This window comes from Schistocerca gregaria, chromosome 7 (genome assembly GCF_023897955.1).
Source record: "Schistocerca gregaria isolate iqSchGreg1 chromosome 7, iqSchGreg1.2, whole genome shotgun sequence".
NCBI classification, from domain to species: domain Eukaryota; kingdom Metazoa; phylum Arthropoda; class Insecta; order Orthoptera; family Acrididae; genus Schistocerca; species Schistocerca gregaria.
The window spans coordinates 84,459,373-84,531,461 of record NC_064926.1 but is presented as its reverse complement, the minus strand read 5'-3'; positions in this window follow the sequence as shown (position 1 = coordinate 84,531,461).

Below are 72,089 nucleotides of genomic sequence, written 5' to 3'. Positions count from 1 at the left end.
CTTTGGTATGGTGATCTCCGTCTGTGTCTGGTCCACTTACATACTTTTGTTACCGCGTCACGTGCCCCAAACGCCACCATGTGGCATCCAATGTGATGGTGGGCAATGGTCGTAATGTTTTGACTTATCAGTGTACGCTGATTTTTGACTGGGTACTTTGTTACACGAGCATAAACATTCATCGTGTTCGAAGTATTCCTTTACTATACGTTGTACACAGTGTGTGAAATTCCACGTATGTGTAAGTGAAGTTAACTGAATGAGTACTAATGGTGATGCAGACACACTCTAAAGACCCAATGCTGGAATAAATGAAAGCAACGGAATGATTTACACTACGAATGATCATGGCTCTAGTGTGAATTTGGGAGTGGAGTGAAAAATATTTAATAAGATCAAGGAAATAACACCTATTCGAGTCAAAGACAAGATTTAAGTGAACTGTTTAGTTTGTTACAAATGGCATTTGATTGAACAAGCATGTAAATGGGTCATGAAGCCACGAAAGTTGCAAAGATAGTATATTAACTAAGACTAGTAGAGAAGTGAAATATCGTTTGGCAAAATTAGTTTAAGGGGGTTGGAATTAGCTCATAACCCTATACCTGATTTTGTGAAATTTAATTGACATGCCTGCACATCCCTTGCAAATGCCCTGTAGTTTGCGCGACGCCCGGTGGAACAATTGCCTACGCTTTTGTCGCGTCTGTGGCAAAAAATCAACCATTTCTCTAATTCAATCTGAATTCTGCGGTTCTTTTACACATAACTAACATCAGTGTGGCAAACCAAATTTTCTCGCAGTGGAGTCCCCACCTCACACTCTGTCAAGTATCGAAATTCTACTACTTGTTGCACCGGAGAACATGTATTCCACATCTAACTGTTCAGCGTACTCGTTCACATCGTTCCTCCTTCTCTGCATGTTTACACGACCATCTGCACTTCACTCGTCTCCTTGCTTCGTCGAGAAGTCCAACCCAACAAGAGAATTCATTTCGCGACTCCACAGCACCAAACATACTCGGAATTCGTGTCTAAGTAAGGCTCATAGGACTGTTATGAACTCCGGTGTTACGCAGATCACTAGTACGAGTTACTGGAACGCCTGCAGCTTTATAATCCCCACGAGTTAAGATTTTCAATACCTTTGTTAGCGGTCTCACAACTACGTTGCATTGTTGTATGTCATATCTGTCAGGAACCGGGACACAGATTTGAGCATAATGCGCACTCTAGAGTTCCTCCATAATCACGTCAACACACAAGACATCTTGAACGTTTATCTTTAATGATTCTACTTTGGTTCCTGTTGTGGCTGTGCACTCTTGTAATGCTTTGTTGTTCCTGGCTGGATGAGGAGAGGGTGGTACGACAGTTGGGTGGTCGGTTTCCTCTCACTACAACACAAAATGCACAAGTAGCTAAGATATACATTATTAGTACTTTACTGAGTACTTAAATGTCCAATATGATGTTCTGTGGCTAACATTAATCAAATAACATGTACTAATTCTTCTCTGTGTCGAATCACAACTAAATGCAATGACTGACATTCCCTGACGGCTACCTAAGGTGCGAAGCGGCGACTAAGACTGTGGAAGACTAGACCACAGTGCGAGGTACTGAGGTGCAATGCGAACTGAGTCCTGACGCGACGTACTGAGGTTACTGGGGTAGTTGAGACAGCTCGGCCGGCGGTGGCGGCCTTCATGTACGCTGTCCAGGGGGCGTTACCGGCTCGTAGCCTAGGGGCGTGTCCTGGTCTTCAGCGCCTATTGTAGAATGTTTCCTAGTGCCGACCAGTGTGCTGGCGAAGGCGTACAGTATGACATTCCTCCGACACCCCACCTCCTCGAAACACCACACCATTGTCGTGTAGTGAGGAACAGTTCTCAGGATTGACGTCCAGTCCTATAGTCCTGGGCGATGACGGCCACAGCGACGGTGACGGTGGCGACGACGGCGATGTCGGATGAGGTTCATCGGACCGAAAGCGGCGACGGCGGAGACGAGGGTGGGGCGTTCACCGGCTCGTCCATGGCGGCACCAGCGGGCGACTGTGTAGGCCACGTGGTCCTAAGAGCCGTGAATCTGGGAGAAGCAGTATCACAGGGAAAACTACAAATGCGAATTTGATTCTGGTGACAGCGCTGCAAACCATGGGGACCTGCAATTAGTTACATGTGGCAATGCGTTTCTGGATATCGTCAAGCTCTCAGCGCTGATGTCGGCCAAAACCCTGTAAAGAACAGTATCACACGGTGTAAAGTGACATTTTCGGACCATCGGCGGAGCCGAAAATTGCGGTGGGTGGAGCAAGTGAAGCAGCGTCCGATGGGGGCGGCCATGCAAAAGTTCCTCCGATGGTGATCCGTCGCATGGGTGGGAGCGACAGGAGGCGAGAAAAAGTTGCAGCGCCTGTTCCCTTCTTTGGGAGGTGCGAAGCTTGGCCGTGTGTTGCTTAGAAGTGCGTACGAAGCGTTCTGCTTTTAAGTTGGACTGAGGGTGAAACTTAGCGCTTGTTAGATGACTATGGCCATTTCGTTCACAAAACTGTTCAAAGTCATGTGACATGGACTTAGGTCCGTTGTCCGTGACAATGACTTCAGACAATCTTTCAATGCAAAAAAATTGAGGAAAACTCTGGATTGGTGCTACGTGACGTGGTAGAGTTCATAGAAACCACTAATGGGAACTTGCTAAAAGAATCTACCACTATGAGCCAACAAGTGTTCCAAAATGGTCCTGCACAGTCAATGTGCACTCGCTGCCATGGGTATTGAGTCGTACGCCGACCTGAGATTGTCTGTGGCGGAGCGAATTGGTTTTTCGTGGATGCGCGACACACTGTGGTGTCATCTGTTCGATGGGGGCGTCCATGCCCTACCAAGTATAATGCCGCAACACTAACTGTCTAGTGCGAACAATTCCCCAATGTCCTTGTAACACATTCTTTTGCAACACTGTGAGAATGTCCGGCCGGAGTGGCCGAGCGGTTCTAGGCGCTTCAGTCTGGAACAGCGCAACCGCTACGGTCGCAGGTTCGAATCCTGCCTGGGGCATGGATGTGTGTGATGTGCTTTGGTTAGCTAGGTTTAAGTAGTTCTAAGTTCTAGGAGACTGACGACCTCAGTTGTTACGTCCCATATTGTTCAGAGCCATTTGAACCATTTTGAACTGTGAGAATGGGCACACGCAATTCTCCGCTGTCAGATAGTACTAATATCACACCTAGTTGTACTGAAAGCTTATGCCGAGGAGCAAAGTATCGGCTCACTACTGAGTTATGCATACGGTTCAATGAGCAAATGTAATGCAACAAAATCTAGAGGTCAGGGTCCACTTCCGTGGCAATTTGTGGTAAGTTCCTATGGGACCAACTTACGTGCTACTTAAACTAACTTTAACTTATGCTAAGGATAATACACACCCATGCCCGAGGGAGAACTCGGACCTACTGCGGGGGCGAGCCGCGAGAACCGTGGCAAGGAGCATGAGACCACGCGGCTACCCCGCCACAACGAGCGAGAACACAGACGCGCAGACAGTCCAGTAAACAAGTACCCAGGCCTGTAGATCTAGAAAAGTCTTGCCCTCGCTGTTTTGCCTGCCATAACCGGCGAGACTGCTGTCACTCAACGCGACGTGTTACTCATGTCGAAAGAGAGGCCGTGCCCAGGCAGTTTGCTTGCAGTGGCAAGAGAACGCCAATTCTGCCCGCTCTCATGTGCATTCTGTGCACTACAGGCTGTAGCAGTAATTCAAGTAAGGCTGGGCCCTATCTCGCCCCAGTGCAGTGCGACGCCATTCCAGCAAACAATTTGTATCACTACAAACTGCTGGCCGTTGTGTTGACTTTCGATTGGACACAGGTGCTTCTGTAGCTTTGCTTACTCGTGCCACATACGAACAGTTAGGCTCACCACGTCAGTCTAACACACACCTCATTTCATACAACCCCCTCCACCCGCAGCCTCTGCGTCTCAACCGCCGGCTGCTCCTGCTCTGGAACTAAATCAGATTTTTCAGTTTCAGGACCGCCACATTGCTGTCTACTCTACAATTGCTTGCCACACAAGCTGCGTCTACTGCCCAACCGACCAACCAACCGATCCAACAGGTACCACTAAACAACATTCCACCGATTCGGAATTTCTGCGAAAAAGAAGAGCTATGGCTCGATTATTTCACCCAGTTCCAGGCCAACTGTCAAGTCCATCGAATTCAAGATACTGTGAAATCTCATTACTTCCTGTCCGTCACGGGAATCCCTGTGTTTCGCTTAATTCAAAGCTCTTCCCTACGTCGTCTCCGGACGCAGTCTCCTATGATCAAGTAGTGGGTGCATTGAGTCAGTATTACGAACAGCAGATTAACGTCGCGGCAGCCAGATTCCAGTTCTTTCGCCTCAATCCATTCTAACGCTAACAGATTATAGCAAAATGTGAAAAGACAAATAGTAAAGCAATGTGCAAAGCCACTGAAAAGAGACATAGGTTACTTCTGCAGCGCCTCTCCTGTAAAACAAAAATAAATGAGCAAATAGAATGACTGCAACGACAGCTCCCCGGCAGCAACCTAGAATACATGAAAAGCAAACAAAACTTGTTGATCAAACCCGTCGTCACTTCTTGTGGCTGTGCCCTCTAAATCTACATCGACGGTCTACAAATCACATTTAACTGCCTGGTACACGGAGCATCGAAACACTTTCATAATTCTCTATTATACCAATCACGTATAGCGCGTGGAAAGAACGAACACCTACATATTTCCGTACGAGCTCTGATTTCCCTTGCAGAGTGAGACTTTCATTCTGCAGCCGAGTGTGTGCTGATATGAAACTTCCTGGCAGATTAAAACTGTGTGCCGGACCGAGACGCGAACTCGGGACCTTTGCGTTTCGCGGGCAAGTGCTCTACCAACCGAGCTACCCAAGCACGACTCACGTCCCCTCCTCACATCTTTACTTTGGAAGGTAGGAGACGAGGTACTGGCACACGCAGGCTGCCGTGAGGTCTGGAACATGGCAAGGGAATTATAATTGAGAAAAACGGACGTAGCAGGTGGAATACATAACTTTAGTCCATTAATGGCGAACGTCGCTTTTGACGGTACATGATTTACAATATCAATAGAAACTGATCATCGCGCCTTGCTAGGTCGTAGCCAATAACGCAGCTGAAGGCTATGCTAACTATCGTCTCGGCAAATGAGAGCGTAGAAGTCAGTGAACCATCGCTAGCAAAGTCGGCAGTACAACTGGGGCGAGTGCTAGGAAGTCTCTCTAGACCTGCCGTGTGGCGGCGCTCGGTCTGCAGTCACTGATAGTGGCGACACGCGGGCCCGACGTATACTAACGGACCGCGGCCGATTTAAAGGCTACCACCTAGCAAGTTTGGCGGTGACACCACAGTATGCTGACTTCCTACGGATGTTACTACAAGACGTATCACTGGGTGACAGAATGGCAATGTACCTCCAACATGATGGATGTCCGGCACATAGCTCGCGTGTGGTTGAAGCGGTATTGAATAGGATATTTCATGACAGGTGGATTGGTCGTCGAAGCACCACAGCATGGCCCGCATGTTCACCGGATCTGACGTCCCCGGTTTCTTTCTCTGGGGAAAGTTGAAGGATATTTGATCCACCGACAACGCCTGACAATATGCGTCAGCGGATTGTCAATGCATGTGCGAACATTACGGAAGGCGAACTACTCGCTGTTGAGAGGAATGTCGTTACACGTATTGCCAAATGCATTGCGGTTGACGGACATCATTTTGAGCATTTATTACATTAATGTGGTATTTACAGATAATCACGCTGTAACAGCATGCGTTGTCAGAAATGATAAGTTCACAAAGGTACATGTATCACACTAGAACAACCTAAATAAAATGTTCAAACTCACCTACGTTCCGTATCTTAATTTAAAAAACCTACCTGTTACCAACTGGTTGTCTAAAATTGTGAGCCATATATTTGTGACTACTACAGCGCCATCTATCACAAAGCGAAAAATGTGGTCCAAGTAAAACACTCATATTTCTTTAAGTACTACACAAATATGTAATATAAAATGGGGGTTCCTATTTTTTAAAAAACGCAGTTGATATCTGTTTGACCTATGGCAGCGCCATCTAGCGGACCAGCCATAGCGTCATCTGGATTCCCCCTTCAAGCTGGACAAGTTCTGTTCTTTGTAGTTTTTCGTTTGACACTTATTTCGTGAGATATTTGGCCCGGTCACGATCAATGACTAACCTTCACTCACAACTAGCTAAGGTGCGAGGCATCAACTCCAACTGTGGAAGACTAGGGCACAGTGTGACGTATTGAGGTGCAATGCGAACTGAGTGCCGATGCAATGTACTGAATTACTGAGATTCAGATTTTTCAGTCGGAGGCGGCGGCCTAATGCACGCTGCCCAGGAGGCGTTGCCGGCGCGTAGCCTGGGGCCGTGTCTTGGTCTCCTCTTGCCATAGCCGCTCCTAGTTCCGCGCCTGCTATACAATGTTTCGTAGAGCCGACCGGTGTGCTGGCGAAGGCGCACAGCGGTACCGTTCGAATTTCCAACGCCGTTTCTACAAGAAAGGTTTGCACAGCAAATTCAGCTCCAGTCTTCCGCTGAACGTCGGTAGCACGCACCAAATCATAGGCACTTGCTGGCGATGTACCATTTGACACATCCTGACCATCAACAGTCAGGTAGTGACACCATGCAGCCTCAGAACATGCTTAGTACACGCTTCCTCAGTGACCACTTTCTCATTATCCGTTAGTATCCTTGTGTTTCCTACTTTGTCTTTCACTTTCTTTTTCTATTTCATGTGCACTCTTCTGCGCTTCAGCATCCAGTTTCTTTAAAAATTCTAAGATTTAGAAATATTGGTGAGGAGGCCTGCGAACTCATTTGAGTATCTCTTCACTTTGGCTCGTCCAGCCTATCGCTATTTTCTACCACGAAGTTTCTAATATAAAGTAGAGGAATCAGTTGTTTACTTTATTTTCCTCTCTTCTGGTTACGAGACGTTATTTTCTTCTAATCTCATAGACTTTTGCTGCTGACGTTACCTTCATGCTAATATTTTCTGAACTGTACAACTGTTTGTAAAATACTTTCTATGTCATTCTGTCGTTTACGTACTAATAAGGCTAACTAATGGCTCTGTTATACATAATCTGCTTGACTAATGTGAATTTTGGTTTTAAAATTAACTGTCGTTTCTTCCAAGTATTTCTGTTAGAATCTTCCAAATGGGCACATATTTCTGTCCACGCCTTATAAGCGGCGAAACTGGTTTTCGTGGCAGAAATGTAAGCCACTGGGCCGATCAGTCTGATGTTGTTCCCAGCTGGGGACACGTGGCAGAGGCTACAAGGTTATATTTTACTTTTGGCATGAGTGTAGCTGCTCCAAATTCTGACTGTTGCTTTTCAGCAATGTAATTTTACGTAATTAAGCTTTGTGCGCCATGAAAATTGTCATCTTGGTTAGTGTGTTTTTTTTGTCGTACCTGATTTCCTTTGTGTCGTTTTATAGGATTTAGCAACTTATCATTCTGATGAAGACATCCCTCGTAGGTGTCAAAGTATAGGTCAATGTACTTACCGTCCATGGGCATCCGGTTCACTGTTTAATCCGATGTTGAGAATCAATAAAACATAGAAAGGAAGCAGAAAATAAAATACATTTATTGGTATATTGGTTGTTTGCACCAGCAATCCATCTCGAGAATACTGCGGATCTTCGCAAGTTTTAAATGGATCAGTAAAAACGGAAAAGGCTTAATTTATTCCAAAATCTCCTATTTTAATGCTACCCAGGTAGGATCGCCAAAATACTGCGCGTGATAAAATGAAGTTAACTGAAGCAACACTAACCGTGATAGGGCCACATCCTTAAGACACAATTCTGCAGTATACGAAACGGCATGAGCAACACTTAGAAGTGTATCATAAGGTGGGCAATACGCATATTATTATTCAAAACCCGGCTGGAGTGGTCGAGCGGTTCTAGGCGCTATAGTCTGGAACCGCGCGACCGCTACTGTCGCAGGTTTGAATCCTGCTTTGGGCATGGATGTATGTGATGTCCTTAGGTTAGTTAGGTTTAAGTTCTAGGGGACTGATGACCTTAGAGGTTAAGTCCCATAGTGCTCAGAGCCATTTGAACTAATATTCAAAAATATTAAATAATATCAGGGAAGCAACATTCCTACACACCAATACAGAGATTATCTGTCTTTCCTGAGAAAATAATCCCAGGAAACTGAGAATACCATGACGGACGTGGAAAAACGAATCGGAAGGATTGTGAATTGGTAGTTCACGATGCTCGTGCCTGCGAGTTATGGTCACCATCGTCATTGTTCCGATATGAGCAGATCAGTGAAACCACGCCTGGCTGTCTGTAGAAACGCTCTGGCGAGTACTCGAACGTCGGACTTCTCGCTGATAGCGCAGTCTGCTGTTGCGGTTGAGAGCGAAGCCTGCGGTATACCGATGAGCTGAGTACCGAGTTCAGAGAGGAAGTCCATAATTTCTAGTCAGCAAAGAACTGACCGCTCATTTAGTCCTACCAACAACCGAGGTAACTAGTCCTTTTAAAGTTATATTGGTCCGCAGCAATTGTTTTCTTGCAACAAAATCTCTAGCCTGTAGATGCGAAATAATTTCGGTTTGCTCCCCACTTTTGCTAAAAACTCAAGCAGCAGTTAGAAATGCATCACAGGTCCTGCAGTAAGCTTTTCGTCAACACCGTGATATCTTTTGAACTTTTAACATGTCAGAGTTGTTTCTTCGTTGTTTTTGGACCGCCGGGGGGTATTTATCAGCCGGGTATACTTTCTATAGCATGGCTCGGGCTTCCATCTCCCGTTGGGCAGAGTTCCGTCATCTGGAAAGAATGCTTTCAGCTCCTATTATGAAGATCACCCACGAAAGTAAATGAGACAGTCAGCTTCACGCTAAATTACATGAAGATCAGATGATATCTGCACATACAACCACTGTAATCGCATTAATCCATATTAAAATGTGTATCATCAGAGCCTACGTAGTTCACCTCATGTATAATCGATTTATTTATCAAATACCAATGAACAGACACCGGCCAAACGGGTTGTTGCTTTAAAAATGCTGTTAAATGTATTCCAGTCGTCCCACACTTTGCGTTTATTTAAGTGCAGTAAAGTGACCACACCGTTACCACGAAAAGCACATCAACACTGTAACGTTACTTAACCCGATCTTCGCTTTCGGTGACACACGTGACGGTAGAAAATATTACCGAGGCCCGTATCATTCCCCACAACGTACTGCGTGGTTCATCACTGCAATGACCAGTGGCTTGTCTCTTTACACCCCCTCAGGCTCAGAAATGTGTAGCTCACTAGTAGTTCCTCGACCATTGTATGCTATTCTTTTTAACTCAGATGGCACAGCCATTGTGCTAGCTGGACTGCGAATAGCACTGTGGAAGACACGTGTGATTCATTCCGCTGATTTGATGCAGTTCGTTTTACACTCACTCTCTGCAGTGCTCGACAGCTCCTGTCCGTTAGTGTCGGAGCTCTGCCCGATCTTGGTTTATACGCGGTCGTTCCTTCACATTTCCACTTCATGTCCACACCGCCAACAGCCGGCGTGGACTGCTGTAGACGGGTTGTCACTCAGGTGACATCGAGTGACAAGTCCACGTTCTAAGTCACTCCACTTACCTGACCGACTCATTCTGCGGTTTCCGCTCCTCTATCGACAGTAAAATACTCCTCCTTCTCATACACTGGCGGCTCTACCCTTCACGTCTTCTAGTGGTCAATCAGCATTTCATAGGATTGTCTGGATGCTTTTGGTCAGATTGGATTAGGCATATTAAATTGCTGAATTTCTTCGCATCTTGATTTATGTTACACCTACTCTGGTTCCATTCAATTTAAAAGTAGACCTACTGAAATTTGGGATCAAGAGGATAAGGTAAAAACCTCTAAAAAAAAAAAGCTTGGATTTCTCACTGTATTACTTCTGCGTGATAAAATCATTCCTTACCTCATGTAGGCAAGTTACGTTCTCCAGTGCTCTTCACTGAATGTTTACTTTTTCTGCAAATCACGTTGTCCAGCTGTCGTCTCGGTGACTCTAAGACAGGTGGATAGGAACCAGAGCGAGTCAGACGATTTCATTTTGTGACGCACGATTGACCATCTTAGAGGTCTATTGTCGTGGAAAGTTAATTCTTGTTGCAATGAAAATTTACTTACCTTCAGTTCATTTCCAGGAAACTGGTACGTCATTGCTAATTTGAACTGTAATTTCCTTAATCTTTAATATAAAGGGAGTGGAAGGACTTGACTCAAACAGTGAACATTTCATTTCAACATATTTATTTGCATCATAGGTAAATCATTAAGAGCATTACAATCATAAATCAGATAATTTCTTTAAGAAACGCCATTTAGGCAAGCATTACAAACTGCTTGTCATATAAAACTACAAATGAATTAATCTCTTTAAAAACATTTTAAAACCCGCCACTCAGGCCAATTTTACAAACTGATTGTTATATGAAAGCACAAGCGAATTAATCTCTTTGCAAACATTAAAAAAAAAAACGCCACTCTTTGCAAACATTAAAAAAAAAGCGCCACTCGAGCCAAGTAAATCATTTGAAACAAACTTTACATCAAACAACCAGGAAATCATTCATTATTTACACATAGATCGATATTAGCAAACTACTTTGCAAGGTTATAGACATTTTGATCAATAATAACCCAGTTATTTTTCCATCAAAATTGACATACGCCACTAAGGCTGAATTACACCACAATTTTAGGAAACGGTTTTAATTAAGACACATTCTTCTAGAAATCCCTCAAAATTCTTAAGACAAATATTTAAAACATTGAACCCAGGAACCTTGCACGGCCACCATAAGTTTTAGAAAACTGTAGCTTATACAATACCCGAGGACCAAGATTGTGAGGTCGCGACTTGGCCAGGAACGGTGTGGGTGACTGAGTACTTACCTTCGAATTAAGATGTGGACCCCGTTTGTACTTCCATCCCGTTCAGAACACCGAAATCGGAACCAAACAGCACACGCGTGCTCAGGCGAAATCCACCGCCCGTACGGCAGCCAGTAATTTAAAAGGAGAGGCTCTGCATTTCGGTGGCCCACTGATTCTGATCGTGAAACATAAATCAGAAGCGACAACAGGGAACAACAACCCTTCCTTCACCTTAATACTCAAACTTATACAGAAAACTACTTCGATGAAATTGAGAATAATATAACTAATTTCACATCTTTAAGCAGAACCACGTACACGAATGATGCAAACGGAACTGTCTCATTAAAACCCAAGTATCACATGTGTAAGTAGGCTGTTTAGGTTTTCTTATTGGTAACGCCGCTTAGCGCTTGGTATGAAAAATCACTGGCTGTGCTGTACGCAGTGTGTGTTTAGTTTGCATTGTTGTCTGCCATTGTAGTGTTGAGCAGAGGCAGCTGGATGCTTACAGCGCGTAGCGTTGGGCAGTTGGAGGTGAGCCGCCAGCAGTGGTGGACGTGGGGAGAGAGATGGCAGAGTTTTGAAATTTGTAAGAATTGGTGTCATGAACTGCTATATATATTATGACTAGTAAGGTAAATACATTGTTTGTTCTCTATTAAAATCTTTCATTTGCTAACTATGCCTATCAGTAGTTAGTGCCTTCCGTAGTTTGAATCTTTTATTTAGCTGGCAGTAGTGGCGCTCGCTGTATTTCAGTAGCTTGAGTAACGAAGATTTTTGTGAGGTAAGTGATTTGTGAAACATATAGGTTAATGTTAGTCAGGGCCATTCTCTTGTAGGGATTTTTTGGAAGTCAGATTGCGTTGCGCTAAAAATATTGTGTGTCAGTTTAAGCACAGTCTTGTAATAATTTTTCTAAGGGGACGTTTCATATGTCGACCCTTAGCCACAGATACCTCACTGGAATCTTCTGATTTTTTTCTTGTAGTTTGTGTAGTTAGTGTAGCCTTTGTTTATTGCTAGCGCGTAATCATAGAGAGAATTTCCTTTGTAGTTGCAGTCTTTCATTGTCGTACAGTAAAAAAGTTGTGGCATGCATGTAGATTTGCACCAAGTATTTCGCAGCTGCGCTTGCAATTAACTAGATATTATTTTCAGTGCTATGTTAATGTGTTCTCTTATTTTTGTTCTTCAAATTGTGTTTTTCTGTGTTGTCATGTGAAAAATTGTGACAATAATGGCGTGTGAAAAACGTAACACTAGGCTCCAAAGTAAACTGAGAAATGACAGTGAAGACGAAAGCAGTGTGTTAGCGTCACCATGTAATGAATTCACTAACGTTCAAAGTAGTAATTTGGTAATAGCGCATAGGGAAATGGAGCGGGCTGCAAATAATGGTGTAGGCAGTGAAACAATTAGTGAACAGGGAAGCATTATCGATAGATCGGTCGGCAACAGCTCGCCTCAGGATTCCGAAATGACAGGACACAATCTTGCAAATACTGTAGATTCAGATTTTGCGACCTCACCGTTTTCTCAAATAAATCAAGACACATTTTCTGCTTTTCAACATGCGAATATTGCCGGTTCAAATGCACTGCCGAAAAGCACTGAGGAACATGTTTCAGACACCAGTGCACTGTTATTACAGTTAATGCAACAAATGGGACAAAGCCTACAAAAGTTAGACAGAACGCTTGAACAAAATCAGAAACAAATGGTACAAAATCTTCAAAAGTTAGACACAATGGAACAAAATCAGAGACAAACACAACAAAAGCTTCAAAAGTTAGACACAACGCTTGAACAAAATCAGAAACAAATGGGACAGAATCTTCAAAAGTTAGACACACTGGAACAAAATCAGAGACAAACACGGCAAAAGCTCAAAAGCTTCAAACGTTAGACACAATGGAACAAAAGCTTCAAAAGTTAGACACCACACTTGAACAAACACGTGAAGATTTAACTAATGAGTTACATAACATTGAATCAAAATGTCAAAAAGTCTGTAATGACGTAAAAACATAAATTTGTGAGCATTTCCAACCTATTTTTTCGCGGCATGAAAATGCATTACAGAATCACGAAGCAGCCATAAAAGAACTGCAAACTATTGTTCATGAAAATCATGAGACCTTGCAAGCTAAAATTGACTCAGTTACATCTACCGATTCGGTTACGCAACTTGCAAAAACTCAAGCGAACTTAAAGGACACAGTAGATACTCTGAAAATTGGTTCAGAAAGACACACAGAGGAAATAATTTCACTGTCGGATAAAGTAGCCGAACTTTCAGATCAGTTCACTAACTTATCTACGAAGGTAGATGATGATCTGAATGACACAAAACCTGTAGCCTTCACTGACACTGAAGAGTATGAACAAATTAGTAATTTCAAACAGAATCAAAATCAAATCAACACACAGTACAAAAGAGAAATGCGGGAAGTACAAGATCAGTTGGCTCAAGTAATACAAGAATTACATATTTCAGAGGACACTCGCGCCCCAGTATGGGAAGAGGGAGATAGCAATACAGAACAACCACAAAATAATAACACAAGGCATTTCGGAAATCATGAAAGTAATTGGCAAGGTGCACCGAATTTTGAGATGGAACCGCCGATACGACGTAACAATGACCGATATGCTACCCGCCGACACGATGATTTTGACTATAAGCTGTTCATTACTGCACGTAAATTCAAAACATTTAAGAATTCTGGCAACGACATTCATCCACAAGCGTGGCTCCGTCAATTCTCTCATTGTTTTCCTCCCAACTGGTCATTAGAACACAGATTAAATTATGTGGCTACTTAGAGAATGAACCAGCTGTAAGAATGCGATCGGTCATTCACGATTGTCACAATGAAGGAGAATTTTACCATGCCTTCCTCTCAGCATATTGGTCCCAAGCCACACAAGACCGAGTAAAACATAGCATCATAATGATGAAACATTTCGAACAATCTGAATTTTAAGTCTTGTCAAATATTTTGAAGACATGTTACATAAGAATCAGTATCTTTCAAACCCATACAGCCCCTCAGAACTCATCCGCATTTGCTTAATCAAATTACCTGAACATTTACGACAGATTATTTTAGCAGGACGATGCAAAGACGACATTGAAGCTTTTCAGGGACTGTTACAAGAACTGGAAATTGACACTGACAATCGCGAAACGCGAAAACAGGAACACAACAATTACAGGTCACACCTGTCACAATTCCGCGATGACAGAAATAATACACAAGGCTATTCGTACAACGTAAATCGTGACCAAAACGGACACCACCCGTATGACAACCGTTGGCAGAGTAGTAATTATTACAAGGAAAGATCACCTCTCCGCGGTAATGACTATCACAGAGACAATCAGAGAAACAGACAATATGGAAACCAAAATAATTATTATCAAGGAAGACGGAATAACTTAAGACGCAACGGTCCATCGCGCAGTTACGATTCAGGGAGAAATTCTCCACCACGTAACCGACAAGAAAGAAACTATGGAATCTACCGACATGACGACAGACAATATGATCTTAACGACAGACCTGAATTGCATCATAACTGGCGGGATTCAAACAGATCAGGGCCCTCTCGGCAGGGTGAATTTGTAGAAGTTAGGTCTCCTAATCCCAATAACGACGCGCGCCAACAAAGAAACAGACAATGACTCGCACCGCAGGCAGCCGCGTGAGCCGGCTGGCTCAGAGAAAAATAACATAAGCTAACCTTGAGCAAAATTCCAGTGTTCCTTACCACATTAACCACATGATAATTGCTTTTCAGTTGACAGTCTGCGTACTACGAAGAGTAAAGGTTTACACCACATTTCACATGTAAAACCGTTTATTGAAATATAATCTGCTTTTTAACTTTGTCTTTGCCATAAAACATTTCACTTCACATTTCTAGTATGCTTTGTCACACTGAGAAACTGTTAACATGCAACAATGTTTTGAAGTTAACTATACAGTCTAGAATCTAGGGAACATTTTTTAAACAGAAATTACTAATGCATTGTTATAGTGAACAGACGACACAGTGTTGTTATTTGTACATTCTTGCTTGTTAGTTGCACGATTACTCAACGACTATAAGGCTTACATACTTAGAACATTTACCAGTACTGCTAATGAGATTTTAATGCAACATTTTGGTTAGAACAACAATACGTTACAGTACAGTGCTTACTTCTTCACGGCAATAAGCGTAATAACTAAGATTTCTATACGCAAAGCATTTCAATTTCGTTTATCATGAGGTAAGTACATTGACTTCTGCAGAACTTAGCTTTCGGAGGACAATAACTACGACACTTCCACAGAGATTGTCTTACAGCAAGACGCACATTTAGCGCTACAGGACATGCATTAAACTATTTATTTTTCAACATATTTGAATTACAAAGAAAGTTTTCCGTGATACATTTCATTCCATTGCTGTAATCTGTAACACCTAAGGATATAATTACATTAATCCTCAGGGGGGTACACGCTTACTTTGTGTACCATGTGTCTGGCAAACACAAGGAGCCCTAGCTAATATGGTATTTGCTTATACAACTTTACACATCGGTACCATATTTCTCTAACACATAAATTACACAGGTACCTGATCATTTAACTGAGAGACACAAACATTTATTATACTACATCAGTGACAGATGTTTACGCAATTACTCAGTCGGATAATTTCACACTTACGAAATTGTATTTTGTCTCTACTTGTGAACTGTTCATATTTCTTTGGAACCATTGTGATAATATGAGAGCTTTGAATGTCGTATTTGGTATGGGATCATGATTTTTAAAGTACGTTTGAGGCAGATGACACTGTTGAAATGAGCAGAGAATATTTTTTAGGTTTTGAAGTTATTGCAGAAAGCTACGATGATTTTGAGATTTAACTGAGTTTTTATGATGTTATTATGACGATGACAACGTGTATTATGCTGTTTGTGTATGTTTATGATCAATAAGCTGATGGTATAAGAGTTATTTGATTATGCTACGTATCTGTTATGATGAAATATTGAAGAAGTGTCGACGAATAACGTAAGGAATAATGGGTAGTGGTTAGGGACTCTGGTTTGTGAAAAAGGATGTTGGAAACCGAGAATCGTACTTTAAGAGTTATGAAATGAGTGTATATGCGTGAATGTATCACTATGCTGGCGAAAATTATTTGGACACTATTCTATTTAAAGGATTTTGTTTCTACATATTTGTAACGCAAATTCTTGACCTGTGAATTTTTTTTATATGAGACTGCCACTGTAGCGGAAACTGATGTAAATATTTCGATAGGACAGTTAAGTGACCACCTGCACGTAATGCGTCGTGGGCACCCAGCTGCGCGACAACCACCTGACAAAAGAAAGCCATTAGTGTGTGCCTGTCAGAGGCACAGGTGGAGAAAAAAAAAAGAGGTCATTATCCTCGCTATTGAGATTCCTTTGCAGAAAGCATCGCAAATACTACACGCCCAAAATTGAAAACATATGATTACACTGTGGAGCTCTTAATTTATGATATTTACTGAAATGAAATGATGAGAAACATTCCATGTCTATTGTCTTGCTAGTTGGAAGATTGTTTACTGCATTATGAAATGACTTATGGCTAGCGGATGACGTTTCACGCCTTGCTTCGCCTATTTTGTTTAATATCTAATTTCTAGCTGCACTGCAGCATTGGTTAAAATAAATTTTATGGATATACTAATATAAATATTTTATGCCTACAGATCCAGTAAATAATAACTTTATGATGTACTTAAAACAAAACGAAGTAGCACAAAAAGACATTTCCCTTCACAGAAATTGCATACAGAATTGTCTTTTCAAGTACATGGTAATATTTTTTTACAATAAATTTTTGTGGTGCACCACTTTAATTGCATAGACATTAAGATGTGAATAGACATTGTCCTTATCTGCATTGTTGTCTTTAGTGTAACATTTTTTCTGATTGAGCTTTGTCATGTTTAGGTATAAGTTATAGCATTTGCTGCGGCTGTTTGCCATTCATAGTGCTACTGAATGTCACTTTGTATTACTAGGTTAAGCCAATTTTATTACTGATATATTTCTTTTTGTTTGCTGCGTATTGCCTTATATTAGTTGTAATATTGCTGCCTTTTTTGCCAATTTCCATTTTTTAACATTGCTGTTTGTGGTAATTTGTTTTGTGCTGCTGCATTGTGTCGTCCCTTAGTTAAGCATCTCAGCTCAGTAGATTTAAGTTAGCTTAAGAGGGGGTAGACTATATGAGAAACTAACTATGATGATTTGGAAGAAATGCATTGAGAAGCTATAAGAAAATGGTTTGGCCAAAAAAGTAGTGTACAGTGGAGAAAAACTATTTTTGAAAGAGGATGTGAACAGAATACAGAAAGCAGGTTTAGATAGGACTTTTTGGGAATAATGATGATCTAAGGGAGATCTCTATGCAAAATACTGCAGTAAAACCAACCCTGTCCTTTCCTTTTGTGTTATCCCTCTATGTGTTTATGTACCCTTGTGTATTTGTCTTTTTCCTGCCTTTATGTGTTTAGCTAATAAGATTTATGTTGTAGAATTTTTCAAATACTGTGTTATTTTCTTTGTAAATATGTTCAGACATTATTTATTGTGTTTTGTTTTAATGCTCATGTGTGAAGTTGATGTTTCAAAAGTTATTGTGATCTTTTATGTATGTAGTTTTTGTATGTAGTTTTTGTAACAGTGATGTATATGTTATTTCGATTCTTTTGTAAAGACTGTATTACTGCAAATGTTATCTGTACTATTATGTTCTTCAATGATATATTTTGTACCTTTGTTATTGTATTCTTATGTTATAAAATTGTAATTGACACCAGTTCATCAAATTAAGTAACTTGTAAATTACATTTCACAGCACATGTTTATGTTGGTCATAGTATATGGACAATATGTGAGAAGTAGGGACTGATAGTGTTTGCACATGTGTTAATAATTCAGTAAGGGACTGGACAACAGCATTGCTGGTTGTAAGGACATTTCAAAAACAATTTTTGTGAGTGCACAAGTGGTGTTTATGGACTTGCTATATTATCCGCAAGACTCTTCAATGGTGGTTGTGCACCTGCACAGTCAAACAGATGGCTGCTGGCCATCTCTACAAGGACTACAGTGGGTCTACACGTTTGATGACCCACCAATACCATTATTTCTACAAGGACTGCAGTGGGTCTGCACCTCTGGTGGCCCACCAATAGTAATCTCTACCAGGACTACAGTGGGTCTGCTCTGTGATGACCTACCTACCGATAGTCTTCAACGTCGACTGACTCTGTTGTGGCCTATTACCTGTTTGCATGTCAAGAGTCAGCACTGTCTTTCGTTGGAAGGACAACACTACTTCTTCAAGACTGCTTAGCAATCCACTACTTCCAAGTGCAATTTCTTTTATTGCTCAGACTTTGAAAAAAAACACTGGAACTTTACTATGATGAACGATCAGGACTGTCTTTATGGACTGTGAGAGAATTTTAGCTTTTGACCAACATTGTATCGATAAGTCTGTGCATTTCATTTCTTTGTTATTGTAATTATGAAAAAATTTTTCAAATCTGTACTGGCCACTGCCCAAAACATTTTGTAATTTTTTTGTGGGGAGCATGGGGGCTATGTAAGTAGGCTGTTTAGGTTTTCTTATTGGTAACGCCGCTTAGCGCTCGGTATGAAAAATCATTGGCTGTGCTGTGCGCAGTGTGTGTTTAGTTTGCATTGTTGTCTGCCATTGTAGTGTTGAGCAGAGGCAGCTGGATGCTTACAGCGCGTAGCGTTGGGCAGTTGGATGTGAGCCGCCAGCAGTGGTGGACGTGGGGAGAGAGATGGCGGAGTTTTGAAATTTGTAAGAATTGGTGTCATGAACTGCTATATATATTATGACTAGTAAGGTAAATACATTGTTTGTTCTCTATTAAAATCTTTCATTTGCTAACTATGCCTATCAGTAGTTAGTGCCTTCCGTAGTTTGAATCTTTTATTTAGCTGGCAGTAGTGGCGCTCGCTGTATTTCAGTAGCTTGAGTAACGAAGATTTTTGTGAGGTAAGTGATTTGTGAAACGTATAGGTTAATGTTAGTCAGGGCCATTCTCTTGTAGGGATTTTTTGGAAGTCAGATTGCGTTGCGCTAAAAATATTGTGTGTCAGTTTAAGCACAGTCTTGTAATAATTTTTCTAAGGAGACGTTTCACATGGAGCACCTGACGTGGGCCTGTAAGGTACCACACGGTAACCTTTAGACACGGAATATAGATCGTTCGAGGATGCTGCACACATTATCAATGTTTTAGACACTTGACAGCTGAAGTAAGAACAATACTATTAAGGAGCGAAGCACACACTTCATAAGAGGCATAAAATATCACGTCACAGTCCTTGTAACGCTTTGCTGTCTCAAGAGCAATCATCATTATATTTCACTAATCGTTGGTAGGACTTGAATTACTTAACTTGACGCCAGCTCCTGGATCGATGTGGCAAAGACACCAGGCGTTGCTTAGTCCGATAGTAACAGCGTGTTCCTTCACGGAAGCGAGCACATGCATAGCTTCACGAGGTTGCCAAGAAGCCACAACGCCGGCCCGCTGTTACTGACCCCAGTACGATCAAACGCCAACTGCCGCCAGTACTCTAGCACACCGGCTCGCTGTCGTCTCTCCAACGTCTCGCTAATACTGGCACTTTCGCGTGCCGTGGCCGACGTTGTTGTCCCCTTCCAGTCCGTACTGCCCGCTACATACTAACCTGGCCCGGACTTCTGCCAGAGGGAATCGATAGTGCCTAACCAAAGATATCCCTGGCACCACTCCCGCCACGGTTCGGAAATAATTCATTAGCTCAAAGAGAATAGTAATTTGGTGTGGTTCAGTGGCATGGGCAAGTCTTTCTGTGCATGCCACTATGGTAATTTGAATTTTCTTGTCCCAGATATCCAGTTGGGAAAAGGGGACATACAGTTTAACTTGGGATATGAGCCACTTGTCATTTCTGGTGAATCTCTACATGGATGAGAGGTGAAGACCGGGTTAAACGCAGACTTGAAAAATCTGTGGTCCGAACGGGAATCTTGCGACCTTTCGGTTTCCAGCCACCCGCTTTACTGCTAAATAATCAGTCCCGACTGCTAGGATATTATTCGCATGAAACATTTGGAAGTAATTTCCGACGTGTCAAATAAATGTTAATCGATTTATTTTACTTATGCTTTATTTGTAATTTAACTGGGCATCAGAATAACACGGGGAGGAGGAAGTAATGCTCCACTGGAAAATTCTGGCACACCATTTAAGAAACTGCGTACCAAAATTAGAAGCGTTCTGTGAATGAAAGAGTCAACTACAAAAATACGCAGTAAAGTTGTCACAGTTCAATAAAAGAAAATAACAAGATTATATCTTTCTCGAAACTCGAGCATACAGCAGATGCTAATGCCTTGATCGTAATTTCTGATGAAGAAGATCACTTAGAGATATCAGTTTTTGATCAATCCGTTGAAGAGTGCCAAGGTTCATGAACGGAAACCAACGCCAGCTGGACTGATGGGGAGAAAATGGCAACACCAACAAGGAGTTGTGCAACATAATTGAAGATTTGTGGGCGCATTTCTAAATCTGAGAGATGATGTCTATTTCAGTTTCGCGACAGTCGCTAAAATTTCCGCTAGTGCCGCCACTATGAAGACGCAAATGAGGTTAGCTTTGAATACACGCTGTAATGGTCATTTGCGTGATTAACTTTGAGAGTAGACATGGTGAATTGGCGTCAGTCTAAAATGCCTTTAAGGCGACAAAGAGGCCACTACCAACACTCCACTGAGGTTGAAAGAGGCGAGGAGCTGGATGTTCCTTCTCACATATCGCAGAGAGACTTGGCAGGCATGTAGCAGCAGCACAAGATTGCTGGCAGTGGTGGTGACAGGAATGTACGGTCGAAAGAAGACTAGGCTCCGGACGGCCACGTGGCAATGCTAAGAGAGAAGACGTCATGTTTGACGTAGGTCTCTGGCACATCTTACTGCATCTGTAGAAGCAATCTGAGCAGCAGTTGGCACCACAGTGCCACAACTGACTGTTGCAAGTCTGTCACTTCAAGGAAAGCTCCGAGCCAGACACCCTGTTGCGTGAATTCCATTGACCCCAAACAATCGCCATCTACGACTTCAGCGGTATTAAGCGGCAGCTCATTGGAGGGCAGGGTCAAGGTCTTTCTGATGAAAGCTGGTTCTGCCTCGGTGCCACTGATGGCAGTGGATTTGTTGGGAGGAGGTCAGCTGAAGGCCTGAATCAACCTGTCTGTGTGTTATACACAGTGAATCCACAGCTTTAGTTATGGTCTGGTTTGCGCTTTTGTATGACAACAGGAACACTGTACCGGTTATTCCACCCGCCCTGACTGTAAATTTGTACGTCTGTTCGGTGATGCGACCTGCTGTGCTGCCATTCATGAAGAGCATTCAAGTGGTGTTTTCCAACAGGATAACACTCGCCCACGTACCGCTGTTGTAACCCATCCTACTCTACAGATTGTCGACATGTTGCTTTGGCCTGTTAGATCACCAAATCTGTCTCCTGTTGAGCACATAAGGGACTTCATCGGACGACAACTCTAGTATCTTGCTCAACCAGCATTAACCGTCCTTATATTTACTAATGTAAGAGGAGTATAACGGGCGGGGGCACTACGAATGTAGTGCGGGACAACACGTTGAGAAGGTGGGTTTTGCGGGAGGCGTGCCAGAGATAAATCCCTGCAGTCGCGCTATCCTCTGTGTCCTCGATGGCTCAAATGGTCACGCGCCAGAGTGCTGCGGGCGAGGCGCGCACGGTGTGTTTGTGTTTACTTCGGCCGCTGTAAGTGCCGTTTTCCCTTCTAGGCCACCATGGGGCACAACTATCGGAAGAAGACATTACGATTCAACTTTTGTTCGACTTCGCCCGACCTAAGGCCCTGGAGGTAGAACGATTTATTCGCGATGAAGTTAAAATACGGATCTAATTGGCTTGCACTTGTCGATAGTTAGCAGTACCGTCTACGTCAAAATGATCAACGATGTGGCGTGCGACAAGGTGCTTCAAGAGGCCAAACGTGGACTGCGCTTCTGTCATTCCGACGGCAACGTCGGACCCGTTACCGTCGATCACGCAGGTCTCGGCACACGGACGATAAGGATCTTCGAACTGCCGTTCGAACTACCTGCAGACGTCGTCATCGAGGCGCTTCGTCCCTGTGGCAACTTTCTGGAACATGTCGCCGAAAGGTGGGAACAATTTCAGACCTATCCCGTTTTAAATGGTGTTCGACAGGTTCGCATCGAGTTGCAGAAACACTTACCTTCCTATCTACGTATCGGAGGCTGCCGTGCCATTATAATGTACGACGGCCAACCTCGAACCTGTTCCGGTTGCGGGAAAGAAGGTCACCTACGGTCTGAATGCATTCAACGACGTGTCGCGCAGCTCCCGTTGTCGGAAGCGTCCGTCACATCCACGATGACCGCCCTACCGGTCACTTACGCAGCGGCTCTTGCCACGTCTACAGTTTCGTCCAGTCCGTCGCCCGGTCCTTCCGATCGGCACGTCCCACCGCCCCAGTCACCTATGGACAGTGTAGACGCCCTACCTGATGACCTTGCCGCCGAACAGGCTCCCGCACCGGCCGCTGAAGAGAACAGTACTTCTTCACAACACCTATTTGACAATTTCGTTGTACCCACCGACACCTTCGAACCAGTTCGACGCTCTTCCTTGCCGTCGCCCGACACTGAGGAACACGTGCGCAAACAACGCTCGCCACGTAGGCGCAAACGCCGTCGCCGTTCACCCCCGGGCTCTCAAAGCGTCGCCACCCGTGACGACGAAGACGACACCCAACCAGCCGACATTTCCACGCAGAGGTCGGCGGACAACTTTCACGATGAACGTTTCGCAGGACGGGACCACTACGGAGGTCGCCATGCACAATGTAACGATCGGTGCGCCGGTTGAGACGCCTGTCTCCCCGCCGACAACTCCAGATCTCTCTCACCACGACGCAATTCCCATGGACATTAGACGGACCCACGGACCAGGAGCATGGGCCGACGAGATTGAGAAAGAGACGGCCCCTCCTCCGGATGAGTTGCCTCCGCCGGACGAGGCTGCTTGGTAACATCAAAAGCAAGGCACTGCAGCTGATGGGACGGCACTTCCTGTCGGTGCCCTCCTCTTACTTCCCTTGGTGATAGTAGATGCGCGTCCACCACCGGTGAAACAAACGTACCGGTTTGCCACACTGAACATCAAAACGATCGGCACTGCACCGAAGCTGCAACTCCTATGCGACATGCTTCGGGCCTCTGACGTCGACGTCGCCCTTCTTCACGAAGTACGCGTTGCCTCACTATCACCAGTCTTTGGCTACGATTCATACACGTCCACATGTGATCAATCAGGGCGTGGAGTGGCTTTCTACATACGCGAAGGAATCCCACTCAAGGACACGACAATCCTTCCCTGTGGAAGAGGCATGGCTGTTACCATCTTCGACACTCGCGTCATCAATATCTACGCTCCGTCTGGCTTCTCGAACCGTCGGCAGCGGCCCACTTTGTTCGGACATGACGTGGCGCCCCTGTTTTCTGGACGCTATGATCGCCTTATCATGGGAGGCCATTTCAACTGTATCCTCCATCCGCAGGACCAAATGCCTGGTTATTCGCCGTGCCCGGCGCTTCTCACCTTAACCGAAGATATTCATCTAGTGGACGTTTGGGAGAAAATTTATGGCAATACCCCAGGTTTTACCCATTATACAGCACATTCTGCGAGCAGACTGTACCGGTTTTATGTCTCTGCCCACCTTGGCAACGACGTCGCCCAAGCTGAACGGTGGCCCCTTGCATTTTCGAACCACTGCGCCGTCGTTTGCTCCCTGGCTCTGCCACCTCAGTCAGTGTGGCGCAGCAGAGGTTACCGGAAGCTTAATAGCTCCCTCCTTAGTGATCCACACTGCCGACTATGTATTGCCACTACATGGGCGTCTTGCGAAAGACGCCTTCCGCAATACACATCCACGTTCCATTGGGGGCTCAAATGTGCCAAACCTGCGATCAGAAAGGCCTTCATACAATGTGGCAAGGAAGCAGCAGCATGCCATCGAGACACCACAAATTTTCACTTCACCGTCCTCCGTGAGCTCGATGCGCTCCCTCCATCACCTGACACCCATAGGGAACGACAACGTACCAAAGCTCGTCTCCTCTCTCTCCAACGTGCACGACTGCAGGGTGTCGTGGTGCGTTCCCGACGACAAGACCTCCTCCACGACGAAAACCCCATCCGTGCCGCATCCGACTATAGTCTTCGACGTCGACTTTTCGTCTCCAACATCACGACCTCCGATGGTGTTCACCTCACAACACAGGCGGCGGTGGTGTCTGCCTTTGCTGAAAATTATCGCCAATTTTATGATGATGAACCGATGGCGACGCCCATTCCTGATGATCTCCGTATTTCCCCTGATCGGACCCTCACCGTAGCGGAGTCAACGTCCATGATGTCTGCAATCACCGCAGAAGAGGTGGTAGATGCGATCAACAAAGGGGCCAAGAACAAATCACCCGGACCAGATGGTCTGCCAGTGGAGTTTTACCAGGCGTTCACCACGTTAATGCTTCCTCGCTGGACGGAAATGATTCAGGAACTCTTTACTCCGTCCTTGCCAATTCCACCTGAATTCGTCACTGTCATTCTTCTACCTGTGCCTAAACCGAAGGGAGGGTCTCATGTCTCTGCATATCGCCCCCTTACACTACTGAATGCAGACTATAAAATCTATGCACGCCTACGCACCGTCTTACCTACGGTCCTTTCACCTGAGCAGACTGCACGTGGTTGTGGGGCCACCTTACAAACAGCCCTAGGAGAATGCCGTGACCTCATTGCACTGGCGTCGGTTTGTCGCCTTCGTGCAGCACTGGTATCCGTCGATTTCACGAGTGCCTTTGATCGCGTTCGACACCCATTCCTCCTCATGGTGGCGACACGAATGGGGTTCCCATTACTTTTTGTCGATGCCATTCGCCGGTTACTACTTCCCGCGGTCTCGATGGTACAAGTCAATGGGAGGATTCTAGGACCGATCCCTATACGCCGCTCTGTGCGTCAAGGATGCCCTATGTCTACTTTACTATATGCCATTGCACTTGAGCCCCTCATCACTGGACTTACCTCTAGACTGCAGGGCCTCACTTTGCGTGACTACACTTTCCACTGTAGGGCTTATGCGGACGATCTTCTCTTTCTCACCTGCTCCTCCACGGACCTCAATGACGCCATCCAATTGATCCACCAGTATGGACGTCTTTCTGGTAGCATTCTTAATGTCCGCAAATCGACTATGATGCACACAGGGCCCGGCCTCCCGGCTATGGTGCCGAACCCACTCCCAGTCAGTACCACCCTTCGTTACTTGGGTATCGAATTTACGAGCTCCACACACCGCACAGTGGCCCTGGCATACCGGCGGCTTTTGCAGTCGATTCGGCGCCATGTCCATGGTCAAGTGCACCGTAACTTAAACCAACTCCAACGTGTGTCCTATGTCAACATGTATGTAGCCCCTAAACTGGTACACGTCGCCCAGATCCTCCCAATGCCGTTACTCCTTGGCCGCCGCATCCAATCAGCCTTTGGATATTTCGTGTCAGCAGGGGCACTTTTCAGTCCGCTACAACACTCTAACATTGCCTCCTGCCAAAGGTGACCTTGGACTCGTCAACGTGCGGGCACGATCTTCTGCACTCTTTGTCCACACTCTGTTGCGGCACTGCCAGGGGACGGTTCCGTCCTTAACACGCAGTCTCTTAGATATCCTCCGACCAGCTTCTCTCGATCCACCGATCAATGTGGCACCTATTTCTCCATTATTGTACCATGTCGCCAATTGTTTCATAGAACTCAGCTACGTTCGGGCCGATCTTCCAGTCACCCGTCCTCCCCGTACAAAAGATTACTATCGTTTGTTTATGCTGTCTAACGCTTGCGACCCCATGGTGCTACAGCATCCTGACATTAACTGGCCCACGGTTTGGGGGTGTGTGCATGCACCCTTTTTACCGTCGTCTGTGTCCGCACTCTGGTATGTTTTAGTCTATGGAAAAATCCCGACTAATAGTCGACTTTATCACATAGGACTGGCCACCCCCCCTCTCTGCCCTGACTGTCAGCTCGAAGACACCGACGAGCACCGTCTTACGTGCCCTTGAAACAAAACGTATGGCTCCTCATCCAACGAATCTTGGGCTTTTACCTCTGTGCCCCGCCAACGACGGTAACCCCGGATTTCCTGTTGTTGCCCCAGACATTTCACTACCCCCTTGCTAAGCACCATACCCTCATCTAGTTTCAAGGACATACTTTAGAATACCTCTTTCAAAGTAGTCCGCATACAGTCCTTGACTTCTAGTACAAAGTTGTGACCGCGCATAGCACCCTCACCCGAAAACCATCTTACCGACAAACTTTTGGCGGTTATCTCCGCAGCGTCTTCCTTGACCCCCCTCGAAGTTGGGGTGTACCATGCCTACCTGTAACATGATGCAGCACTCTTATCCACGTTCCCATGCATCGACCAAACGAAAAAAAATTAAAGATAGGAAGAGGACAGAATATGTTATATTTTGTTGTATTTAATGTTTTTCTTTTTAATTAATTAATTTATTTTTTTGCTTAACTAACAGTCATTTGTATATGTTTAAATGGTATGGTACCTTGAAGAACTCTTGCATAGTGACTATATATGTACGTTTAGTTCGTTCAATACAAATTATTAAAAAAAAGAAATAAAGAAAAGGAAAAGACAACAGGATATGTTATATTTTGTTGTATTTAATGTTATTCTAATAATTTGTAAAAAAAAAGCAGTTAAGGCGCCAGACTTAAGTTCTGGTTCCCGAGAGGGGGCGTGGGTTCGAACCCCACACCTGGAAAAAAAATGGATAGAGCGTCTGCCATGTAAGCAGGAGATCCCGGGTTCGAGTCCCGGTCGGGGCACACATTTTCATCTGTTCCCGTTCACGTATGTCAACGCCTGTAAGCAGCTAAGGGTGTTCATTTCATTGTAATTTCGTCCTTATATTGACCGACCAAATGTAGCAGGCATGGAATTCCTTCCAACTAACTGACATCCAGCCCCTGTACAACACAATGCTTGCTCGTTTGCACGCTTGCATTCAACATTCTGACGGTTACACTCATTAAATGTATCAAAATTTCACATTTGCGCTTACATTAACTTGTGATCTTCTAACGTTAATCATATATGTTACCTAGAGGAACGCGTTCCCGAAATTTCATTACCCTGTATATTTACTTTTTGCTGTTGCGACTTTTTTCCGTCAGTATATCTGCGAAAAAGAGAACTGACTGTGCATAGGGAGCCATGCAGTAGGCAGAGTCAAGTGAATAATAATGCTCAGTTGGAACAGAACACGTATTTGTACATTTGTACACAACCAATCACAAAATATAAAATGAATAGGCATACAGAATTATGGAACTCACAATCGATTTACTGATAAGCTCACGATTAAACGCTACACGTCAGAGATAGCCTGTAGCAAAGAAACTAGAGCCAATTGGGAAATCCGTTTCCAGATTTAGATTCAGCTTACCAAATATACCCAGTATACGTTCAAATATCCCTGGCAACAACAACAAAAAAGTTTTTTGTAGAGCTGTGTTATTATGAAAGCTTTGTTCTTTATTATGCAAGTAGAACTATAACCATAAAAAAGCATTACCAATGGTAAATAGTGTTGGAAGAATACGGATAGATCGAATGATACTTGATATTTTAAACGACAATTAGCTGAGGTCACTGAGGTCAGCTGACTAAAACGTTTCCTTCAAAGTGTCTCTCACCAGATTCATCTTCCTTCCGTGTTGTGCTCACTTTGGATTTCAGTCAAAGGAAGCCACAGCCAGCTATGCACGGGCAGATGTCATCAGTCGGTGGCTATCCTGAGACGTCAGGCGACAGCATGTTCGGGATGAGGTCCCCTCAGTTGCCACGTTCAAGGTACGTCTTCTTCAACGGTAAGAGTAGAAAAATGTAAGTTAATGCGAGTCAGTACGAAAACCAATCCTGTAACTTTAAAAAACAGCGTCAGTAGTGTGCTGCTTGCGCTAGTTACATAGATTAAATGTCTAGGAGTAACGATGCAAAGCAATGTGACCAGGTCAGTTTCAAGTAGGGAAGCCGAATGTTCCACTACATGTTTTGGGATGTTTTCGGAAAGTGTAGCTCATCAACAAGGTTAGTATGACCCATTCTTATGTACTGTGGAAGTGTTTGGGACTCCGACCAAGGCAGGTTAAAGAAAGACTTTGAAGTAAATCAGAACCACATTGATAGTTCTGTTAATGGTACGTTCGATCAACATGCAGGTATTAGGGAGATAGGCCGGCCTGAGTGGCCGAGAGGTTCTAGGCGCTACAGTCTGGAACCGCGCGACCGCTACGGTCGCAGGTTCGAATCCTGCCTCGGGCGCCGGCCGCGGTGGTCTAGCGGTTCTAGGCGCTCAGTCCGGAACTGCGCGACTGCTAAGGACGCAGGTTCGAATCCTGGCTCGGGCATGGATGTGTGTGATGTCCTTATGTTAGCTAGGTTTAAGTAGTCCTAAGTTCTATGGGACTGATGACCAAAGATGTTACGTCCCATAGTGCTCAGAGCCATTTGAACCATTTGAACCTGCCTCGGGCATGGATGTGTGTGATATCCTTAGCTTAATTAGGTTTAAGTAGTTCTAAGTTCTAGGGGACTGATGACCTCAGAAGTTAAGTCCCATACTTCTCAGAGCCATTTGAACCAATTATTAGGGACATACTTCGTGAACCCAACTGGGAACCACTGGATGGAAGACGATGCTCTTTTCGGAAGGTTTTATTTCGGAGACGGTGTCTGAATCAGATTAGAGGTCGAGTCTACTCTCCCCAATGTGCATTTGACGTTAAAAACTACGAAGGTAGGATGAGAGACATTAGGACTTGTACGAACGCTTACACATAGTCGGTTTTCCCTTGTTCTTCCTGAGTGTGGAACAGAAAAAGAAAATGTCTCAAGTGGGCGCCACGAAATTAGACAGCTCATGGTCACACTCGCTGCCTGCGGTCCGTAGGTGCTAAGCGCCGTCATCCCCCCGCCTCCAGTGCTTTGTTGCCACATTGTTAATAGGTGCAGTAGTTCGGCTCCGGCTGGACGTCCAGCGCTCCCGTGCGATATCGTGTTTTCGCGTATAGTTTCGATCTTCCGTGGAATGGTGCCTTTACGGTGTTTGGTAGCGTGCGAAGTGCAGAAGCAGGAGCCAGCACGAAGTGTTACTGCAGTCGGTGTGCGTAAAGGGAACAAAAGCATTCGAAAACAGTCTGAAATTCTACAAACGAATGTACTGAAGTTTTTTACTGGCCTCACTAACAGTGAAGGGACTGTTGCACAAGTCCATAAAATGACAACAAATTCGTTTCGTATTTCTGAAGCGATTGTATTACATATTAACATTGCAGTATCGTCGGCAGAATCTCTAGACGTGAGCATATGTTTAGATTCTACAACAAAGGAGTATAAATGAAGGCGGAAATCTATAGAATTTGACGATTTTCAGAAAAATTTAATGCGTAGAACTGTACATAAACTTACTTTTCTTCGTTAAAACTAATCAGCCCTTGGTAAGACGTATGTGTAAAGATAAGGTAATTGACTAAGTCACCCCTCATCTCATACACTGAAGAGCCAGAGAAACTTGGACACCTGCCTCGAGAACGCCGAAGTGCTGTGACACGAAGTGGCATGGACTCGACTAATGTCTGAAGCAGTGCTGGAGGGAACAGACACCACGAATCCTGCAGGACTGTCCGTAAGTCCGCATGGTAGGGTGAAGACCCCTTCTGAACAGCAAGTTCCAACGCATCCGAGATGTGCTCAATATTCTTCATGTCTGGGGAGTTGGGTGGCCAGCGGAAGTGTTTTAAATCAGAAGAGTGTTCCTGGAGCCGCTGTGTAGCAATTCTAGACGTGTGGGGTTTCGCATTGTCCTGCTGGAATTGCCCAAGTCCGTCGCATCGCTCAGTGGACATGAATGGATGTACGTGATCAGACAGGATGCTTATGTACGTGTCAGCTGTCAGAGTCCTATCTAGACGTACCAGGAATTCCATATTACTCCAACTACACATGACCCGCACCAGTAGAATTTATGAGGTTGTCTCGATACCCGTACACGTCCATCCGCTCAATACAATTTGAAACGCGACTCGTCCACCAGGCAACATGTTTCTAGTCATCAACAGACCAAAGTCGGTGTTGTTTGAAATCTGCGATTTAGCAGATCCACAGGCATATCGATTATTTCAAAAAACATTTGTCTTTACATTTCCTCCGCTGTCTGATTAGCACGAGGATCACACCTTTTTCGTAGTATTTAGGCAACGTCTTTATTCTAGATAAAACTGGTTCACCAACGTTCAGTTTTTCTGCTTTCTTCGTGGTTTCACTCCACAACTCACAGAATATGCTCTTTGTGTAGATAAACTTGCTGACAAAGTTTCCACCAAAATTTTGATTTCTCGGTTTGACAATGATTTCTTCTGAAAAGAAGAATTAAGTTGTTCAATCCTGCCGAACACTCAAATTAATATTTTCAGGAAATTATAAAATCTAAAATTAAGTAGGTTTGAAGAATATCCACTAGCCTACGCACCGGCTCCTCTCTTTTCTACTGATAGATCTCTCACTTTTTTCTTCTGACAAGTCTTCCAAAACTTTCAAGAGACTTTCATAATTACTTTGCAACGATTTGATATAGATCTAGGCTGCAACTGATAAACGCTAATTGTGCCATCATAATATTGATCACGACACTATTTTGTGCCGAGAGATCCTGGATGACTTCAGACATAGACCTGGAACTCGTTGAAGCTAACTCATGGCAGTCCACAAACATGTCTTCAACGCGCAGATTTTTATCGACAGGTCTCAAGCCTATGGATATTGGTTCCTTGACTCATACGTCAGTCGTTTCATCTACAACGAGAGAACAATATGCGACCGTAACAGATTTCACAATATTTTACTGTATATCGCTGGATAATGAGGTGACAGTTTCATTCAATATATCATGAGAAACTCAATTACGTGTTCTTTTCTGCAGTCAGGATTTAAACTCGGTAGAATTTACTGTTCTAAACAAGATAATCGGTGCATATTCCATGCTTCATCGGTGTGACCTTGAACTACTGACTTAAAAATTGGAGGGATGTTGTTATCTCTACAATCGAATTGTGTTGCATTTCCCATATCGCCTAATTTACGTGTTGAGATAAGAGGACATACTGGTTCCTTGTTTCGTAGATGCCAAAGTATTCATGGATGAACGTATATTTTGATGAGTGTATGTGAACACTAAAACGTTCACTTGCCTTTTGCTACTGGGAAACTCCATTTCGAACAAATGCATTAGACGCATCCCTGCCTGCAGAAATAACAATTGCCGACGAACACTGGAATAGAAAGCGTTTTTACACACATTACGTAACACTTTGTCGAGTTCTTATGTCATAATAAATCCAAAGAAATGTCTTTTCCATCCTTAATGGTATGACCTGCTTGACGATTTTTTTACACTTGTTGCTAATGTACTGCGGGAAGTAGTCCAACACAAATCTCTGGTTGTTTTGACTGAGCATACTTTTCGCAACGGCATGTTCAGTGTCAGTATTATCCACCTGCGATGATGACGACAAAAGACATGACAAATTTATCCACAGCAAATAGCAACCCTCTTTTCGAATTCGAAAGTATGTAAAGATGTAACACTCAATATTGTGTTGAGCTTTCCACACGCGTCCAGTAACCGTGCCACGGTTGGAAGTTGCGAAAACGTTTGCCCGGCGAAGAGCTTTTGCTCCAAGCATTTCCATGTCTTTCGAAGAAGAAACAAAACTATTAAAATCTAGCCCTTAAATCACAAGGTGACTTTGTGTAACTTATACTAAGAGTTATGGTCTCGGTGACCTCTATGCTTCAACTGAAATTTATAGGGTAAATCACTTGAAATTTTCCGTTTAACTTATACAACATTTATTTTTACAATTATTTTAGTATTGTGCAGTATTTTGCTTTTCATCCCATAAAATCAAGTACAGCTTTTAAATAGTTACGTAAACAAACTGTTAGAAAAATGAATTTTATATTGTGAAAATTATAGTATCTCAGTAGCAGGCCAATTTACTCATACAACTAAATTCAAGAGACTAAAATAGCACTTCATAATTGCACTCGATACGACGAAAAAAGAAATCTGCAAAATTGACGTTCACAGCTGGCATCTACATTTCCCTTTATCACCACTCAGAACACATTTGATGTTAACTAACTCTTTAAGTATTGTACTGCAGACGTAGGAAGGAGTCCAACAACACTGTCCTGAAATTCTTCGTCTGAATGATACTTTTTTTCGCCAGCAGAATTCTAATCACTGACTATTGCAAATCCTTGTCTTTTTCGTCTATTTCTCGATCTATTTCACTAACATGTTACTCTATTCACCAACCAACAACCATAAAACTTACGAACGTTAAAATTGACACATTCATGCGAAGGAATTTTGTGATAAACTAAAAACACAGGTTTGCAGTTCACAAGGCGTGGTGTAGGAGATTCCACCACGTGTCAACAACTCGTGTCAGCAGCAAACAAAGAAGCCTATAGTGCATCCGACAGCAAAATATAGATATGAAGATGGTATCTGTTCTCTCGGACATGTCCGATTGGTGATCTTGCACCTCTCGAAGAATGAAATTACAATGAAATTCAGATCATTAGTTGCTTTCATGCGTTGATAAACATCAACAGAGACAGTGTAAAATGTATGCCCCGACCGGGAATCGAACCCGGGACTCCATTTTCAACTGTTCCTGTTGCCTTTTTTCAACACCAATAAGCAGCTAATGATTTGTAATTCATTGTAATTTCAATCAAATATAGGGCAGGGGGAGCATACAAGTACTTAGTTTACGTTGGAGAGCGAGTCCGAAAATTCTCGCACGATCTGAGAGACAACTCATGAGTTGAGGGTTAGATTAGATGAAAAAAAGTCACTGAAATAGTAAACCACGCCACTCTTATCTGACACAAATACTGAGCAAGCCGGTTACAATCGACTTCCTTGTGTTTCGATTTATCCTTCTCAGTGCTCAATATCGGCAAGCAGTCATTTTAAAAGAACTGTTGACGAATGGAGTGGGAGTATTGTAGTTTGTCATAAAAGCAAACGTAAAAGACAAGATTCTGTTCAAAATAATACTTCCATTGCTGTTCTGTGGGCTACCTTCGACTTGGCCAGAGATAGCGAAAAAACGGGGGAATGTGTTGCTTGGTTGTCTCCCCACAAATACATTTGACAAAAACAATTATGTTTTAGAGGTAAGAAATTTTAACTTCCATCTCAAAGTATAAATTGCCTATTACTTTTTGTTAATGGCAACCGGGAAATATTTATTTGATTTTGTTTTTATCAAACGGAAAATGTTGTGAGTGCACCCACATAGTCGGCGCGCGTTTGCTCTCTAGTTCGGATTGTGAGGTCTTCAACAATGCATTTTAGGTTGGAGAATGATTAATCTTTCTAAAACACAGAAACTATACAGAAAAGCATATTCTGTAACCAGAGAATTTTTCATCTGTTCCTACATGTACCAGGTGGACAGTGGTGTATAGCCAGCCCGAATGGGAATTCTAAAACACAATTCATCCTACATAAACATCGAATAGTACAGACCCTTCATTTTGTATAGCGTTCAACCATAAACCTGTGCAATATGTCGTTCAACGATCATTTGCATTAAATTTGCCCTAATTGAGCTCTCTTCAGGTGCCTGGGATTCTGCTGGTAAAGAGGCAGCCCGGCTTGCAGAGCCGTGCAGTGTGGACGTCCTTCGTTTTTCCGTATACGGAGCGCGTGCGCTCGCTGTTGTTTACTTTTTAGCGGCCGTCACTTAGGTGTGCTGGAGCTATGGCCAACAGTTTTCAAAAATTCATACTCCAATCATCTCCTGTATATAAACCTGAACAAAGTGGAACTCTTCCTATGCGACGAAGCTAAGATCCGAGTTGCTAATTGTTGTGTCACCGCCAGACACCACACTTGACAGGTGGTAGCCTTTAAATCGTCCGCGATCCGGTAGTATACGTCGGACCCGCGTGTCGCCACTATCAGTGATTGCAGACAGAGCGCCGCCACACGGCAGGTCTAGAGAGACTTCCTGGCACTCGCCCCAGTTGTACAGCCGACTTTGCTAGCGATGGTTCACTGACTTCTACGCTCTCATTTGCCGAGACGATAGCATAGCCTTCAGCTACGTTATTTGCTACGACCTAGCAAGGCGCCATTATCAGTACTATCGATATTGTAAACCATGTATCGTCAAGAGCGACGTTCGTCATTAATGGATTAAAGTTAAGTATTCCACCAGCTACGTCCGTTTTTCTCAATTCTAACTCCCTTGTCATGTTCCAGACCTCACGCCAGCCTGCGTGAGCTAAACGCATGCATTTCGGCCTCCTTTAGTAAAACGGTGTTGGATCTCATGCCAACCACAACACTAATATTGTGTGCATCCATTTGTCCAGTGTACAGTCCAATGACGCGGCGTGCTAACAAATATTTCTTGACATCACACATGTACTACGTTTATGACACGCCGACGGCAATGTCGGTGCGGTCACTGTCGACCACACGGGCTTCGGCATGTTCACCGTACGAGTTTTCGAGCTACCATTCGAGCATATCTTGGGAGATGTTATTGAGGCTTTCCATCCCTGTGGCACTGTACATGGTCATAATGGTCACACTGCCAAACGCTGGGTCCAATTCCAAAACGTATATCGTTCTTAACGGCAAGATTAAATAATGAAAATTAAAGCAAAAAAATTAGGACATAAAGGATATACTAAAAGGAGGAAACAACAACTTCTTGATCTTATTAATAATCATAATATAATGAAGTAAGTAACTAATGAGCAAGTGAATAATAGTATTAATGATACAGTGAATGAATTAAAAACTAAACTATTACTCTTTTTACGTGTAAAAATTTAAATTTTAAACAATTAAACAAATTGTATTTAACAAAAGAAATGTATGGAAATATAGTTGTCGATTAGACTAAAAAGGAAATTCCATTTTGTATATTTCAATGGAAAAATCAAATTTCAAGATTTTCTGAATTATATAGAAATTGCATGAAAGAATTTTCAGATAAATTAGATTGGAAATATATATCAAGTGATCATGAATTATCTGAAGATATTGTAATAGAGTTTCCAAATAATGTTATTTGAAAATTATATCAATAAATAAAATTTTTTGTGAAAACTGCATTGAGAATTTAAAGACAAGTGTGATTTTGTGTGCATATTCGGAATAAAAAATGTATCTGCAGATTTGATGAGAGAATTTCAAGACAAATTAGATTGGTCTTTTGTTTTGAGGAGAAAATATTATCTAGATAATTTAGAAGAGATTTCAAAACAAAGTAGACTGAGACACTACATCATGTCATCAAAAATTATCTGAGGATTTCATGAGAGAATATCAAGATAAATTAAATTGGGATAATATCTCATGTAGTCAAAAGTTATCTGAAATTTTATTAGAGAACTTTAGGTTAAAATAAATCGGTGTCAGATATCAGATGGACTAAAAATGTCAGAAAATTTAATGGAACATTTCAAGGTGAATTAAACTGGTAAAATATATCAGTCTTTCAGACTTCATTTGAGTATTTTAATGACAACTTAAATTGGAATGTTGTATCTAGTTACCAAAAATTATCTGAAGATTTTATAAAGGAATTTAAAGATATGGTTAACTGGGAATATATTTTAAACAGTAGAAAATTTATCAGAATATTTCATACAAGCAGAATTAAAAAGTTATGAAGACTAATTCTTCAGAACATCTTGAATGTTCTTTGTGCTTATATACTGAAATTCATCAATATGCAAAAATTTTTAACCATATTTTACAATGAATTGAATACAACCCAGCTGCATACAGGTGTCAATAGGGACAGTTGGAAATGTGTGCCCATCCAGGACATGAACCTGGATCTCCTGCTTACATGTAGATGCTTTATCCATCTGAGCCACCTAGGACACAGAGGATAGCGTAACTGTAGGGACTTATTTCTGGCACACCTACTATGAGACCCACATTCTCAACTTATTTTCCTGCACTATATTCATAATGACCGTGCCCATTATACCCATTACTTGCAGCTTTTTCCTGATTGCCACAAGAGTTCGGGCACTGTTTGTGCATCTGCACAGAACTATGTTTCTTGTCGTTATGTAGATAGGAGTGACACCACCAGGAACCGACCAATGGTATAAACGTACTCAGAAGATGACCCCTACATCGGGTTGAAACCGGTTTGCGATATAATAATAATAATAAATTCGATGAAGAATATTTTTGAGTACTTGATTAATTATACTACTCGCTGCCTCATCTCCACAACCACGTTGTCCAAAAATCGCTCAGAAGAAGATGGAAAAATGACTGGTGAACCTTTATTATGTATATATATGAAGATGGCATCTGTTCTTTTGGACATGTCCGAAAGATCTCTTCCTGATGACCACACACCAAACAGTTTAGTTAACAAACACGCTGTTAAAAGTAGAAATGTTAGAAATTAGTTCATATGGATGGTATAAACATTATCAACAGACACAAGAACTTTCATTTGTTATTTACGCTGATTTTGAAAGTTTACTATTGGATAACTGTCAACCAAATCCAGAAAATCCATATGCAATCAAATATCAAAAACATGAACTAAGTCCATTCTGTTAGTAAATCAAGCACGTAAACAGACTTTATAAAGGTCCTGTTGTGTACAGAGAACCAACTTGTCATAAAAATTAGGTGACTGTATAAAACAAGAAGTAGAAGGTATCAGAAGTATTTATTCAAAAATAGAAGAAATGGAGCCATGAGCGCCTGAAGAGTCTTCTTGATATGCAAGATCAAAAAATTGTACACTCACAGAAACATAAAAAGGTTCATCATGATGATCATTTGTTGAGATCAAATGAAATACATTAGAAAGTTTTTCCCAGCAGAACTATTCAACATACTGATCAGGAAATGTGATTCTCTATAGAATATGGATTTGTGGAAGAAATTGGAAGAGACACAATTACCAGCAAAGGAAGAATTTTACACTAAACTGAATGACTGCAAAATAGGTGATAAATATTATGAATGTACAAATCTGTTACGTAATAATTGTAATCTAAAACTGATGCATTTTGTACCAATTTGTTTACATTATCTCTCAGGATATGATTCATGGCTGTTTCTGACAAAAAAGAGGAAGATTTAATACCTAATAATGAAGACAGGTATGTCAGTTTTTGCAAGATAACAGAAAATATCATGATACGATTTTTTGGTACATTTAAATTTCTTGTTTTCACCTGATAAACTTTCACCAACTTTGTTGAGATCAAATGCAATACATTAGAAAGTTTTTCTCAGCAGAACTATTCAACATACTGATCAGGAAATGTGGTTCTCTATAGAATATGGATTTGTGGAAGAAATTGGAAGAGACACAATTACCAGCAAAGGAAGAATTTTGCACTAAACTGAATGACTGCAAAATAGGTGATAAATATTATAAATGTACAAAAACAGAATGGGAAGAATTAAATCTTGGTGAATATCATAATCTGTATGTTGAAACTGATGTACTGTTATTTTCTTACACGAGGTGCATTCAAGTTCTAAGGCCTCCGATTTTTTTTCTAACTAACTACTCACCCGAAATCGATGAAACTGGCGATACTTCTCGACGTAATCGCCCTGCAGACGTACACATTTGTCACAACGTCGACGCCATGATTCCATAGCAGCAGCGAAGGCTTCTTTAGGAATCTGTTTTGACCACTGGAAAATCGCTGAGGCAATAGCAGCACGGCTGGTGAATGTGCGGCCACGGAGAGTATCTTTGATTGTTAGATAAAGACAAAAGTCACAGGTGAGTAGGAAGCATGAGGAATAACTTCAAAGTTGTTATCACGAAGAAACTGTTGCGTAACGTCAGCACGATGTGCGGGTGCGTTGTCTTGGTGAAACAGCACATGCGCAGCCATTCCCGGACGTTAATGTTGCAGAGCAGGAAGAAATTTGTTCTTCAAAACATTTTCGTAGGATGCACCTATTACCGTAGTGCCCTTTAGAACGCAATGGGTAAGGATTACCCCCTCGCTGTCCCAGAACATGGACGCCATCATTTTTTCAGCACTGGCGGTTACCCGAAATTTTTTTGGTGGCGGTGAATCTGTGTGCTTCCATTGAGCTGACTGGCGCTTTGTTTCTGGATTGATAAATGGTATCCACGTCTCATCCATTGTCACAACCGACGAAAAGAAAGTCCCATTCATTCTGTCGTTGCGTGTCAACATTGCTTGGAAACATGCCACACGGGCAGCCATGTGGTCGTCCGTCAGCATTCTTGGCACCCACCTGGATGACACTTTTCGCATTTTCAGGTCGTCATGCAGGATTGTGTGCACAGAACCCACAGAAATGCCAACTCTGGAGGCGTTCAACAGTCAGGGGGAAAAACTGTTCTCTCCACCTTCTCGATCACGTCCTCAGACCGGCTTGTGCGAGCCAGAGGTTGTTTCGGTTTGTTGTCACACGATGTTCTGCCTTCATTAAACTGTCGCACCCACGAACGCACTTTCGACACATCCATAGCTCCATCACCACAAGTCTCCTTCAACTGTCGATGAATTTCAATTGGTTTCACACCACGCAGAATATCCAAAAGACTTTCATGATTTGCATAAAGATTTACCACTTGCTTCTGAAAGTAAAATTGTTCAGGTAAATAAAGTGAGTAAGTTAATAATTACTCTGAATGACAAACATAAGTATGTAGTTCACTCCAGAAATTTTAAAAAGTATACTATATATAATTAAGAATGAAAATAACAAAAATATATAGAGTCCTAAAATTTAGGCAGCCTGACTGGTAGAAAAAGTATGTAGACTAAAACAGAGAAATGAATATAACATTGAAGAATGATTTTGGAAAATATATTGACAAACTGATGAATAATTGCAAATTTGGAAAAACATGGGAAAATATTAGAAACAGAGTAAATATAAAATTGTAATAAATTAATATCTAAATCACACTTTAACAAAGAACTATATTTAAAGAAAATGTTGTTGCTATCCATATGAATAAGACAAAAAAACCACATTAGATAAACCCATCATTGTTGGTGTGAGTATACTTGACTTATCAAAAGAACTGATTCACGATTTTCGCTACAGAATAATGAAACCAATATGTGGAGAAAATATTCAGTTATCAAGAGGCAGTCAGTTGTATATGCAATATACAACCTAATGTTTTCTATGAGGATATGAAATGGATGATTGTTTGCATTGATACAAGTGATTATTCTTCAGATAATATTTACATATTCCACAAGTAAACAAGCAAGTTATAGAAAAATGAAAGACGAATGTAATGGAAAAGTAATGGAAGAATTCTGTGGTTTGAGATAATAAATCTATGCTTATAAAGTTGGTGACAGGAAAGAGATAAATTGTGGAGTTAAAAAATGAGTTCTTAAAAATAGAGTATGCTTAGAATATTATATAAGTTGCATTTTTAAAAATAGAGAAGAGTATAGAATTATGAATTTGATTTGAAGTGAAAAAAATTGTAATCTGGACATTGAGGATAGCAAGATAGCATTGAGCCCTCACGATTATAAAAGCTATATTCTGGATAAGAGAGATGCATTACCATACTAAAATTACACATCGTAAAAAAAAAATCTAATAAAAATCTCTGAAAAAGCTCCACAACTTTAGCAATACTAATTTGTTTAGTGAGTTAGAAGTATATGATTTATCTAATATTACTGGTTGTGTATATTGACCAACCAGATAGGGGAAAAATATGTCTAGAAGTTGAAAATGAATTTAAAATTATTTTAACTAATACATATTTAAAACTAATTAGCATTTGAGATATTAAATTTTTTGAAGAAGTAAATATGAAATTGAGGTATAATGGACTGAAGAAACTTAAAACGTATGATAAAGAATTTTATGACTTGCAATTTACTCTGACAAATTTTTAAAAATATTGTTTTTCCCATTGAATTTTGTTATCTTTATATCAACAATACCAAAGAGTGTGGTCAGTGTATGGTTATAAAATTATCACAGAATTTCATAAGGATATAAATTAGAAAGATGGGTATCAAAATATGTGTAAAGAATGGCAAAGGTCCCGATTTCGAGTCTCGGTCGGGCACACAGTTTTAATCTGCCAGATAGTTTCCTGCCATTTTATTTATTTCCTTACATTCAACATTTATTAAAACATGCACTGAACTTGTGGCCAGTTAAATAATTGAATAATTTCATTTTCTCTCTGTTTGCTTACATTCACCTTCGTATGATAAAAATATTTTGTTTTGTAAGAAGTGAATGTGATAAAAATAATGTTTATTATACATGCCCTTCAATGAAAATAAGCGAGTTATACATGAAGTTTAGACAATACTAAAATGTTTCAAAGGGTACTGAGTAAAGTTTAAAGCTAACAAGTGAGTGTGCGACGTGAGTGAACGAGTTCTTTTAAAAAATGGAACCAGTACCTGCTGAAATATTATACTTGTTGTAAAGACATTTAGGCCTGTGCAACACAGTTTGGTCAACTCTCAATAAGCTAGCTATGAGTATATTTTGGTCTTAAAACTTCCTTCGAAAAAACTGACCAAAATTGACAAAAATCATATTGATGCCAGTAACATAGAATTACCTGATAGTGCTGATATTTCCCAACTCTTTGCAGTTATCATGCATTATTTTAGAATGGTGGCAAATCACAGTTGGTAAACCTGTCGTAACCTGTGACGCATTTGTCCATGAAATGTAGAATCGCTGCTATATTGTATGCAAAAGTTAGACCAGCATGCTAAACTGATACCCACCTCAAAATTCATGTGCCAACACACACACACACACACACACACACACAGAGAGAGAGAGAGAGAGAGAGAGAGAGAAAGAGAGAGAGAGAGAGAGAGAGAGAGAGAGAGATCTATTGTTATTGGAATGTCTGTTTAAAGAGACAATTTCAACAGCTTCATGGAGATGTTTAGGGTGTATAACTTTCAGAATGTGAGAGAATGTGAAGGTGTATGTCAGTTTTTCAAATGGCCAACAGCTGTTACGAATTGTCTGCAATGAAGATTAATCGATATAAGATTACCATCACAACTTGCACATTATATACATGGCATGCCATACATTACATCGTGGTTATACAAGTGAGCTGCCCTCCTTTGAATTGTTTTTCAATTTCCTCAATCGTTTCTGAGTGTTAAGGTCCCCATATTGTACAGCAATATCCCCGAAGATGAATAAGCTTGGTGTAGGTAGTCTCTCTTAGTACATTTGCTGGAACCTCTGTTTCTCACAGCAGAAAAGCAACTCTTCACTCGATTAGTCGATTTAAAACATCCGGCTACTCTGGAAATGCAAGGGTTCATTTTATTTAAAACGTGATAAAGCCTAAACAATGCAGAATTTCTTATTAACTTAAATGACAAGCTAACAGAATTTTTGTATATGTCTGGAACGAAAGTATTAAATGTCATAAGATTTAAATAATGAATTAGAAAGTTATGCTGAGTACTATTGAAAGTACACTAAGCAATCATAAAGAAAGAGTTGTTTTCATGTATAAATGAAAAGTTTGATAAAGTGTTTAAAGCCAGATACATCCTTCCTTATTCACTTCAATTTCAAAGAGACATCCTAAAAAGTCTTCTATATTTTTATGGAAGTGGTGCAACTAATAAGCCTAAAATTTTAATTGATTTACGTTGAAATTCACTGCGCAAAATTTGGCAGTTTATGCGATTCAGTAGCAAAGTTCTCTATACATGCCGAGTGCTGTGTTGGTGGCAGGGTCCCATCCTGAAGGCTTCCTGATTGTTAATTGAGCAACAGAACATATACGAATAGGGGAGCCGCTAAACTACCAATGTCCCCCCCCCCCTTCCTGCCCCCTTCCCGATATGTCACAGCCTGCCGGAGGGTGCACTTGAAGCAGCTGAAGGGGCCTGGCTACCTCTGCATGTCATGGGAAGAATGCACACATTAAATTAATTGACAATATTGTCGCGATTAAATGTCAATAATGAAGTGGACTAACAGGAAAGAGAATTGATGGATCAATGGAGATATGTGACTCTAATCTAACCTCAAACTACGTTATTTCCACATCTGTGTGGCACCTCACGTGCGATAATTCCCAGCCCCCTCCCCCGCACCCCCACCCCCAATTAATTCCTCCACTCCCCATAGCTGTCTGCAATCCTCGAATTTTCAGTAGTGGAATCTTCACCCGGTGTGTAGGACTAACATTATAGCTGTTTCAAAAGGAGATTGTGTGTCCAAAGAAACAATGAAATTGGCCAATGTAGTGCGGTAATCAGTGTATGATGAACCGAAATCATCTAATAAAACGGTGCTTCTATGTGACAGATGACCTTCATGGGTTTCCGTAAATATGCAATAACTTCTGTTACGTTTTACTACAGGCAGAATCCAGCAGATGCCGGCAATTCCCTCTGTATCTCGCAGCGTGAATTTTCTGCTGTCTCCGTACACAAAGTAAGACTGTGTGCAAGTGTCAGCGAGCGGGACTCTTCTCTGAATGTTAACTGAATAACAAGGCAGATGTGGGTATGGTGTACTGTCGAAGGTTGCTGCTGTCGTAGGAAATAACAGCCTTGGCGTGGCAGTGGTGTGACTATTTGTTTGAGTGTCAATCCCACAGGCACGGGCTGGCGGCTGTTGCGCTGTATTTGATATTAATTAAATCATCGTCAGTGATCCTCTTCTTCATTCTTTCCTACGACATCCTATTACATAATAAACCCCACTTAAAATTGTTAAAACAAGTAACTAGGGGGTATCAGCGATGTAATATGCAGCATATCTGTTCAGCTGCTGAAACGTTGTGGCGTGTGTGCATGTGTGTGTGTGTGTGTGTGTGTGTGTGTGTGTGTGTGTGTATAAAGGCGAAATCAGGCTTGTGAGGATAAGGTAGCAGTAATTGTTTCATACTTCTTTTCTCAGTCTTCTGTTATAAATTATACAGCGATGTCCTGTATGATGTTACTGGTATATGATTGACCAATGTAAGTTCCTTGCTTTTAGGATAGTATTCACACGCGCGTGCACATAGGAGATGTATGTCTAAATACTAATCACATTAACAATTCCAGTGAATATAACTTTAATAGAAAGTTACACTGTGAGGACGGTGTGTTTGTTTATGATCCCCCATGTTATAATTGTTATGCGCCTACGGTGAAACGGTGGTGTAGTCGCTAGGCATAGTGCTGGAGCCTGCTATCGTCACCACTATGGTGCGCCTTGCTATCGGTGCATCGCTTGCAACACCAGTGAGATGGAAGTAGCAAGAGATGCCCAGAGAAGTTAGCAACACCACCGAGAGCAGCCTGTCTTGAGATAAATGGAGACCTGAACACGAGGTCACTTCTACGCCAGACTACGTTCCACTCACTGCCTAGTCCACAGCAAGCACCGAGAACAGTATCATGCCGAATGATAGCACGGTTAGAGCCAACCAGTTATGCTCTTCGGGGTTAATCTCCAAGTTCTTGTATATATTTGTGAACTTCGTCTTTGAAATGAGTTTCTATTGAACAACGCTTCTAGTTGTATTGCCAACGATAGCCTATTTCATCACAAGTGTTAGACTAGTTTTGTCAGTGTGTAAAAATTTACCTACACTCTGACCTACATCACAGCAATCAAGAAGTTGTATAAGAGAAGGTAAGAATTCAGACAGATTGTAAATACATTTCACTTCTTAGACTTTACCCATGATCTAATGTTATTTCTCACCAGTTCAGATCCCAATTCATTTGTGACGACCAATCACGGTAAAAATAGTCATAAATTATGCATAATTTTAAAGACATTTCTGCCACAAATGTATGTGCAAAACATATCAGCTGCATAAGCGCGCGCCCAAGTGTCTGTGTGTGTGTGTGTATGTGTGTGTGTGTGTGTGTGTATGCATAGGGGATAGTTCATCAGTTTTTTCTCTTTATTCTGCCTAGAACTTCCACTACAGTGCACAGGACACAAGTGATAGTGTGATGGTTCTTTAAGTACTGGTTTTTATGTATTGTGACAAGTTGAAATTGATGTTATTGTGCCTGACTAAGTTGTTGTGCTTCTGGCAGATAATTTGCCTGAAATGGTGCTTTTATATTGAAAGACGCCATTTCATTCGTGTTACAATCTACCACTTACAATGATTTTTTCTATTTCAGGGCTTCTAACTTGCGGTCTAATATGCAAACAAAATTCCAGATTTTTATTAAAACAGATTTTTAATAATTACTCTTACTTTAGTAATAATGTAAGATAAGGAGATTCTCGCGATTTTGTTACGCGAGGATAGAAAAAATTTATTGAACTCAGTCTACTCAAATACGATTCAATATTGGAAATATTGATTACTTTTATTGTTTCAAAGAAAGGAAGAACGCTGATCAAGAGAAATCTCCTAGATTTAAATTTATTTTTACTTGTCAAAATTAGAGAACATTGAGATATTTGACAAATTAGAAAATATTGAGATATTTGTGTGCCGCCCCCCCCCCCCCCCCCCCCCCCCCCAATGAACCATGGACCTTGCCGTTGGTGGAGAGGCTTGCGTGCCTCAACTATACAGATAGCCGTACCTTAGGTGCAACCACAATGGACGGGTATCTGATGAGAGGCAAACGTGTGGTTCCTGAAGAGGGGCAGTAGCCTTTTCAGTAGTTGCAAGGGCAACAGTGCGGATGTTTGACTGATCTGGCCTTGTAACACTAACCAAAATGGCCTTGCTGTTTTGGTACTGTGAACGGATGAAAGCAGGGTGAAACTACAGCCGTAATTTTTCCGAGGGCATGCAGCTTTACTGTATGATTAAATGATGGTCGTGTCCTCTTGGGTAAAATATTCAGGAAGTAAAATATTCCCCATTCGGATCTCCAGGCGGGGACTACTCAAGAGGATGACGTTTGCAGCAGAAAGAAAATGGCGTTCTACGGATCGGAGCTTGGAATGTCAGATCCCTTAATCGGGCAGGTAGTTTAGAAAATTTAAAAAGGGAAATGGATATATGGGAAGTAGTGAAGTTCGGTGGAAAGAGGAACAAGACTTTTGGTCAGGTGAATACAGGGTTATAAATACAAAATCAAATAGGGGTAATGCAGGAGTAGGTTTAATAATAAATAAAAAGTAGGAGTATGGGTAAACTACTACAAACAACTTTTTTTTTGTCATCAGTCTACTGACTGGTTTGATGCGGCCCGCCACGAATTCCTTTCCTGTGCTAGCCTCTTCATCTCAGAGTAGCACTTGCAACCTACGTCCTCAATTATTTGCTTGATGTATTCCAATCTCTGTCTTCCTCTACAGTTTATGCCCTCTACAGCTCCCTCTAGTACCATGGAAGTCATTCCCTCATGTCTTAGCAGATGTCCTATTATCCTGTCCCTTCTCCTTATCAGTGTTTTCCACATATTCCTCTCCTCTCCGATTCTGCGTAGCACCTCCTCATTCCTTACCTCATCAGTCCACCTAATTTTCAGCAGTCGTCTATAGCACCACATCTCAAATGCTTCGATTCTCTTCTGTTCCGGTTTTCCCACAGTCAATGTTTCATTACCATACAATGCTGTACTCCAGACATACATCCTCTGAAATTTCTTCCTCAAATTACCGCCCGTATTTGATATTAGTAGACTTCTCTTGGCCAGAAATGCCTTTTTTGCCATAGCGAGTCTGCTTTTGATGTCTTCCTTGCTCCGTCCGTCATTGGTTATTTTACTTCCTAGGTAGCAGAATTCCTTAACTTCATCGACTTCGTGACCATCAATCCTGATGGTAAGTTTCTTGCTGTTCTCATTTCTACTACTTCTCATTACCTTCGTCTTTCTCCGATTTACTCTCAAACCATACTGTGTACTCATTAGACTATTCATTCCGTTCAGCAGATTATTTAATTCTTCTTCACTTTCACTCAGAATAGTAATGTCATCAGCGAATCGTATCTTTGATATCCTTTCACCTTGTATTTTAATTCCACTCCTGAACCTTTCTTTTATTTCCATCATTGCTTCCTCGATGTACAGATTGAAGAGTAGGGGCGAAAGGCTACAGCCTTGTCTAACACCCTTCTTAATACGAGCACTTCGTTCTTGATCGTCCACTCTTATTATTCCCTCTTGGTTGTTGTTCATATTGTGTATGACCCATCCCTCCCTATAGCTTACCTCTACTTTTTTCAGAATCTCGGACAGCTTGCACCATTTTATATTGTCGAAAGCTTTTTCCAGGTCGACAAATCCTATGAACGTGTCTTGATTTTTCCTTAGCCTTGCTTCCATTATTAGCCGTAACGTCAGAATTGCCTCTCTCGTGCCTTTACTTTTCCTTAAGCCAAACTGATCGTCACCTAGGGCATTCTCAATTTTCTTTTCCATTCTTCTGTGTATTATTCTTGCAAGCAGCTTCGATGCATGAGCTGTTAAGCTGATTGTGCGCTAATTCTCGCACTTGTCAGCTCTTGCCGTCTTCGAAGTTGTGTGGATGATGCTTTTCTGAAAGTCAGATGGTATGTCGCCAGACTCATATATTCTACACACCAACGTGAATATTCGGTTTGTTGCCACTTCCCCTAATGATTTTAGAAATTCTGATTGAATGTTATCTGTCCCTTCTGCCTTATTTGACCGTAAGTCCTCCAAAGCTCTTTTAAATTCCGATTCTAATACTGGATCCCCTATCTCTTCTAAATCGACTTCTGTTTCACCTTCTATCACATCAGACAAATCTTCACCCTCATATAGGCTTTCAATGTATTCTTTCCACCTATCTGCTCTCTCCTCTGTATTTAACAGTGGAATTCCCGTTGCACTCTTAATGTTACCACCGTTGCTTTTAATGTCACCAAAAGTTGTTTTGACTTTCCTGTATGCTGAGTCTGTCCTTCCAACAATCATATCTTTTTCGATGTCTTCACATTTTTCCTGCAGCCATTTCGTCTTAGCTTCCCTGCATTTCCTATTTATTTAATTCCTCAGCGGCTTGTTTTTCTGTATTCCTGATTTTTCCGGAACATGTTTGTACTTCCTCCTTTCATCAATCAACTGAAGTATTTCTTCTGTTACCCATGGTTTCTTCGCAGCTACCTTCTTTGTACCTATGTTTTCTTTCCCAACTTCTGTGATGGCCCTTTTTAGAGATGTCCTTCCTCTTCAACTGTGCTGCCTACTGCGCTATTCCTTATTGCTGTATCTATAGCGTTAGAGAACTTCAAACGTATCTCGTCATTCCTTAGAACTTCCGTATCCCACTTCTTAGCGTATTGATTCTTTCTGACTAATGTCTTGAACTTCAGCCTACTCTTCATCACTACTATATTGTGATCTGAGTCTATATCTGCTCCTGGGTACGCCTTACAATCCAGTATCTGATTTTGGAATCTCTGTCTGACCATGATGCAATCTAATTGAAATCTTCCCGTATCTCCCGGCTTTTTCCAAGTATACCTTCTCCTCTTGTGATTCTTGAACAGGGTATTTGCTATTACTAGCTGAAACTTGTTACAGAACTGAATTAGTCTTTCTCCTCTTTCATTCCTTGTCCCAAGCCCATATTCTCCTGTAACCTTTTCTTCTACTCCTTCCCCTACAACTGCTTTCCAGTCGCCCATGACTATTAGACTTTCGTCCCCCTTTACATACTGCATTACCCTTTCAATATCCTCATTGGTCTGCTGTCGATTCTGATTAGAACAACCCGGTCACTGAACTGTTCACAGTAACATACCCTCTGCCCTACCTTCCCATTCATAACAAATCCTACACCTGTTATACCATTTCCTGCTGCTGTTGATATTACCCGATACTCATTTGATCAGAAATCCTTGTCTTCCTTCCACTTCACTTCACTGACCCCTACTATATCTAGATTGAGCCTTTGCATTTCGCTTTTCAGATTTTCTAGTTTCCGTACCACGTTCAAGCTTCTGACATTCCACGCCCCGACTCGTAGAACGTTATCCTTTCGTTGATTATTCAATCCTTTTCTCATGGTAACCTCCCCCTTGGCAGTCCCCACCCGGAGATCCGAATGGGGCACTATTCCGAAATCTTTTGCCAATGGAGAGATCATCATGACACTTCTTCAACTACAGGCCACATGGATACACGTTACGTGTCTTTAATGCAGTGGTTTCCATTGCCTTCTGCATCCTCATGTCGTTGATCATTGCTGATTATTCCGCCTTTAGGGGCAATTTCCCACCCCTCGGACAAGAGAGTGCGCTGAACCTCTATCTGCTCCTCCGCCCTCTTTGACAAGGCCGTTGGCAGAATGAGGCTGACTTCTTATGCCGGAAGTTTTCGGCCGCCAGTGCTGATTATTTATCAAAATTTAGGCAGTGGTGGGGATTGAACCCAGGACCAAATACGATTTGATTATGAATCAAAGACGCTGCCCCTATACCACATTGCAGATGGGGACTCTGACCACAATTTGTTAATTATGTACTGTAGATTAAAACTGAAGAAACTGCAAAAAGGTGGGAATTGAAGGAGATGGGACCTGGATAAACTGAAAGAACCAAAGGTTCTACAGAGTTTCAGGGAGACCATAAGGGAACAATTGACATGAATGGGGGAAACAAATACAGTAGAAGAAGAATGGGTAGCTTTGAGGGATGAAGTAGTGAAGGCAGCAGAGGATCAAATAGGTAAAAAGACGAGGGCTAGTAGAAACCCTTCGGCAACAGGAGAAATATTGAATTTAATTGATCAAAGAAGAAAATATAAAAATGCAGTAAATGAAGCAAGCAGAAAGGAATACAAACGTCTCAAAAATGAGATCGACAGGAAGTGCACAATGGCTAAGCATGGATGGCTAGACGACGCTTGTCTCACTAGGGTACGATAGATACCGCCTACTGGAAAATTAAAGAGACCTTTGGGGAAAAGAGAACCAAATGATGAACATCAACAAAAGCAAAACGAGGGTAAGCAATTTAGTCGAATTAAGTCTGGTGATGGTGAGGGAATTAGATTAGCAAATGAGACACTTAAAGTAGTAAAGGAGTTTTGCTATTTAGGGATCAAAATAACTGATGATGGTCGAAGTAGGTAGGATATAAAATGTAGACTAGCAATGGCAAGGAAAGCGTTTCTGAAGAAGAAAAATTTGTTAACATCGAGTATAGATTTAAATTGCAGGACGTCGTTTCTTAAAGTATTTGTTTGGAGTGTAACCAAGTAAGGGCGAAACGTTTTCGATAAGTAGTTTAGACAAGAGGAGAATAGACGCTTTCGAAATGAGGTGCTACAGAAGAATGCTGAAGACTAGATGGGTAGATCACATAACTAATGAGGAGGTATTGAATAGAATTGGGGAGAAGAGGAGCTTGTGGCACAACTTGACTAGAAGAAGGGATCGGTTGGTAGGACGTGTTCTGAGACATCGAGAGATCACCAATTTAGTATTGGAGAGCAGCGTGGAGGGTATAGCTCGTAGAGGGAGACCAAGAGATGAATACACTAAGCAGATTGAGAAGGATGTAGGCTGCAATAGGTACTGGGAGATGAAGAAGCTTGCACAGGATAGAGCAGTATGGAGAGCTGCATCAAACCAGTCTCAGGACTGAAGACCACAACAACAACGAGATATATTAGATAAGACACTTAAGTAATATTTACATATATTTGGACTATATATTGCATGAAACTTACGCGTTTTCGTGCGTAGCAAAAAAAAAATAGCACCCTACACAAGAAAAAGGGAAGCGAGAGAATCTTTTTGCAATTAAAAAAAGACATTGCAATTACATTCGCAGATCATATTGATTACGGAGTATTTTTTACTTTTCTGAGAAGTGATAATATTTATACTTTTGAAAGTTCACACAATAACATTATTTCGTTACGACTTCAGTTTTGGCGTTTTGCGAAGTTATTTATTATCATTTTTAACACGTTATGAGGCGTACTGCCACAGTGGAAAAGTAGCGACTAGGGTTCCCTTAATTTTGTGTCACTCAGTTGGTCTAGGTGAGGTGCTGAAGGCGAACTTTGATGCTGTTCCGAGCAATGCAATACATTTGACTGAAAAGTAGGGGGGGGCTTCTGTGTCTTCCATGTTACACCCAGTTTTTGCTTCTATCATCTGATTGCATAGTTCATCCCTCACCACAAAGGCTGTCTACGTGATCTTTCGATTTGCCTATTCTCTCATTTCGCTATTTAACAGTGGAATTTCAGTTGGCGTCTTAATGTTGACCCCCCTGATTTTCCTATATGTTGAATCAGTCAATCTGACGACTATTTCTTTTTCTATTTCTTCAAATTATCTCCAGCCATTTCTCCTTAGCATCAACGCACTTTCTGTTTCTCTGTTTGCTTCTTTCGTCGATCAATTGAAGAATTCGCATCATCTTCCTTTGTCCAACTATCCAGTCCTTTTGCACTGAACTGTGTACTGTGATATTCATTAACACAGTGTCTACTACCGCCTAGAGAACTCAAACGCATTCTACCATTCCTCAGTACTTCACTGTCCCTCTTCTTCCATAAGCTTCTCGTAAGTTTTGGTCTGTTCTTCATCATTGCCAAATTGTGAAGTCAATCTACACATGCTCCAGCGTATGCCCAAGATTACAGAATCTGTGTCTGACCATGATGTAATCCAGCTGGGATATTAATGTGTATCTGGGTCATTTCAAAGTATACCAACTGCTTTTGTGGTTTTTGAACAGTGTTTTCGTTGTTAACAGCTAAAATATACTCCTGAACTCCATTAATCCCTCTTTCATTTCTTCTACCTAGCCCATATTCTCCCATAAATTTGTCTCTTATTCCTTTCCCTACTATCGCATTCCAGTCCCACAAAATTATTAATTACCATGTACCTGTACCTAGTGAATTATCCGTTCGTTATCCTCAAATGCTTTTTTTCTATCCGATTATCTTTTGACTCTCTGTGGTAAAGATGGTACGCCAGAACGTACTGAGGATGCCCATTGCAAAGTGATATCGATACGGATAACAGCAAATGAATGGCAGATCCATAACGTGTCTATCACTAAGAAAAAATTAGGTAGTGCGGCATCTTTTCAACCAACCCCCTTCTACTGCACTAAGAATGGTTAGATGGATTATAGAGGAGCAACACAGCGAAGGTCAACAGTTGCGGCAGGCGAATCTAGTAAAAAATTACGGCGCCTTGTTTAACGTTCATGTAGAGGCTCTTAGGGGAGATTAGTTGTAGGACAACAGTGGACTTCGGCTGGTAAAAGGTTAGGTTGACCTTTTTCGTACGAAAAAGTTATGGTAATGGGAATTAGGACTGCGTTGGTTTTAATAGCGCACATTTCATCACTATATGCGTAGGAAACTGGAGTACTGATAGTAATTATTTGAGTACAAATGCGTACAACTTGGGATGCAGTTATAGGTATTAAGCTCCAATGGATATAAATGTTCATCTTCTGCTTGCGACATCGGCATATGTACCTGAACTATTCTTGTTGGTGTTGATTTCCTGTCGATTCTGATGAAAACAACTTTACCACTGCACTGTTTACAATAAGCGACTCTCTGCCTTACGTTCCTATTCATAACGAACCTTACTGCTGTTACACCATTTCCTGCTGCTGTTGATGTTACCCTCTACTCATCTGACCAGAAATTCTTGTCGTCTTCCCATTTAACTAGACTGACCAACACTACATCTCGAGTGGGGGTTCCGATTTCCCTTATCAGGTTTCCTAAATTTCCCACCTTGTTCAGACGTCTGACATCCCACGCTCCTATTCGTAGAACGTTACTCTTTCTTTTGTTACTCATTTCTTTTCGTCGTTGCTTCTGCCAGTAGATATATCATCACACCGCTTTCTCAGTTAGAGGCCACAGGTTCTGTGGATACATGTTGTGTATCCTCAATGCAGTGGTTTCCGTTGCCTTCCTCATCCTCGTGCAGTTGGTCAGTCTGTATACTTCCGTCTTTTGGGTGCTGTTTCTCACCCCAAGGGCAACAAGCTGGCTTAAAACTCTATTCGATCCACTGCCCTATTTCACACGGCCGTTGGCAGAATGGCAGTGATAACTTATACCGGAAACCTTATATTGCCATTGCTGATAACTTTTATTCAGATTGTGTCAGCAGTATGAACATGATAGGAAAGCTATAAAATATGAAAAGGGAAATGCTAAGGATCAATCTGAACCTGGTGGGGGTCAGTTAAGTGAAATGGACAGAAGACAAGGATTTCTGGTCAGGGTAATGTCAACAGCTGTAGAAAATGAGTTGGATTCGTTACGAACAGGAAGGTAGAACAGAAGGAGACTTATTATGAACTATTCAGAGATAGGATTGCTCTTATCAGAATCGACAGCAAACCAACACCGACAACGGTAGAATAGGAACACATGCCGACGTCGCAAGCAGAACATCAAGAAGTAGAGAAGGTATGTGACGATATTGAACGGGTAGTACAGTTCGTAATAGGAGGTGAAAATCTAATAGTCACGGGGGATTGGAATCCGAGTATAGGAGAATGAGTAGATGAAAGTGCTACAACAGAATATGGGACTGGTCGTAGGAACGAGAGAGGAGAAAGATTGAGTTCTGCAATAAATTCACATAGAAACAGCGAATACTCTGTGAAAGAATCACAAGAGGCCGAGATTTACTTGGAAAAGGCCGGAAGATAAGGAAAGATTTCAGTTAGATTATATCATGATCAGATAGAGATTTCGAAATCAATTACTGGATTTTAAGGCGTACTGGGAAGCAGATTGTGGTGTGCGTACTGTAAGACACACACCATCATATTATTTGACTTGTCGCTCTAACGAAGTAGGCGAGTGTCAGTAATACGTCTCGTGGTCTTATCGTGGCTTGGTTTATCTTCTGCCCTTAGGTCAGACGATAGAAATGCCACTTGCATGCTTAGAGTATCTGATTGATGGTGACCAACTTTAAACAAAACTTTGATTAATTTTCTCACACATTTATTAAAATAATAAAAATCATAGAAATTATTTAACTTGATTCTGGATGCTGTTTACAATAGACAATCTGAAGTTCCTTTGGTCTTGGTACGTTAATCTTATTCTCACATATCTCTGATAATTGACAAAGTATCTATACATTTCTCTTCATGGCTATGTACAGGAATATGATAATATTATTGGGCGCAGACTGAAACTTGACTATAGACTGCTACATACTAATGCAGACTAATGCACACTGACACAGACAAATGCAGACTGACTCATCGGAGGTCTGTACACTCGTTATAATACTTGGAGCATTCAAGTATCACTGCGCGAGTGTGATCCGTGAGGAGAAAAGATTCTACGTTAGCAGTAATCTCATTGGCTGCGTTACATCTTAATAAGCAAATCGGCGAAAGCAGAATTTGGTCCGTCTCTAAGACAGCGCCATCTCGTATTGCGGAGACGGACGAGCGCTGCGCCTGCCCTGTTGTGCTTAGCAGGGCGCGCTCTAGTGGGAAAGTTGTGTACGCGCTGACTATGCGGAACTATGTACACAACACAGGTATAGATGCAAATCACAATTTAGTAGTAGTATCACAATTTAGTAGTAGTAACTATTGATGTTCTCTGAGGGTAAAGCTAATGTGGTGATGATTAGTTCAGTAAGCAGTTCAGTTGAAAATGAACAGACATCTCTAATAGGGCAATCACAGAAGCTGGAAAGATGAATCATAGGGACAAAGAAGAAACGATGGGTAACAGAAGAAATACTTAATTTGATGGATGAAAGAAGGAACTACAAAAATGTCGAGGGAAATTCAGGAATACAGAAATAAAAATCACTTAGGAATACAATAAATAGGTAGTTCAGGCAGACTAAGACGAAATGGATGTATAAAAAATGTGAACAAATTAGCAAATTGAAAAAGAAATGATTGTCGGCAAGACTGACACAACTTAAAGAAGACAAAACAACCTTCGGTGAAATTAAAAGCAGTGGTGGTAACATTAAGAGCACAAAGGAAAGAGTACATTGACGGCCTCTATTAGGATAAGTATTGTCTCATGACATGGTAGAAGAAGAAACAGGAGTCGATAGGAAAGAGATAGAGAATCCACTACTATACTCAGAATTTAAAAGAGCATTGGAAGACTTAAGATCGAATAAGGTAGAAGCGATACATAAAACTCGATCGGAATTTCTAGAATCATTGTGTAGAAGAGAAAACAAAACGATTATTCACGTTGGCATGTAGGATGCGTGAGTCTGGGGATATATCCCAGACTTTCGAAAAAAATATTGTTAACACAAGTCGCAAGATTGCAAAAGCCGACGAGTTGGAATATCATTTCTTAATGAGGTTAACAGATCATGTATTCAAGTTGTTAACAAGAATAAAATATAGAAGAATGGAAAAGAAAACTGAGGAGGATGTGTTGGACGAAGTTAAGTTTGGCCTTAGGGGAGGTAAAGGAACCAGAGATGTCGTGATTGATAATAGAAGCGAGACTAAACAAAAATCAAGCCACGTTGATAGCATTTGTCCACTTGAAAAAAAGCGTTCGACAATGTCAAATGGTGCAAGATGTTCGAAATTCTGAGGAAAATAGGGGTAAGCTCTGGGGAAAGACAGGTAATGTACAATATGCACAAGAACCAAGAGGGAACCATAAGACTGGAAGAACAAGAACAAAGTGCTCGTCTTGAAAAGGGTGTAAGGCAGGGATGTAGTCTTTCGTCCCTGCCGTTCAATCTATACATCGAAGAAGGAACTACGAAAATAAAAGAAAGGTTCTAGAATAGGATTAAAATTGCAGGCGAAAAGATATCAAAGATAAGATTCGCTGATGACATTGCTATCATTCGTAAAAGTGAAGAATTAACAGGATGTAAGAACGAAATGAATAGGCTAGTGAGTGCAGAATATGGATTAACAGTAATCGAAGAGAACAACGAGAAACATAATATCAGGATTGGTGTTCACGAAGTAGATGAAGTTAGGTAATTCTGCTACCTAGTCAACAAAATAATCCATAACAGACGGAGCAAGGAGAACATAAAAAGTAGACTAGCGCTGCAAAGAGGGCATTCCTGACCAAGAGAAGTCTACTGGTACAAAACATAGGCCTTAATTTGAGGAAAAAATTACTGAGAATGTACGTTTAGAGCACAGCATTGTACTAATAGTAGTGAAACAGGGACCGTGGGAAAACCTGGAGAAGAAGGGAATCGAAGGAGGTGTGGTGCTACAGAAGAGCATTGAAAGTTAGCTGGACTGTTAAGGTGAGGAACGTGTAGGTTCCCCGGAGAATCGAGGATCAAAGGAACATGTATAAAATACTGAAAAGAAAAAGGGTAAGGTTGATAGAATATCTGTTAACATATCAGGGAATAACTTCCTTGGTACTGGAGCGAGCTGTAGAGGGTAAAATCTGCAAAGGAAGGCAGAGATTGAAATACATCCAGCAAATAATTGAGGACGTTGGTTAAATTGCTACTCTGAGATGAAGAGGTTGGCAAAAGAGAGGTATTTGTGATGTACCTCATCAAACAAGTAAGAAGACTAATGACTTTAAAAAAAATAGTGTGGCTGTGATCGAAACAGGAACCTAACACATTTTAAGTATTTGTGAAACACACTACCGGTAGCTATTTATAACTATTACCTACAAAAACATACGTAAGTATTCTCTCTGATCTTGATAAGATTTTAGAGTAGTACAATTACTGAGAACTTCAGCTGAATGTTGAGAACCGTAAAACAGATTGCTACACAATATGTAAAAATGTATCTTGTGACTACAATATAAACGATTTAAAGCTAGGATCAACTGATACAAATACCTGCTTGCAGCAATTTCTGGGGATATGAAGTGGAACGATTAGCATAGGCTCAGCAGCGGGTAAAAAAAATTGTTGCAAACACCGGTTATTTGATAGACTACTGGGAACGTCTGGTCACTCTACAAAGGAAACTGCCAATAACGCACTAATGCGACCCATCGTAGAATTTTACTTGTTTGTGTGTTATACCCATATTAAACACGACTAACAATGGATTTTCAACAGATACACAGGAGAGCTGAACAGGTGGTCGTAGGTTTGTTTGGCTAACGGGAAAGCGTCATGAAAGTTTGAAAACCTAAACTCAGGAATACATGAAGAGTTGCCAACAGTCCCACGAAAGCCCACTGAGATAGTTTCGAGAACCGCTGTTGAGTGAGGACTATACTGCAGCGCTGTATGTATCGCTTGCGGATGGACCGTGTGGACAAGATTACACCAGTAGCCGTGTGCACAGAAGCATTCAAGCAGTTATTCGCACGGCGCTTCGTAAACGTATGGAACAGGAAGAAAGGTTAATATGCGACGCCATCAGAAGTACCCACTGACTAGTGAAACCACCTATATAACAACAGTAAGACAAAGACAAGAGGAATTTCCACTTAAACGCTAATTACGGCACGGTACGGTGATTAATTACAAAACTTATTCCTAGCTGCAGGAAAAAGAGCAGAGACCACACACGATTGTAGAAAGACTAACGAGAAGTAACTGTTCTTCAGCACAAAGCTACATGTGTAGCGAAATTCACATTCTGAGATCAAATGTATTAACAAACAAGCAACAACAGAAGAAAATTATATTAATAATACACTTTTATTTGCACTTAAATGTAGTTTAAGAGATAAATGAGAAGCATAGACAGTGGGAAATTACGGCATTCTGAAAGATGAGATGTATAAAACCATTGTTAATATGGGGAAACGAAGGGAACTCGGAGATTGTGTTACAGTATGAAGCTGGAAGCAATAAAATACAAGCAACGAAACGTTACCTACAACTAATACCGAGTGCTGTTATATGGATCGAAGTACATGAAACGGAGGCAGTAGTCCAAGAGGGTGTGAGGCACGGTTGTAGTCTATCCCAGATGTTATTCTATTTGCGCTTTGAGTAAGTAGTAAAGGAAACTAAAGACGAATCTAGAGACGAAATCAAAGTTCAGGGGGAAGAAATAAAAACTTTAATAACCATGTACTTCTGACAGACATGGCAAGGAAGATCAGTTGAACGGACTGGAAAAGAGCTTGCACGTATAATGTTCAACCAAATTGAATCAAGGATTATGGAGTGTAGTAAAACTGAATCAGATGACACTTAGTGAATTAGTTTAAGAAATGAGACGCTGAAAGTTATAGATGAGTTTTGATTTTCGCAGAAAAATAGATGAGGATGGATGAAATAAGAAGAATACGAACTGGAGATTTTTTAAAAAAGTGAACTATGTTAACATCAAATATAAATTTAAATGTTATGAAGTATTGTCTTAAAGTATCGCACTAAGGTGACAAAAGTCATGGGTTAACGATGAGTAACATCGCATACACAAGGTATAACAGGAGCTATGATTTGCTGTCAGGTGATTCACGTGAAAAATTTTCCGACATGGTTATGGGAATTAGCAGACTTTGAACGCGGAATGGTAGTTGGAGCTAGACGCCTGGGACGTCCCACTTCCGAACTCGTTAGGGAATTCAATATTCCGAGATTGACAGTGCCAAAAGTGCTCCGAGAATAATATCAAATCCCAGGTGTCGTCTCTCGCCTCTGACAACGCAGTGACCGTCGACCTTAATGACCGAGAGCAGTGGCGTTTGCTCAGAGAGTTGCCAGTGCTAACAGACAAGCCATACTCTGTGAAACGACCGCAAAAATCAATGTGTTACGTGCCACGAACGTATCCGATGGTACCGTGTGGCGAAATCTGAAGTTAATGAGCTATGGCAGCGACCGACACGCGTGCATTTGCTGACAGCACGATATTGCATGCAGCGCCTCTCCTGGGCTCGCGACCATATCGTCTGGACGCTACAGGACTGGAAAACGGTAACCTGGTCAGCCGAGTCCAGATTTCAGTTCGTAAGAGCTGGTGATACACTATGTGATCCAAAGTATCCGGACACCCCCAGAAACATACGTTTTTCATATTATGTGCAATGTGCTGCCACCTACTGCCAGGTACTCCATATCAGCGACCTCAGTAATCATTAGACGTCATGAGAGAGCAGAATGTTGCGCTCCGCGGAACTCACGGACTTTGAGCGTGGTGATCGGGGGTCACTTGTGTCATACGTCTGTACTCGAGATTTCCAAACTCCCAAACATCCCTAGGTCCACTGTTTCCGATGTGATAGTGAAGTGGAAACGTGCACGTACAGCACAAAAGCGTGCAGGCCGACCTCGTCTGTTGACTGACAGAGACCGCCGACAGTCGAAGAGGGTCGTAATGTGTAATAGGCAGACATCTACCCAGACTATCACACAGGAATTCCAAACTGCAGCAGGATCCACTGCAAGAACTATGGCAGTTAGGCGGGAGGTGAGAAAACTTGGATTTCATGGTCGAGCGGCTGTTTATAAGCTACACACAATGCCGGTAAATGCCAAACGATGCCTCGCTTGGTGTAAGGAGCGTAAACATTGGACGATTGAACATTGCGGAAACGTTCTGTGGAGTGACGAATCACGGTACACAGTCTTACCATCCGATGGCAAGTTGTGGGAATGGTGAAAGGGGTAAACGTCATCTGCCACCGTGTGTAGTGCCAACAGTAAAATTCGGAGGCGGTGGTGTTATGGTGTGGTCGTTTCTTTCATGGAGGGGGCTTGTACCTCTCCTCAGTGCAGCACTCCGTGAAGAGTGGGCAGCCATTCCCCAAGAAACCTTCCAGCACCTGATTGAACGTATGCTTGCGATAGTGTAAATTGTTTGAAAATATTATGAGAACGAAAGACACAGATTCGGATGTCTTAAAATAAATTAAATATTTTTTAAACAACAAACCGGGAAAATCAATTAAAAAGTAGCGGACTTATCTTAAATGTCATTGCATTAACTTTACAAAACAGGACTATGTATTAGATTTGTTTACATTATTTTGTTGTCATCTAGAGATAAACTAACTTTCGTGGTATCCCTGGTACCGTATGAAACTATCAACATATAATCGGTGAAATATACAGGAGCCAAAGCTTCACCTGAGTGCTAATAAAATTCGTAAATGTCCAAAAACATGAATCAGGGGCTTTTTAACCGAAATTAGCTGCAAAGATGATTGAAAACCAAGTGGCATGGTATATTTCCGTAATTAAGAGAAATTCCGCACGATCCTGACTTATTACAGATGGGTATGAATCTTTTTCTTTCATTCATCGTAAGCTATGTATTTTTAGACTCTGCTAATGTAACATTTACGATGTAAATAATTAAAGGCTAGACCAGTTACGTTTTCTCATGCATAGCACGACTCGTTTTGAGAATTTATTCTCATTATCAATAGCAACTTCTATACTGATATATTTCGTAATGTCTTCGTGTATGTCTTTCTGTTTCTCTTCCCTTGCAGTAGTGTTTTTATGGTTTTACTGAACTCAGAAAATAAGCATCTTGTGATTTATATAATACTTTTTTGTATATCTACCGACAGCCAGTGTGCCTCTCTTGCATGTGGATTTCTGCAAGGTGAAGGACGCACGATGCCTTCAAGTAGACACACAACAAATACTACTTCAAAACATTAGCACGTAAAAAATCACAAGATGTATATTTTATGATTGCAGTAGAACCAGAAAAACGCGACTGTAGAGCAAAAAACACAGAACAGCACTTTCTCAAACATCATATAAAAATCCAGTATGAAAATCACACTTGTCAATGAGAATAAATTTTCGAAACACGTTGTGATATACGTGAAAAAACATAACTCGTCAGTGGTTTTATTATTTAAATTAAGGTTATCTATAGATGAAAATCGAACTCCGCAGGGAAGTCTAGATGGCATCTTTAAGCAACACTGGGTGTCAAACGGTTCATTAGGAAGAAATATTCTGAAGAACTAATTGTATGGTCTTCCGACCTGACTTTTAGAGATAACAGCGGCGAGCACTGTTGTCAGCAGACAATGGAGTCATCTGAATAAATTTTTCAGGTTCTCGCGACTGTGTATTAAATAACCAGCCCGGACAAAATGGCGCAGAACTGCGCCGTCGTTCACACATGAGCTCCAGATATAGTGCTGTGACACGTGGGTACTTCGATAATTCCAGTTTTTACTGAGAACGAGACAAGTGTCTAGAGAAAGGCGTTAATTTAAGTAACTTTTACTGCCAGCGGAAGAGGAGTGGTACTGACCATAAACCAGATAAATCATACTTTTTTTTCATTAGAATTGCAAATCGACTAGGTATGCTAGTGGAGGCAGCTCGGTTCCAATTAACGAAGCAAAACTTACCTATCCTGCCTGGAGCTAGTAGTCCAGATTTCCAGCGGATGTCATAAGTAAACTAGAGTGGTCGAGCAACTGCTGCAAGTAGCCTGAATCACGTGGTCGCTCAACCAGAATACTGATATCACGTTGACAGTGTTTGATTTATGCACTGGAGGATTAACGAGCTGGCCGATTAAAATATTAGTCACCTCCTCTGCTGTAAATCATACTAGCAAAGTAGTGCGTATGTACTAGTTGGTTAAAGAATAATGGAAATCAGTATAAAGACATGGGTATTTGTAAGGAAATTAAATTTGGCAGCTGCAATACTTGTGCATAGTGTATATGCAATAGTATGAGATTCAGCATACCGAGAAATGCAGTGACATGGTATTACGTATGTTGATGTCACTAACGCAGTATGTATCAAGACATTAACGATTCAGGTGGTACGGGGTGAAACTCTGTGTGTGGAGTTAGTGTGGAAGTACGCGTCTTTACTGCAGACAGGAAACAGGTACCGTTAGTGACTGGACATGTTGTGTACATAAACACCGATTGTAAGAATGCCACTCTGAAAACAGTTAACCTGTGATGAAAAAGCAAAAATCGGTGCGTACATCGAAATGGAATACTCTAATCGTCAAATCGACTGGAAATGGAACCGTTCAGCACAGTGATTGAAAATTTCTTTAGACTGGACGCACTATATGGAAGAACGGAAAATATGGGCAAAGTTGAAACTAACAAGACCTCTGGAAATGGTTACTTTTGCACGATGCAAGGGCCAAAAACAGGTGTTCTTCACATCTTGTTACTGATTTCCATTTGCCAGTAACTGTCAGACATGTGCGACAAATTTTGTCACTTAACAGACATCTAGGACTGAAGAAACAACTGCAGAAACCTGCTGTAACAAGCAAACATAGACTCGTTAGAATGCTGTTTACTGAAAAATGTGTGTCATCGACTTGACAACGGGATGAAGTGATCTTCAGTGATGAGAAAAATTTTACTTTTGATGGTCTGGACGGTTTTCAGTATTTTTGACGTGATCACAGGGCAGTATGTAAGAATAAGCAGAAGTTTTGGTGGTGGAAGAGTTATGATCTTGGCAGCTTTCTGCGCTAAACATAAAACACGCATTGCTTGCCTGAACACTGAGAATGCTAGAATCAGAACTGATTACAATGTACCTAGGGGACAAAACCATAGTGTTTCAACAAGATAATGCATCTGTCCATGTTTCTGCCACAATCAACACCGTGGTTTGAAGATGAAGATGCTGATGTATTGCCCTGGCCAGCACGATCGGATTTGAACCCCGTAGAGAACCTTTGGGGAGTACTTCCAGAGCGTGTTTATTGCAGTAGAAGGCAGTCTGAGGCCATATGTGAGCTGAAAAGAGTGATACGAAAAAAGTGGATGACAATTACACTGCAAGAACAACAAACTCTAACAATAGCGATGCCGTAGCGACGTTTTGAGGTAATTAGGAAGAACGGAGGTTAAAAAAGTGCTAACAATGCAATTACACAAAGGGATAGTTAGTGCTTACACTAATTTCCATTCCGGAAATGCGAACGCCTTACTTTGTACTAGTGTTATGAAAGAAACCATGTAATTCCACCATGACTGTTTTTTATCCGGTATATACCTACTACTTTCATGATTAATTGGATACATGTTGCTTCAGACATAATAAACTACTTTCGTAGTATCCCTGCCTTCACACTATGAACCGACTTAGACACGTGATAAAATGGCAGGAAGAAGCTACCGCTATTGAAGTTGTCCAGTTTGTCACTGTATCATCTCAGGCTGTCCAATGTGTCCGCAAGGAATGTCGTACCACCTGCAACCATGTAATACGTTGTAAGAACAGTATCTGGAAAAATGCATAAACGCCTTGGCCCTGGTGTCGAGTGCCACGCCTTGTCGAATACTATCGGTTTCAGACCGGGCATGAGCCGCAGCGGACAGTGATCGCAGGTCTGTCATGGCCAGTTTTCAGGCAAACAATATGAAGTACAGTGCATACAATGGACATTGGAAATTTGGAACCTCGCAAAATCTCATCACTCGCAGGTGCGTATAAAGTTGCACGTCTTGAATTTTGAGCAAAGAACACAGAAACTGGACAGTGGCTGACTGGAGGGATGTGGAGATAACCGAGGAGTTGTGATTTCTCCTCTTTTTAAAATATGTGGGGCGACCACGGCATCGGCTGCCCGATGATCTCCTGAACCTGCAGTATGCATAGGCTGAAGTTTGGCCACAGGTTGTACAGTCACGTTTTGTGGGTATTTTTCATACCCCGATTAGGACCCACTCTTTCAGGCTACAGGGAAGATGAATCTGGATGTATAACTCGACATTTTCGGCAACTATCTCTTGCCGTTTCTCCTACATCTTCGTAATAAGTGTGGTGTATACATTACCAGTTTCCAAGATGGGCGTAGCAGTGCTCACCGGACTTCTCTCACACGTTTGAAGAACTGTGACACACTCTATTGTACCTGGACAGGTCTCCTAAATCACGCGATCGGAATCCAATATAGAATTTCTGACATCGCTGGGAAGGGTCGGTGAAAACTGATAATTAACATCTGCCCAGTATGGTAGCTTCCCGGTATCTAGTCATCACTTAGTCGCTTGAGCTGGATACGGCATACTTGAAGAAACATGAGAACTCTCACGAAATTGAGGCTATTATTGTGGTGATGTCTCTTGAGGGAGATTAATGTTTTGTGCGAATACGGTAGCTTAGTTCTCACAATCTGTCACACGTCCACGTCGATCCATGTTATTCTGATTATTCCATACAACCTACTGACACATTTGGTTTTCTTAATTGTACTCTTCACATGTTTCTTAGCAGACTTCCACAGGCGCTTTGAAAGAATGGTCTGGGTGAATAGTAGATCTGATAAGGCAGCACACGTCAGGTAGCATAGATGGTAAACCTTTTATAAATCGGGAATTCAGCAACTCTACGTTACAGAGCTGTAGCTGTTCTATGCAGTCCGGAACGTAGTTGGAAGTCCTGAGCTATCTAAAAATTTGATGCGTTTTTGGAAAGAAAAGTCGCAATTCATGATAACGGGAGATACCTGTTTCTTCACAATGCGGTTTTGAAGCTAATTTCTGGGGAAGGTACCGTGTGCGGTATGTCAGATAGATAAAAGTAGAAATGGGATGGTAGTTTTCTTACCTCCTGTACTCTTTCAGATACTAACCAGTCTTTGCAGGATTAGTAGTATGCTACACAGCGGTATCTGTTATCATACGATATTTTAAATGTTTCCTACCGTTCCTTACCTGGATGACAAGGGGGAAAAAATATTCAGTGACTTCCTTTTTGCCTTATTTTGCCCTCACGATCCCTCTAGAAACGAAGCGAAGTGCTCCGTGTTTCATAACATCCGTAGACCCAGCATTACGAAATAGTTGCTTGGAATTTCCTACGCAGGTATTTCACGTTTTTATTCAAGCGTTTCACAGGTAAGATATTTCTGCTTAAATTGTTCAGAGAGGAACAGAAACATGTGAACATCCGTACTGCCCATGCTAGTTCCAAGTTAACCCGACCCGACATGGATCCTTCAAATTTGAGCATTATTCCAGAACAAACGTATAAATGTATCGTGAAAAGACTCTTTCACTGAATAAAATTACCAGCTGCTGGAAGAGTGTGTCAGGAGATACGTTGAACACGACCGCAAAGGTTTCTAAGAGATTCGCCAAACCAGGATAAAATAAGAACGCTTGCGATTCTTATTTCAGCTGTTAGAGCCATCGCCAGAAGTTTACGTCGGCGTGAGATCAACGATCGGCTTACAGGAAGATAATATCGCTGAGCGAAAGTAAAATATTTTGTGAACGATAGAGTTACGTGTAGGGTCCTCTGGGGAAACGTTGTTGTGATGCCTCGTGTAAGGCATTAAAGCAGTATCTCTAGGTTGACTCAGTGTTTGCTGAGAGATGGATTTAAGGGAGCTCTTGGGAGATAATCATCTTATTGTTTCGGCAAACTGTTTCACGTAAGCAACGGTCCGTCAGCAAGAATTTCAAGCCACGAGGGAGGATGCGTTAGTGGTGACGGCGGCTTAACGCTAATCGTACAGCACCGGGTGTACAGAAACTGTTGCCGAGCATAAGGAAGACGTAAAATAGTTTGTAAAGGATCAGTCCTTGGCTTGTGTTCACCCCTGCCTGACAAATACTTTCAATTGCAGCAACCGGAATAGTTGACGAAATTTAATACACATCGAATCTCGCGTAAAGATAGGGTAACCAAATGTTACGAGGCGCAGTGGTAAATGCCGTTTCGGAATATAGGCAAGATTTGTTTTTTCAGCAATCCACTGTTTTTCCTTTAAGAGATGAGAGGATTTGAATGAGAATGTGCTGATTTATTTTTCCGATTATTAAAAGAAAATGCAATTTTTCATTAAAAACTGATACGCGTAGAAGGGTGAGACGTTATGACTTGGAATTATAGTACTTCTGAGGCGGCGGAATCTTTGTTACCGTCGAAAGTACGTCACAATACGCAGTCAGATGCAAATTCATGGCTCCAGTAAGGCCTTATTACGTGTACCCTCTTTATGTACAGTTCAGCAGAGGCAGAATTTCAGAACTGAAATTTTATAAAAAGTGACGCTCGGGAAATGGAGGTTGGGACAACTGACTGTAAACTCATCTATTGAGGTTAGTAAATAAGAGAATCGAAACAAATCTATAACAAAACACCAGAAATCTACTTATCTATTATTTCTACACATGCTGTAATAATTTGGCTTTCGTGCTGCTTCCACAGTCTTCGGCCTGCTAGGGCGCCAATTCCATTCTCTCCTACAAAATTTCCAAAATACTTCACATCAGTCACTTCTCCATTTTCCTATACATTCTCTCTACTTCCTTCTCATCAGTGTGTGATGCAAGCATTTAAGCACACAAAATATTTTTTTCTGCTAAAGGGACTTGGACACAGAAGACAGAATCATTAGCAAACTAAGAAGACAAGACAAAGAAACTCATAAAAACGATACAGAATTTGCAGGAGACAGGATAATGGTTTATATTGAATTTGAATTAAATAGATTGGTCTATCTGGAATGTCGATGCTACTCATTTCATCAATTTCTCAACGTACAGGGATTTACACTGAATAGGCGTATTAAGTGAAACATTAGCGATAATTGTTGAGTAGAGATAATAACATCGGAGGGGCTATGTGGTAATTGCAAGTATGTTAGAATTGAGAAATAAAATGTGATTTGTCCGTGATAGCAGGAAATCTGAGCTTCTTTAAGGAATATTACCGCATGATTTTCGCATTTCATGAGTTGTTTTTGTAGAAATGAGCGTACTCTGCACGTAAAAAATTAGAGCAAGGCAGCTGTAAGCCTGTGGGAAAATTCAATTGCATGACAAACTACCTCACCACAGTGCATTTTTGTGTTGTAAGATTCAGCAACTACATTGATATTGAAGATGATTCTCATTTATTGTTCCACTTCAGTTGCAAATTTTTAATGATGTTAGGTGTTTCTATCACTCAGGGCCATCTTCAGATCTAAGTAGTTGTTTCAGCAACGCGCCTTGTCTACACTGAACCACACAACAGAGTACTCTGGTATGTGATTCTGAGTATACAAGACGAGTTGCTCACTCGACTGCTTGCAACTAAAGCTGACTGTAAGTGACCGAAACATGTGTGCTGGCTGATTAACGATGTACAACTGAGTAGGAACAATAAATGAGAATTATCTTAAACTAACTACCCACATAAAAAAAGTTTGCATCACCGCATTTACCAGAAGTCCTCAAGATAGACGGTGACTGTAGATATTGTATGAGACACACATTCCCACTTACTGGTCAGAGATGTCACTAAACACGCCCAAAGATGTAAACAACCATGGATGAGCAGCGCATATTAGACGGAGAGGGTCCGACAGCCGATCAGTTTCAGTCATTTCACCACGAAGGAGGTAAACGGTTCGTGTTGTCTGCTGTCCAACCATGCCTAGACGGTTAACACTGCGGTTCTATCGCCTTCGTATTGTTACTTTGTGTCAGGAAGGGCTCTCAACAAGTGTGCACGCGTCTCGGAGTGAACCAAAGTGTCGTTGTTCGCACATGTAGGAGATACAGATAGGAACTATCGATCACATGCCTCTCTCAGGCCGCCCAAGGGCTTCTACTGCAGTGGAAGACAGCTACCTACGGATTATGGCTCGGAGGAACCCTGACAGCAACGCCATCATGTTCAGTAATCATTTTCGTGCAGCCACAGGACGTCGTGAACAGTAGGCTGCATGTTGTGCAACTTCACTCCCGACGTCAATGGGGAGGTCCACGTTTGCAACCACGACACCGTGCAGTGAGGGACCCAGCAACATGCCGAATGGAGCGTTCAGGATTGACATCACGATCTCATCGCCGATCAGTGTCGCATATGGCTTCAACCAGACAATCTTCGGAGACGTGTTTGGAGGCGAGTGCAACAGCGTGGAGGTTCCCTTACGTTTTTAGGTGGCATTATGTGAAGTCGATGTACGCCAGTGGTGGTCATGGAAGGCGTCGAAACGTCTCTAACATACTTGAACGCCGTCCTCCGACAATAGTGCAACCATATCGGCAGCATATTTGCGAGGCATTCCTCTTCATGAACGGCAATTCGCGCCCCCACAGTGCACATCTTGTGACCCAATTCCTTCAGGATAACGACATCGCTCGACTAGAGTGGCCAGCATGTTCTCCAGACACGAACCCTATCGACCATGTCTGGGATAGATTGAAAAGGGCTGTTTATGGATGACGGGACCTACCAATCGCCGTTGAGGAGTGGAAGAATCTGGACCAACAGTGCCTTGGTAAACTTTTGGATAGTATGCCACGACGAGTATCGGCATGCATCATTGCAAGAGGACGTACCACTGGGTATGAGAGGTATGCACAGCAGTCTGGACCTCCACCTCTGAAGGTTTCGCTGTATGGTAGTACGATATGCAATGTGTGGTTCTCATGTTCAATACAAAGGACGAAAATGTTGTTTCCGATTTTCTGTACAAGTTTTGGAACTCTCAGTACCAAGGTGATGCAAAACTTTTATGTGTGTACTTTACTGCATGCAGTTAATTAGAAATTAAGTTAAAATACTGGTGCGAGTGTAGAAATATCTTTTCTCTAACATATGACTGGGATGATTTCCCTGTTATTCAGCAATGTTAAAATCCACAACTTCATTAATTGTCCAGTTATAATTGTTTTGTTGCGAAATGTTAAGAGCTGTTGCAGTAAAGACGTACTTTCGAAAGAAGTCTGATGGGGGAAATCCTTGACTGTGTTAGGGATGATGCAGAGAGGATACACAAAGAACTTCGTGGATACGGTGTTAGTAACATCGAGGGAGAAAAATCTTTCGAGCTTTTCTCGGTGCACATATGCCTGAGAGGACGCTGGCCACCACTGCTAGGGAGACCAATGACAGACAGCACGTCCCGTTGACAGACCAGAACGTTAGGTGATTGAGAACGACTTGTCAGAAGACCGAAAGTGGGAGGTGAACGGAACTAAAACAATGAGATGGCTTGCGTCGTACACAGCCTAGGATCACGGCGCCCAGATGATCACCAGAACTGCGCCAGAGCTGCAACAACCCTGCTACAGCGGCCTGCCCTGTTGCTAGCGATTGTGCGAGGTGGCAGATTCTTGGGCGTGGCCTGCTAGTGAACGCAGGGGGGAATCTGGCAGGTGAGCAAGAAATACGTGGCTAGTAACGATGTCGCGGATCGTTTGCGGTCAGCTTGACAGGAGCATATGTTTTACCATTCATAAATAACTTTTCTTGTAACCGAAGTAAATGCGGCGTAAATCTATAATTTATACCTCGTGGCGAGGCTGCAGATTTTTTTCCTTAGGCTATGATGTTTACGGCAGAGGTAGTGAAAAACAGCGGTGCAGAGAGAGAGAGAGAGAGAGAGAGAGAGAGAGAGAGAGAGAGAGAGAGAGAGAGAGAGAGAAGAAACTAGTAGTTTCAGAGTGGCATGCAAAACGAGAATAATGATTTACGCCAATTCTCGCACAATTTAAATCGAGTTTCGTGAAAAGAAAAAGAAGAAATTGCGCGTGTTTAATATTCATTGATCAACCTTTTAGAAGTGATGGTAATTGCAGTGGACGTTTCGCGCGTACCTAGGCCGGACGACGGCAGGCATTTCGCAAGTGCCATTCGTGTGCGTTACGTAAGAGCATCGCTGGAGAGGTCTGCCCGCGTCTGCGTGTAGCGGGTGGCAACTGGAGGCTGGCGCGTGACCGAAGGTGGCGGACGAAGTCGGCCCACATTTTTCATGGTGCGCAAACAGCCAGTTTCGTCAGATAGTGCCGCGAGTCACACTCCTTTTCCTGTGCGCGTCAACTATCTTGTGTTCCTGGACGCTGATCCTTTAACTCCAGCGTCACTGTCAATTCACCAACTTACTATTCCGAGCCTGAAATATTTCTGATTTGGTTTCTTTTCACTTTTCGCGTATGACGAACCTCCTGGCACATTAGAACTGTGTGCTGGGGCGGGATTCGAATCTGGGACGTTTGTCTTCTGCGGGTAAGTGCTCTACCGACTGAACTATCCATGCACCACTAGCGAGTAACTCTAAGAGCTTCTCTTTCACATCTTCTCCCGTTTCCCAACTTCCCAGAAGTATTCCGGTGTCTCATCGCTCTTGTAACAAGCGATATTGAACAGTGGAGGCTTTGCTACAGCCTAGGGAATTGTCTCGGAATTAATTTTCACTCTGCATTGGAGTGTGCTCTGATTTGAAACTTCGGGGCAGCTTGAAACTGTGGCCATACCTGGATCTGAATCTGGAACATTTGACTTTCACGGGAAAGTGCTCGGTTCAAGGTATCAGAATTTCTGTTGGGAGAACTGAAAGTGTGATAGTTGATCAGCCGTGAATGAGTAGCTCAGTTGGTAGAGCAATTGCTCGCGAGAGGCAAAGATCTCAGGTTCAACTCCCGGTACGGCACAAAGTTTCAGTCTGACAGGAAGTTTCAAATCAGTGTAGTCTCCGTTGCGAAGTGGAAATTCATTCTGAATATAATAACGTTATCAGATGTTTTGATTCCTGTCGCAACGTAGGCTTAAACGTTGGTGCTAGGATGGTGAACATAAAAATACTAATGAACAATCACTTAATTTTTCTAATTCCACCATTTAACAGACAATTCGACAGTGATTGTCCGTGACTTTGATCATAGGTTTGGAGCATTAATAACACAACGTCTACAGAGACAATAATTTATTGATCAGTTTTAGTCCAGCGTGTTTCAGAACAACAGCTATACTTTCAAGCATTTAACTGACTTTCCTCTGGGGTTAAATGTGATTCAGTTCATCACCTAGCCGTATATTCACGACTTAGTTTTTTGCGGAAAAAAACCACCTCATACGATATAAAATGATGTAATTCCACGAGCTACGTTTTAGGCGAACAGAGTACCCGTCTAGTAAATTTTCTTGAGATACGCTGCCTGACAAAAATGTGAAGCATCCAGAATGTATTTTCGGATCTCACTGTAACTTCATAACCCTACGCGGTTATAATTAATCATTTATCATATCGGTACCTAGGAATGATGTTCAGACTGAGCGCCACAGTATTTGGGTTGTTAATAGTGTCAGTGTGATACAGGCAGCTGGTTCTGGTACGGCGACGAAGGGCTGAGACACAAGGATCAGTGTGCATTTCAGTTACAGACAGTCCACATGTGTCTGGACAAGGTCAGCAGGGACTTACTTGTAAAGCCATTTTGTCAAAACAACAGCAAAAGTGCAGTTGTTCTTCGCGAGTGTCGACGCATTACGTTGAAGAACGTGATACGGAAGTTCAAATTAACAAGGAATTTGGCGACGGCTCGTGGGGAGGTCGACAGCCAATTGCGCCAAAAACTGCTAAAGAAGTTACTGTTGACATGGCTGAGAACACTGGACGCAAATACGACCTCCAAGCACAGCACCAGCTGCGTCACGACAGTTGAACATTCCATGGCGCACCGTTTTAAAAGTAGTGCGCACAATCGTGGAAAGGTAACCCTGGTAACCCTGGTGCAGTTTGAGTCTGTCGTGGGTGTACATGGTCGTCACTATCACATTAAACGACTTTTGTAACTTGGAACGAGTAGTAGGTTACGGCGGTTCTGGCCAAAATCTCTGACTCGTTACTGTCAGCACTTTTTGGTGTCATATGACAGCCGAGAAAACCGCGCCTTCATTTCCTCATCTGTAGGGTAAGTACTTCCTTACCTACAACGTCATTCCAAGAAACATGACATCCTGCCACATTCCGTGGTCAAGGAAGGGAGGGGAGGAGAGGGCCTCCCAAATCCCTCCCCCCCCCCCCCACCCCCCTCCCTTCCTCTCCGGCACTTCGACAAATTTGGCATGAAACATCGCCTGTCCCACCAACCCGCGCTTTCAATACACAGACGGCAGATAGCGGTGTCTTGATTAGCGTTGCTGCCCCGGAATCACGGAGTCCAGTGTTCAATTCCCGATCGGGTCGACGATTTTCTCCACCCGGGTATTGGATGTCTGTGTTGTCCTCATCATCTCATCATCATATGGGAAGGGCATTACTGGAAATGGAAAGATTGGGAATAGGTGCAGGTGCTGATAACAACGATGTTGAGAGCCCCGCAAACCACCACCAGCAACAGCAGCAGCGTCGCACTACACTGATAAAGCAGAATATTATGACCACTGCTCACCCAACGTTGGATGCCACGTGGTGGCGTCGTTGGCACGTGACGCGGTAGTAAAAGTGTGTAAGCGGAGCTGATACCGGCGGGAAATTACACTAGCGAAGACGTGAGCTACTGATGGGGAATTCCATTGAGATGAGCGACTCGGACACAGCGAAGATTATTACACTGCTGGCCGTTAAAATTGCTACAACACGAAGATGACGTGCTACAGACGCGAAATTTAACCGACAGGAAGACGATGTTGTGATTTGCAAATGATTAGCTTTTCAGAGTATTCACACAAGGTTGGCGCCGGTGGCGACACCTACAACATGCTGACATGAGGAAAGTTTCCAACCGATTTTTCATACACAAACAGCAGTTGACCGGAAATTACTGGTGAAACGTCGTTGTGATGCCTTGTGTAAGGACGAGAAATGCGTACCACCACATTTCCGACTTTGATAAAGTCGGCTTGTAGCGTATCACGATTAGGGTTTATCGTATCGCGACATTGCTGCTCGCGTAGGTCAAGATCCAATGTCTGTTAGCAGAATATGGAAACGGTGGGTTCAGGAGGGTAATACAGAACGCCGTGCTGGGTCCCAACGGCCTCGTATCACTAGCAGTCCAGATGACAGGCATCTTATCCGCATGGCTGAAACGGATCGTGCAGCCACGTCTCGATCCCTGAGTCAACAGATCGGGACGCTTGCAAGACAACAGCCATCTGCACGAACAGTTCGACGACATTTGCAGCAGCATGGACTATCAG